General features: G+C 44.8%; 1 protein-coding gene across 1 annotated transcript; it reads right to left on the reverse strand.

Moving 5' to 3' along the window:
* Positions 1-442: 442 nt before the first annotated feature.
* LOC8036347 (mitochondrial proton/calcium exchanger protein) lies at positions 443-55,776 on the reverse strand. Its single transcript, XM_029971363.4, has 12 exons — positions 55,495-55,776; positions 47,934-48,519; positions 34,384-34,527; positions 30,650-30,790; positions 29,666-29,869; positions 22,346-22,597; positions 21,268-21,396; positions 14,592-14,685; positions 14,201-14,358; positions 7,676-7,875; positions 4,306-4,456; positions 443-1,836 (listed from the first exon to the last, which is right to left on the reverse strand). Exons 2-12 carry the CDS (start codon positions 48,435-48,437, stop codon positions 1,624-1,626), a joined length of 2,190 nt encoding a protein of 729 aa, XP_029827223.2. The 5' UTR covers positions 48,438-48,519; positions 55,495-55,776; the 3' UTR covers positions 443-1,623.
* Between the last annotated feature and the right edge of the window lie 16,313 nt (positions 55,777-72,089).

Genomic DNA, 72,089 nt, shown 5'->3' on the forward strand with positions numbered 1-72,089 from the left:
CTAGACTCAAGAAAACTGCACAAAACTTAAAGCAAACCTGAAATAATACAGCACAATGTATGGCCAAGCAATTTGCAAATGTCTTGCAATATTTTATTTTCTAAGGTGTTTTTTTTTCTTCTTTTTCTGGAAGTCTTATGAAAATATAGCGAGAAAGTAACTTCACAATTGGCGTGATAAGGATGAAAATCTAAATTCCCGAAAAAGTCTATTGCAGCTCAATGTAAATGAAAACAAAGAATGAAACTGAAAACCTCCCTGTAACTCAGGAAATGAAGAAACTGTCCAGTTTACCAGAAGCAGTCTCCACATTAAATTTAAGATCTTCAATAGAAGATGATTGCGATAATACAGGGCTTGATAGCACAAGAACAACGAAAACCATATACTACACTAATACCCAGGTAGAAATGGCCTAGAGGAATTCAGACAAGCACAATGCTTAATTAACAAACATTTAGCCTTTATCCAACAATGTACATATCAACTAAATTCAACATAATTCAAATTACAAGACATTTAGCCAATTATTATGAGCTAAATGGTAGTGAACTGCTTTTAATTCCTTCTGATGCTGCAAGCAACTACTAAAACTTCTAAGCACTTCTAGGGAAAACTGTGCTCTCAATAATAGGTAATGTGAAAGACACTTCAAAACCTAGCTCAGTGTGACCACACTGTGCCAACCTTACAGTTGCATGCATATTTTGCCCAAAAGCAGACAGGGGCAGATGCAGGAATTTCGTGAGAGGGGGGGGGGGGGGGGGGGGGGGTGGTTAGGTGTTGGTCAGCGTACCATATGTTTAGGAACCCCCTCCTGCTCTCCTTCGTTTTACGCCTTAAATTTTACACATGCAAAATCAAGAGGGGGGTCAGGACATCCGGACACCCCCTCTAAATCTGCCCCTGAAAGCAGATCCATTTTAAATGTTCAAATGTGTTTTAGTGCCTAACATTCTTTAGAAAAAGAATGTTCTGCGTGCATAACCATAGGAAATAATAAGCAATACTGGATGACAGTACCAAAGGCAAGTTGCACTCCTGCGGCAGTTAAAACCTTTGCAGCTCACAAGTCGCAACAAGAATATTCACTCGGCCTGTCTTTTGACACCGACTGTGTGAGGGTTAACATAAAAAACAAGTGTAAAGGAATACATGGTTTGCACGCGACGTCAGTGCACCCCTTTCTGGTGGCCAGAAGCGTCTCGTTGATGCGGCGGAAGCTACCCTCTCACGTGCCTTTTCCCCCATTATGTCTGAACAAGTGACGTCAGTGCAAACTATGTACACGAAGAGCAGACATGCTACAGATTTGGAACCGAGTGTGCACTTCCAGCCCCCACTCAAGCACCTAAAAACTTGCCCATAAAAAAACAAAAAACATGCCCACAAAGAAGCACGTCTGACGGTAGAGCTCAAACTCTTGCGGCACCAATCGAGCTCAGACTCTTTTGTGCAGTCCAGGTCCCATAGCACCGGAGTGCCTAGGCAACAAGCCACTATTCTAAAGATGCACAAGTTGCCGCCTTAAGTTACATCTCACACCACTGCCTTTTGCTCACACTTAGAACCAAGCTCTAATGCACATATATTACATGGCAAAGTAACAGATTGTACACCACACTAAGGGTTCTTATTTTCCTGCTGCTTTTCCAGAGGTGGCTGGCTCTGGGTGTGTGCCTCCTCAACGCTGCTGGATGCTTGTGCTTGCTTTTCATGGTTTTGCTGCTCCTTTGTTTGGGCATGAAGAAACTCTTCCTTGAGGAGAAGTTCAATGATTTCCTTCATCTGGGCAGGGTTCACTTTGACATTTTCACGACCTAGAGTGTCAATCACCTGCCAGAAAGAGAATGTTTTGAGTTATAACTACAAAACTTGCGTTGAAAACAAAATAAGGTGCAGAAACCCCTTTTCTTTTTTGCTCACGGCACTCCAACATTTCATTCATGGTTTCAAGAGAAAAGCTACAAACATTGGCACTGAAGAAGAGTACATACACTGTGTGACACACATGGTTCAACTGACTGGTTCATCCCCCAAAAAACTGTGGATGTCTAACACATACAAGAATAAAATATCTGTTTTAATAATATGGCATGCAAATTAAAAAATGCAACAATAAAAATTAATTGATTTAAAAGAAGTCATTCAAAACTTTGCTTCTTTCTGCTACTGTAGTGGTTCCCAAACAATGGTGCCTAGCCCCCCTATTCGCCCTGTACACCATAAAAATCAAGTTGAGAATAAATATTTGGGTACACATAGTTGATTAAGTACTGTAATGCTAAATCAACAATGTCTAAACTACATCATCATCAATATTACACGTGGCATGCAGACCATGGCACGAGCCACTCTGCTTTCTGCACTGATGATATTTCTTCAGTGTTGGGAGGAACTCCCAAGACTGAAGCAATATTATCAGTACTGTTTTCATTAACTCCTCTAATAAATAGGTTCAGATGATGACTAAAACGATTTTCCTTATCAGCCAGACATTCCATTTTCATGTACCAGGTAGAAGAATGTTAAAGAAAAAGACTAATGCCCGTGCCACACACGGGCAACTCGAATGCCATTTACAACGAATGACATTTGTGTGATCGGCGAATCAGCTTGCAATCTGTTGCGCGTGGAAGGCGCCACGCCTGGAGTGTCGTGCGCTGATTCGCCGTCCGCTCAAATGTCATTCGTCGTAAATGGCATTCGAGTTGCCTGTGTGGCGCGGGCATTAGTCTTCATTAGAAAATGAGTTCTATATTGCTATTGCTTGTCGATGGCAAGTGTTTACATTAAAGTTCAATCGTGTGATTATGTTTGTCGCCCCCTCCCCCTCCCTTCCCTCTCCTCCCCCCCCCCCCCCCAAAAAAAAAGGGATCTGGGGAAGGAACATACAATCCCATCCTGCAATCGCTCTGACATATATCCCAACATAAAAACATCAGAAGGCAAAACCTGCAAAGACTTACTAAGAAAGCATGGACTATGACATGCTTATTACTAAACATACATTCGCTCACTAGTCATTGAGTGACATTTTTGGCTACATATTGATGCAAGTAATGATAGTATATAATAACTTTATTTATGAAATTTGTAGATGTCCGACACATGCAAAAAGATTATGCTTTGTACGAATCACAAGTAACGGTTACTCTTTACCCTCGCAATTCAAATCACGGGTGTAACAGCAAGCTTTGAAAGGCTACCATGTTCAGGCAAATGACATATTGCATCTATTTAACCCTCTAAGTGCTACGCCTGAGTATACTCGGGCACGCTACCATGCAGGTTTAAGTTTCGATTTGCTCTCTACCTCCCCCAACCGGGCTGCTGATTTTACTTTTACGCACAGAGCAGTGTTTTGACTCGTAATAACACACGTTGATGGCATGTGGAATGTTTTGTTCAGGGGAAGCCTGTGTGGTTTGCCTCTACGTAGTCCCAGAAAGGCGAATGCCGTTCAACCTCATGCTTTATGGCGAACACAGAAAACTAGACATGAATACTAAACTAATTTAGACATAAACTGAATAAGAAAGTCCCAGTTCCGAATAAAAAAATGTTGGTTAAGGCCACTTGAAAAGAGTGGCCCCAGGGTGCAAGGCCATGGTGCCACTGTGCATAGTACTGCGTCCTTAAAAGTATAATTTGAGAAAAATATCTTGTTGGAGGCATGCGAACATCAATTAACTTTGATCCCATAGATCCGTGTGTCTTCGATAAAAAAAAGTACTTCATAAAAGATGTTACAGTTTTTCTGCATAGGACCAAACTTTGTGCTCGACATGCGGGAAAAAAACCTGGCACTCAAAGGGTTAATGATGATGCCTGTCACTTCTCCTATTAAACATGTTAATGGAAACACACATATGACACACTTCTGAAAAAAGCTGCAATAAAAAATTGCTGACTGACACAAGTCCTGAACAATGCTTTGTTTCCTTGTTAAGAAATTATGCTTCAATGTACAACAGTTCTACAAGTGGACACATCCCATGCTTACTGCTCTCAGGATAGAATGACTAAGAGAAGTTACATTGATGGTCCATATGAGCAAAGATGCACAAATCCAGGTGGCCAAGATAACTCTTTTAAAAAAAATTTTGATACTTTTGTATTTAGACAAGATAGGCAGCCCACAAACTTGTACGAAAGATTAAAGCATTTTTAAAATTATTCCCTCCATGTGCTTGCAAAATCAATTAAGCACATGTAGTGCATGCAAGTTCAATTCGACACTCTTCTGCTCATTGGTGGAATGGTAAGCAAAACAAAATTGAGATTTTCTCCAGTAGAGCATACCTTTAGCACGTGATCAATCTTCACTGCACCATCATTGTCAATGTCAAGCGTGTCCAAGATTTCGGTGATCATTTCGAGACGAGTGTCATTTGATGATTTTTGAATTCTTCTTATTGCTAGCACTAGGTCGTTGATCTCAATCAGGTTATCTCTGTAAAAGAAAATGCTCGATGCAATTATGCCATTTAAAAAGTTTGGAAAAAAACCAGCAAGCAGAAGTCTAATCACATCCACAGTACATGACTTCTGGTTATTTTATTACATCTTTCTGGAGGTTGAGTTGTGAGAAATTGGCTGCCCGTATCTGTGTCATATATTACATCAGATTTGAGGCCGATTAACAACAGGAAAGCAAAAGCGTCTTTCGAGTTGTTGACACTGTAGCCGATGCTGCAGTAAAGCTGCCTTATAAAAAAAAAAAAGTACAATATACAAGGTGTTTGTTTTAGTGGGTCCAGAATTTTTGAAACATTGACACTTTTGCTGGGATTCTTGAAGCCCCAAGGCCAAGTTGGTGGCCATGGGAGCCACTAGAAAAGAGGAAAAATAGATTAATTGGCTAATTAACAAAAAAAGATTCAATTAACCTTCTAAATTGATATTTTTTGAGGCATAATATAGCTGGAAAATTGATGCTCGACATCATTACGATCTAGTCACGATGCAAAATTTGGATTAAAAAATTCGTAGTGGGCGCTACGGGGTGAGAAATGCCAGCCTCGTAGAGTCATAAGATACATAGGACGGAACAACTTGTCAAGCTTATTGGAGCACCTGCCCGTCATTAAAGGGGCACTGACACATCAAAATCATATTTTTTTTATTATCTGAAACGATTGAAAACGATGCCGGGACATTAACCTCAAAATTTGAAATTCAGTATTTGTGAAGTAAAAAAACAATTTCCAAATGCCGAATTTGAAGTTCCCCCGCGATCCGCGCCGGTGCGTTGACGTCAAATATTGTGGAGTCCTGAGAGTCCACTTTCTTTCACGACTACCTGCTGTTGCCATGGCGACCCAAAGCGAGGAGGAAAGGAGCGAGCGCCGGCGTTGCGACGGACCGGTTTTGAGCGGTGTCGCCTGTTTTCCGTGGGAGGATACAAATCTAGGAGACGGCACCACAACAAACTCCCGATTTTTGGTATTTCAAAAAGAAGGGCCGTAGTGCGTTCGCAATTGCGTTAAAAAACATGTTTTAGGATTGCCGTTATTAAATGTTAGAGAGATGTCACCTACAAAGCTTCTAAATTTCATGATTCTTGACGTCACGAATCAAAAGAGGCGAGGTGGTGAGAGGCGGGAGAATTAAACACCAAAAATAAAAAGGTGCACGCGCACGCGCGGGAAAATTTGTTTTCGCAATGTGTTTTTTTTTGCGTGTCTATGACTGCAACTTGCATCGTTTTAGACAATAAAAAAATACGACCTTTGGGGTGTCAGTGCCCCTTTAAGGACGTTCTGACGAAAACTAAGCCTGGAACTTCACTCTTCGGGAAATTGAGAGATTATGGGGGTTGTTAAGACTGCAGTTATAGAAAAAGGCAAATGGAGTGTTCCTGCTCATGTTTTTCATGACTGTACAAGGAGTCGCGTAAAAAAGTCTAATAAACGGAAAGAAGCTGGCAAACAGGTAGTCATGGCACATGCCACTTAGTTCCCCAGGGGGGGATCGAGGGGCCACATCACAGAGGAGATGGGCCTGGCTCACTCCAGCCTTGGGGCTCAAAAGGTGCTGGACACGTGCACTGGACATGCCACATTGTTTCCCCGGGCTGGAGTGACAAGGAAAGGTACTCGTCCGCTAGAGCGAGGCAGTCTTGATCCGAGGGAGAAGCAGGCCGGTAGCCTGATTGACCTCCCACCAGGGGAATGTTCCTCAATGTAATGCTGGAGTCGGACACAGTTTGTGACGGATGGGTCCATTACAATGGCTTCAAACCTAAACTAAATGACCAAAGAATGCCTGCGACGTCAAACACACTATATACGCTGGCTCCGCAACCCACATCTCTGCACCGCAGCGACATCAGCAGTGTGACGCCACCAAAAGAGCTCGGCAGGCGCTTCTTGCCCGCTTAGTTTTGGTTTAAAGCAGTGTACAAGGATAACATTTCTCGTTCCGTAGCGCCCACTACAGATCTTTTAATCAAAATTTGACGTCTCAACTAGATCGTAATAACGCCAAGTGTGAATTCTCCAACTACATTATCAGTGATGGAAGCGGCATTTGACTTTTTGTTGCAGGTTTTGTAGCAAGCAACGTGTTGGTTTGGTTCCATCCGTAAATTAGCCAATCTTTGATAATAATTGAGGGTTCATCTTGAATATTGAAGTACGAGGCACAGTCAAAAAGTTACTGCAATATATCATTTATCTCCATAATAACAAAAAGAATTAAAATCAATTTCCCGCTTTACAACATAGTCCCCTCTGCATTCAACACGTGCTGCGCCAACGCGTGAATGCCGCCGAAGAAAACGCCTTGCTGCTGGTGACTCCGAAGCCGGGGGATGCATCACCGCTTTCAGCTCATCTCCTGTACGAAACTTTACTCTGCCAAAAACTGCTTCAAATGGTAAAAAAAAAAAAATTTAATCGCATGGCACCAGGCTTTTTGAGTATGGCAGATGCGGAACGCACTGGAAACGTAGACCCCCATTTTTCTTTCCACTGCCGCACAAGCCGTGTGGGGGAGCACACTGTTGTGCTGCAGCAACACACCAAATGTCAGGAAACCATGGCACTTCGACCTGACAACAGACTTCAAGGTGTTCTCAAGCAGGTCACAATATGACATACTGTTGACACTGAATCCCCTGGGGATGCAATGTTTGGGTACTAGTCTTTTATAGTCCCAGGATGTCGTGAGCATCACCTTGGCCTGCGTCGCAATTGCCCTGGGGGGCTATGTTGCGCTTTTTGCACACCCAGGAGACTAGGGAGAAGGAAGTGACGTCAACAACGCAGCAAATGCAGACTGGATGTTGATTTTGTTTTCTTTTGTCAACATCCAATCTGCGTTTGCTCTAGTCGTTGACGTCACTTCCTTCTTCCAAGTCTACTGGGAGTGCAAAAAGCGCAACATAGCACCCCTGAACTTCTTTGGCATTGGTGGCAGTCTATGGTGAGATTTCAACTTTCTATAACTAAATTCCTGTTACTTTTGACTCTGCCCTGAATATTGCTTATTACCTTTTGTGATTATAATACATATAATGCATATATATGTATTATATATATACATATATATAATACATATCCTTTATGTGGTCAGCTTATTAGTGTAAATCTGAAGTGACATCAGTCATGAAGACCACCCATGTAGATCGCCATTCAATAGTTACAGCTCCTCGATTGCAATTACTTACTTAGTCACTTCACTGGCAGTTCCTTCTGTAGAGTCAATCTCAATCTGCATGGACTTGCGCTCCTCATTGAGCTTGTCAATCAGGTGGTCCATGTTGCCAATGATGCGGTTCACTCTGTTGTACAAGCGTGTGGCTGCCTTGGACTCCTGGATGTCTCGTGTTCCTGTCTTGACCACCACATCTTTCAGTTCATCCACATCCTGCACAAGAACACAAGTCCAAACTTTTAGACCATGTCAGGTCAAGCCCTGGCCATACAATTTAAAGCATGCTTCTGTTTTAAATGTATTTAAAGGGATACTGAAATAAAATTTCAAACTCAGAAAACTGGGCTGGAGCAATAGGAAAGACGCTGCAGAACCCAAAAAACACCACTCATACAGCAATATCTCTAATAGATAGGAGTATTTTTGGAAAAGAAATGCACGAGTGAACACGGCCGACGAGATAGGTGACGTCACGATTCTCATTCCCTCTCCTCCTCGCTTTGTTTCGTCAAGTTGGCTCATTCAACTGTTGCAGGAGGATTGTGACATCAGAGTCCTCCCTTGATTGCACCCTTTTTTTAAAAAAATACAACCATCCATTTGAGATATTAATGTATGAGTGATGTCTGGGAGTCCGTAGAGTCCCGTTCAATGCTTGTGCCGCCTTATTTTGCAAAATCCAAATTTTGATTCAGTATCTTTTTAAAGGTGTCACAAGTACTAGTTCTAGAGTTCTAACCAGAGTATGATAAAATTATAACTTCCCAAACCTATAAAAACTAGTGTACAAAAAGAAAAGAGGAAGCCCCTGCTCCTCTCGTCTTCCATGTTTTCCTTAAACACTTCCTACAAGTGCACGGAGAGCACCCTAGAGAGATCCTTCCTAATCCTTGTTAGACCCAATATAGTCCAACTCAAACCAAGCAGCAAGACTGGTCAGCTTAAATAGGTGAGGCCAAGGACCATATACCCTTTGCACACCTATTTGCTTCACTGGGAGTTTCGTGGTGCACTTTTCGGAAGCTCAGCATCAACGGGAGACACTATGAAGCAGTGTTGCCAATTCAAAAACCCGCAATTGGAACCCAGAAAAACCACAAATTTTTGGCACAGGGAAAGGATGACTTTTTAATACAATTCATAGCTATAATTTGTTTAAAACCATTATAAAAAGGCTCGAGGTACACCAAAGCACTTCTTATGAGTTGTGAATGTGAAAGCATGCACGTCATTCTTCCGCTTCCTTATTTTGTCTGCAGCGTATTTGCGTCGCATGCAGAGCGTGCCCTCTCCTCGCCGCTCTGACCTTGGACGTTTGGTGCTACTGGCGCGCTGACGGACACGCAAAACCAAAGGGTGGCGGTCGTTGAAACTGACGCGCACCAGCCAAAGGGAGCCTCGTCGACGCGCGCCAGCCAATGGAATTGAAGCCGAAATCCATCAGCTTTGCTACGCTCTTTTGGAATCGGGGAAACTAAGTGCTGTTTGGCTAGGCTTTTCGCGTGGTTTCATAGCTGGGAGCTGGCTTCACTTGGAAAAAGGATTTAAGGTGCTGTTTGGCGTGGTTTCAAGGCTGATGGAGTCGGCTCGCTCCATGGGACAGATAATGCTTTTGCATTAATAAATATAGAAGCCTTAGAAGAGAGAGGGAGCTTTCCTGTCTGACTCTGACTCCCTCCATACACAGAACGATGCCTGGTGCCTCATCTTACTGTTATCAGGTGTGCTGTCTTGTCATACCTGTTGACCTACACCTTAATCATTTAATCTTTAGCACAATATTCGGTGGCTTCAGTGACCAAACTCAAATGCTTTGTCAAAAATTCTATTATCTAGTAGAGGTATCCGACACCACCTGATGTCGTTTAAAACTTCCGGTAACCAGTCTCAAAGTTTAGAATCCAATTGGGAGTGTGCAACACCTAAAGGGGTCGCGCTGCTCCACCTTGGCGGCTGGTTGGGAGCGCCACCAATGACAGCGTCCGCAATACGTTGCATAGTACCGTATTTGCTCAAGTGATAGCTGCACTGTTTATGAACAAAGCCTGCGGATCTGCTTTCCCGCGGAGCACGGGGATAGCAAATCACTGCGATCGGCAAAAAAACTGGCAGCGATTTACGGGACAGAGATAACGTCTTCACGCGAAAATGCTATCTGCTCAGATCACACTTTTATGGAGAATCGTAGGGTTGTGCGAATATTCGAAATTTCGAATGGTAGTTCCGAATAATACACTATTCGATATTCGCTTCGAAAAGAACTGCACTATTCGCGTTTTTCGAAGTATTGATTACGGCGGGATAGCCCCGTTGAGTGCGCTTCTTACCAAGCACCAGTGCGCCGCAGAGAAGCAAAACTCGCGGATGTGAGCTCCGCGGGTGTTGCTTCTCCGCATTACATCGGTGCTCGCTAAGAAGCGCACTTAACGGGTGAACCCACCGCGATAAACAATATCGTAATTGCGTGCTCAAGAAATACATACATCCAAAGTGGGATAGTGCACCCGTGCCGACTGTATTTGAAAATAGATGGAAACTTTGTGAATGTGTACATCTACATTGCAGTAAAAGTTTCAAAATTAAACTTTTATGGAAGTGTATACTATGTTAGGCAGAGATGCTTTTACAACCTGTGTTCATCATGCGCGACTCTTTTTTTTTAACTTGATATTAAAGAAAGAATATTTTGTATACCAAGATTTGTAAATTCACTCAATTTAGTTGGCCATCTATATAGGATTCATTTTATGTCAGATCCGCCGTTTACTTGCCATCCCAAGACACCAGACCTTCTGAGATCACAGTTCATAAATATCGATAGATTAAGCTTAGCTTATGAGTGAAAAAGTGGAATAACCTTTACAGGTTTAGCTGGGGTTTCGTCTAAGCACTATGCAATGGTAGTGAGAGGCGTGGAAAAACTATTCGATATTCGAATCGAAAATATTCGGCCAAAACCACTATTCGCTTCGAATTCGCTTCGGACTCAAAATCCACTATTCGCACAAGACTAGAGAATCGCATTCTCGACCTCATGATTCGCTGCATTTTTTATGCAGCACACAACGACTGGCTGTATGTGTATTCTGCAGGAAAGTAGATGCAAGGGCCTTGTTCGTAAGAAGTGCGGCCATTACTCGAGCCAATATAATCAATCGCTGCCTGCTTCGACCTCTTCTAATGAGCCTGCAGCGTCTCGGCTATGCCTGCTTCCCCCGCAGTCGTGTTTGTCTATCTTTCACCACAGTAAAGGTTTCACACTTTCACATTAGAAAACCTAGCCGTGTCCAGCGTTGCTCTGTATGTGTTCCCGCATCAATCGACCTGCAGCAGTTGCTCAGAGCTCGGGTATAATCATGTCCCACACAGTTGTAAGTAGCAACGCACACCACCATGTGTTTTATTTATCTGTGCTGGAATATGCCCCTACGAGAAAGTTGAATGTTTGGTGGCCCGGAAGTCACTATGGGACATTCTGCAGTGTGACTAGGTGATTAAATCTACGTAAGAAGTATTTTTCGCTCCTTTTATAATCGGATTGCATATCGCTCGCAGGCAAATCGAGTGGACGTAGTGGGATTAGGTGATCGCGGCTGTTTGCACCAGCGAATTGAGAGGATCTGTGTTCTCAATATCGGGGTTACGTGTAAAAAAAAACTTTGGCGCCAACTGTGACTGTGAACGTTTTCTAGAGCACTGCGCTCAGGTAAGCTGACACCGATAGGTCAGCAGCTATGCGCAATGTCTACGAAAAAATGCCTTTGCTAGGAGCCGCACTGACGCGCTACTGTCTTGTCACACACTTCCAATAGCTCCTCTTTTTTTTCTGAATTCTTGTGCATAGTTTACTTGGCCCATTTCATCCAGTACCTTCAAATAATGCACCGATGCATCATGCACAAATTACTTCACAGCATGTTTAAATGCTTTCCACTATAATATCTCGATGGCATCGCAAGCGTTATTACCACTGACAACAATTCTGTTGAGAGTAAGCAAAGATGATGATCTCGTCAGCCTAACTTACCACAGGAGTTAAGCTAATTGGGGTTTATAAATGTATGCTGGAGAAATTTTAGAATTCCAGCAAAAATGCAAAAGGAGTCGTCGAGGAACGTTAATAAATCTTCAAGCTGCAAGTTGGAAAGATATTTTTTCCTGTCCCCGTCTTTTTAGGGGCGAAGCTCCTTAGGGTCTAGCCTTGTCCGGCGTCCGTGCTCACATCAATCGCACCGCCTCCAAGATTGGCCCACTTTAAAAAAAAACAAAAAACATATGCCCGCAAGGGGGTTCAAACTCAGGACCACTTGCTTACGAGGCAGACGTCTTAACCACTACGCTACGCTCCAACGTTGCATGTAGCCGCTTAACGTCTATACAGGAGAGGGCGCTGCGGTCAAATGCATATATAATCGCATTAAACATTGCATGCATTAGCTCAACGTTTATAGACGAGAGGGCGCTGCGTTCAAATGCTCAACTGCGTATATAACCACGATCCATACCACACATTCTCTTTCTGACATGGACCGTTGACTTTAGCGGTGGAGATGCGTTCCCACGATTTCTAGCGGATCGAAGCTGATCCTCTAAAAGAACCACTGGCTCTGCATTTCACCGACCATAAAGTAGTAATAATGAAGTCGAAACGCAACCCAGAACTCAGCATTACCTATGAGCAATAAAAAAAAATCAGCACCATCAGCACTACTTATGAAAAATAATATCTGTATCATCAGCACCACCAGAGCTTCGCCCCAATCAACATCATTCACCACGTGGAGATGTGTCCATTTTTGCCATTCATGTTGCTTTCCTTTATCCCTGTAACTTTACAACCACGCTCTAATTTGTCAAGTCATGACTTGAAAATGCAGTCACCTGCAAAACAATAATTTCTTCGAAAGAAAAAGAATTAAAAGTACAGCCCTACGGTTATGGATTTGGCAACAATGGAAGTGACTATCTAAACTGGACTTTTTTAAGCCAACATTCTTGCCAATTATAATTTGTTCTCAGTACTGAAAAGTCAGCTTTTGTAGCTTTTATAGAAGGACAATGAATTAACCAAATAAAATGTACCAATTTAAGCAATTTCCAAATGCACTAAATAATAGCCAGCCATCCAAATATTTGGAATTTGTCTGAATTAGTAGCTGAAAGTCTGAATTTCAAAAGTGGAGTCTGCCAAAAGTTCCTTATGTTTGCTTGCTCTTCACCATTTGGCAAGACATGGCCATAAGAAAGCTCCTGTCTCACGTGTAAAATATTAATACATAAACAGATCTTTCAAATCACTGGTGACTGGAGATCTTTGCCAGACACATTGTGTTACTACACAAAGAATTCTTTGCAGTTAGAAAGATTGTTTTTGTGCTTAAATGCCAAGATTAGAGCGGCTTCGAAACTATTTGTTGTTTTGCACTGTTCTTCATCAGGATGACTGCCAGTGCTTAAAGCTGTAGAAAAAGCCGTAGAAGTGTCAGTTTAATGTTATCGAAGAAGCACAAAGAAAGCCCCCTTCCCCCCCTTTTTCCAGGGGCCTCTACCTGTGTTCTTGCGAAGAGAGACCCCACCCCCAGACTGGAGGGAGACCAAGCCCTGGCCTGGCCCTTGCTCTGTTGTACCTTTTCCTTTTATCCCTCCAGATTATGCAGTCTCATGAATAATTTTGTAAATAAGGAAATAATAAATAGTGTTGTGTGAATATACGAAATGTCAAATAGTAGATACGAATAATACACTATTCAATATTTGCTTCGAGACAAATTGCGATATTTATATATTAAGTGTTGATCGCAGCAAATTAGCCCCGTTGAGCACACTTCTTACAGAGCATGGGTGCATTGCAGCGAAACAGTACTTGCGTAAGTGAGCTCTGTAGAGGTTGCTTCTCTGCAGTGCACTGGTGCTTGGTAAGAAGCACACTCAACGGGGTAGACCTTCACAATCAACACTTGAAAACTATGAACATTGCAATTGCGTGCATAGGAGAAAAGCACACTTTCAAAGCCAGATGGTGCATGCGCGCACCTGGCATATTTAAAAAGAAATAGAAACTTTGTGAATGTTGATACCCACATTGCAGTAAAGTTTAAGTTAAACTGGCTGTTATGCCAGTTTAATTTTGTGCGTGTTATCTTATTGTAGAAGATTTTAAGAGCTTTCAACACGCTCTTAAGCAGTTGCAAGCGTGTGAACCAGGCTTTACTTGCCATCCCAAGGCATTGGACTTTCTGGTGCCACAGTTAATAAAAATAGTTGAATTAAAATTAGCTTATAAATGGACAAGTGGAAGCTTGGGAACGATTTTCGCAAGTTTAGCTGGGTTTCAATTAAAGCATAGCACAACAGTAGTGAAAGGCTTGGAAAAACTATTCAATATTCCATTTGAAATTATTCGACCAAAACCACTACTATTTGCTTCGAATTTGAAATCAAATTCAACTATTTGCACAGAGCATGGACCCATAATAGTCCCATATAACCGACATCTAATACAAAAGCAACATACAGGCATGGGTAAACAAATTCATACCTGTTTATACTCTGCCATTTCTTCTTTCAGGTCCTCAAGCTCCTCCTTCTCAATGAGAAGTTGCTTCTTCTCGGCAGAAATATTTTCCAAGGCGTCTTCCAATTCCTCAAAGTCCGACTTTGTCAACTCCTCTGTTTTGGCGACAGGTTTCTTCTCAACTAACGAAAGGAAATTAATCAAGAAATTACAGCAAGAACCGAACATGAAAACAAAGTTACAGCAACAAGAATGAAATATGAGAACCATCATATTTTATTTAGCGTTACTACAATAGTGAAAAAAAAAAAAAAAAACTTTATGAAGTACTAATCTATTTCACTCTTCAAAACAGAAACACAGAGAGAGAACTAGGAAATTTTCAGCTGCCTTAAACTCTTTGTGATTTACTCACATTCAGTCGCCTTGTCCACAAGAACTGCGGCCTTGTCCTCGAGAATCTCGTGGATTTCTTCTTCAGCCTTTTTCACAAGGTCCTCTTTCAGTTTCTATACAAGGAAAACAATTATCAAGGAAACACAGTGTCATCGCTAGCATCAAGACTGAAAGAGAGACTATGTTGTGGCTTTCCCTTGCATCATAAAGGCCAATAAAATGTTATCTGATTCGAACCACTATTCTATTCACACATCCCTAGTTTCTGGTGTTTATCTTTTCTTAAATTCGATTTTATAAATTTACACCTATTTCACTCAAAACAAAAAATCAGTATTTTTAGGCCTGTATTCTGCACCGGCGTGACCCCCAGCTGACAAATTCGCCAAAGAAAACCCCTAAAAACCAGGCTTCATATAGTAGGTGTGGCTATTAAATAACGAGACTGGGCATACTTATACAGAGGGGAGTGCATGCAAGTGAGTGAACCTTTGAAGCTTCCGAAAGCAGACTAGACATGGCGGGATGGAACAAGATGAGTCAACATGGCTATTGTTAAAATGAAACAATGCACCAATCTCATATTTCTTGTTAAATTTCTTGTGAAACATCAACAAATGTAGCAACAAAATGGATTGATCAATGTAATGTTCTAGTTGCTTATGGTCACTTTTGTGACCCCACAAATGTTCTAGTGAATATTCATTTGGTTCTTGCACTATTCATACCTTGCGCATATCTCTAAATTGTTACTTTTGCACACTTCTAATATAAAGGTATACATTAAATGAGTCTATGAAGCTTGCTCCAAGCTTTAGCAATGTGAAGACTGAATTCTGAGTACTACAAGTTTGCCAAAGCGAAAAATTGTTGCACGGTCCCTATAGTACCAGTACCATATTTTCCGGACTATACAGATTTAAAAGTTAACATTCCAGGCCGTGTTGACAATAGAAAAATTTGTTTTTCACATTCACACATTATCAATGCGGTTTTCACCTATCGTAAAATACCGGGCAAGAGCCCACTCAAAATTTAGAGATAATCGCGAAAAAATGGGGAACGGGCGCTTGTACAGTCATCAATTTTACATATAAATGTACTGTGCATATTTTCTCAGATCCTAGAAATTTGGTATGGTCGCTTAATGTGGTATGGGCAGATGCGCGGTATTTTACGGTAGTGCAGTTGTCGAGACCACACTCTTTCACACTGTGCATTAGCCAATAAGAGAGAGTGAGTCTGTTGCTTTCACGCTCTATGTCCCCATGGGTGTTGTGCAAAGTAGCCGAGCCCAAGAAGACAATCTGGATCAAGGCAGGTAAATAAATGACTCCCGAGTCCTTTCGGAACCACGGTCTTTGGCTTTTCGAACAAAGCAGTGCCCACTTTCATTTGTTTTGAGATAATATGAGTATATACCGGGTGAAACAAGGAGACGGTAGGCTCTTTAAATCGACCGGAAAATTCGGTTTCTTAACCTATCGCGCTACGACTTTGTGCAGCGTCGCCCACAGATGGTGCATTTTTTTTGTAAAATTTGCAAAGAGCGAACTTACCTGAGGAAAAAGTAAAGAAAGAAAAAGGCTTAGCTCCTATGGAAACGCAGCGACGCCACCGGTCTGCAATCAACACGGCGCCGTTTTGCACGGTAGACAAGAGATGGCGCAACGAACGCCGCCAACGAATGAGCATACGGCGCCGAGAGCCAGCGTTTTTAGCAGACGATCTTTTCGAATCAAAAGCGGCGCGCGTTCCGCAAACGGCGACAGTTGCAGAAACAAAAACAGGCGCGGTAACAACAAGCAACTGCAGTTCCTTGTCTGCTAAAAACGCCGGTTCTCGGCGTCGTCTGCTCGTTCGTTGGCAGCAGTTGGCGTCGCGACCGCTTGCGCCATCTCTTGTCTACCGTGCGAAACGGCGCCGTGTTGATTGCAGACCGGTGGCGTCGCTGCGTTTCCATAGGAGCTAAGCCTTTTTCTTTCTTTACTTTTTCCTCAGGTAAGTTCGCTCTTTGCAAATTTTACGAAAAAAATGCACCATCTGTGGGCAACGCTGCACAAAGTCGTAGCGCGATAGGTTAAGAAACCGAATTTTCCGGTCCATTTAAAGAGCCTACCGTCTCCTTGTTTCACCCGGTAGACAATAACAATATTGAAAAGAAAAATTTGCATTAGCATTGGTTTATTAGTGAGTATGGAGTGCAATATGTCAGGGAACTAACAACTTATCATTTTTAGCAAGAGTATACATGGATAAAGTCAATAACTATACTTGCGGACAACTTTCTGCGGCTATGGAGTGAAAGCTATGGACGCTCGCACACCTTGAGCACTTATCAAAGCTGTGCATGTGCACTCTTTACTTTTTCTCAAACACTACAGAAAGTTGTTGTCCACGAGTGTAGTGCTCTCTCTCTAGTGACAAACTTTTTTTCAGAGACAATAGTTCAGACCGGGTGGGAACTATAGTCGAGAAAATATGGTACTCTACTTGTTTTCACCTCAAGAACCACAGTAAGAAAATTCCGGCTCGTTGTGCAGTGTTTCCAATTTCCCCCTTTGTGTAAAGAATTAAATTAGTGTAGGTGCATTTTAGATCAGATATATGTTATTGTACCAAGATGTACATGTTTCAAACGTCAAAAGTATCGCTTCTTCCTTCGACAACCAAATCCAGTAGGAACAACTTTGCACAGCGTATGAACAATGTGCAAAACTTCTTTTTCTTGAGGTGAAAACAAGTACTGTCGAGACCGGTTAAAACGAAGTGGGCTATAACGTAGTGGGCTATAACGAAATAGTGGCTACAGCGAAGTGATCGCGATTCCCCATTCCCGTTTGCACTTTTTTAATGTATTGGTGCCTGTTTTAGCGAATAAAATTGAGCAGCTACCACAGCTATTCACGACTCCAGCAAAATGGACGCCACAAAGCGGGAAAACCGGGAACCAGCTGGAACAGGTCGCTCTGCGCCTCTCCGCGTCTCTGGCGGCTCTCGCGGACAAGTGTTGTCAACGCGGTGGCAAACAATGTAATTTGACAAAGGTCCGAATATTTCTTAAGTTTGCTTGAGCGTTCATTAGTGTGGTGAAGCCTCAAAACATTCTTTCCTTCCACCACGTGTTTTCAAGCCCATATACTCCACAACACACGGTCGCGTGCTTTCGATTTCTTGGATGAAGAGGGATCAGGAAAAACATTTTGATTTCTTGTCTGTTTCGAATCCCACTCAAAGTGACGACAACTTGGTAACTGATAAGTGGTTTCTTTATAGGGATGTAAGTGGTTTCTTTATAGGGAAGTAGAACAGCGGACTGAGGGCGACAGACGAGGTGTTTCACTGGAGGGACCACGAATGTTGCAGTCAAGTGAATGGGAAGGTTCAATAGCTGCTTGTTCTGAGTTTGGTTGTGTTCAATCAGCTTGAAGATTGAGCCACCCACGCCGGTCGGTGCGTTGGCTATTCATCTCCGCTGCTTTTCGCCGAAAAAGCCTCTGGACCACACCGAAGATGTTGGGCTGATTTCGCAATTACCTGATTTCAAAAAACCTGCTCGCTGCGTACAACTAATGAGGTAAATCATCCGCTTTCAAAGGGTGGGGAACGCGTCATGCAAAGTAAGAAGCTGTCACGACATTTTGATCTCTCCCGGCTCCAAAATTTATACGATGCCCCCGTCGAAGCCAGCAGCAATATACGTCGTCTACATTGTTCATGTTGTCCGGCAACAAAAAATACTCAACTTCTCCGTTAAGGATTCAAAGTCGAGTTCAATGCAGGGGGGTCTGCGTAAATCTCCGATGAAGGCTCTCTCCAGTTTGTCCGCATTCATCTCCGTGCTGTCGGCTAGAATCATTTGGCTGAGTTTAAGTAGTATATCTCTGTCTGTCAAATATACTGTTATTCAGCAGTTCACCTAATAGCTAGTCAACTAAGCTCATATTTCAACCCGAAGAATATATACTAATATCGCTTCAGTGGGACCATAGTACGTAATAAAATACATAACCAGCATATTCGTCAAAATGACTTCTCGATTGCTACTAAAACCTGAATTGAAATATGAGTATCAGCTGCTTAGTGGGGCACCAGCGGGGTTAACATGCTCGTTGGATCAAGAAGCGTTTGCTTAATTTTCGTAATTTTCCCGCAGCATGTGTTGTTGACCGAGCAGACGCTGGAGTTGTTTCTTAAACTCTGATACGCACAAAAGCTAGATTTCGCGGACTGATAAGTTGCATGGTTGAGGCATGCGAATTAACTGAAAATTACTCTCGGTGGAACAATTCTATAGACATCACCGCTTTCCTTAGCTGATCAAAACTGATTAGGGTCTATTAGTGTGTCTCGGAGCCCATAGTTTTGGTTTAGAACGAAATCTCCGAAACAGAAGTTTGACATGAAAAGAACACAAAGCACCGGGAAAACGAAACTATGCTCTACAAGTTTATGTGCACCGGCTACACTTAACCGTTGCAGTTCAAATATCCAGAAAATAGGGCATTAAATAAAACAAATCTGTTAAATTGAATGTGCCACCCGTTCAACCTGCCCGGCCGACCCGACGCAACCTGTTCCCAGCAGCCATGTTTGTTCGGTGGTGGCGCCCCCTATAGGTCGCTGGAGTCGCGAATAGCGAAGATAAAATTTGTGATAATTTAAAAAAAATAAATAATAAAATTTGTGAATTGTATTAAGCTGCAGACCACCGCCCTTTGATGCTGCAATGAGCAGCCACCAACAATGGGCCGCAGACGCTGCATCGTTGTCTGCTCCCCGCTCATCTGGGAAGCTGCTTTTCCACATCGCACACCAAGAAGCCTTTGTAGCATGCCGATAGGGGTGTTTGGAGTGCTAGTGACAATGTACCAATGGAGACGACGGAGAGAGCTTAGATGTAAGAGGGGGAGCAACTCCAACCGTGAAAAGCATTTGCAATTTAAAAGGACACTAACACCCCCAAAAAAGTTTTAAAATTTTTTGCCAGGCAATTCATTATGGTGTCGGAATACTGCCCAATTAATATTTTGCTACAGAGTCACATATTTTTTTAATAAAGCCAAAAAAAAAAAGCAACTGCTCGAAACTGAAATCCACGCACTGCACGGAGATGTGGAGAGGAGAGAGTGAGTGGCGGAAGTCACGTGGTTACACCCGACCGTGCAATTTTTTTTTTTTTTTCTTCCGATGCAGCAGATTAAATGCGTTCGGGAAGCATCCACCGTGTGATTCCTTTGCAGTTATGTTTGTTCCGCTCGCTGTTCTGTAGTTCAAGATGAGTTGTTTTGTACATTTAAAGGGGAACTCCGCCGATTTTCTGGTAGACTTCGATTTGGCTGGAAATTTGCAGACCGCGTCAATAACCCTTTCTCAAATGATAAGCAAAATATTTTCAGAAAAGAAAAATTTTCCGTGAAGTTATTGAATTTTCAAGTTACGCCGGCCGCGAGGGTTTCAGGAGGCGACTCTCTACTGGCAACAATGAAAAATCCCTACTTTTCCCTACCCGCGTACGTCACGAATGTGCAGGCGACTCACACCGGCCAGCTCTCGATCGGCGGTTTTCGGGCAGAAAGAAACCGAATTTCGAGCTGCAAATTCTGTACTGGGTAGTTGGGCTCTCATATGTCATGTACAACTAAAAACCTCGGCGAGCGTAGATACCCTGTCAGTGTCCCTTTAATGGCCGACGTCTCCCGGGCAGACTGGCGCAAGTGCCCCTACCTGCATTTGGTTGCGCATGGCCAGTGTGGCGAGGATACCTGACAGAGAGGCGGACAGGTTTGCAGACGGTGAACGCATTTGAGTTTTGACTCCTTGCAGGCTGCAGCTCGTATTGCAAACGCGGCCCACAAACCACATGACCCAGATGAAGCAGTTGCCCCATCTCTTAAATCTAGGCTATCTATACCGATGAAACACAAACTTGAGCGTGAATTTGGTGCTGTGCGCACTTCTTTGTTTGCTTTGTCTTGTGTGTCGGCATCGCTGGTCGGTGTGGTCACTCTCTGTGCAAAAGTAACTTTGCTCAAGCACCAATTTGGCGAATCATCGCCACTCAACGATGGACAGCCCCAGCACCGCTGGGACTTTGACGGAGAAGACGAAGGCAACTTCCTTGAAACAAAACCGTGCCATCCTGGTTGAAGTGCCCATAAATGTTAAGAATGCCATCCATTGCCAACGTCCTCCGCGGCAGCCGTCGCAGCTCTCAACACGGTTTGCCCGTAGTTCGAAAAATCTTTTCTCGATCGGAGCTTTTCGCAGTTCGCAAAAAGCAGCTCCAATCTAGCAGAGAGTGCGTGCAGGGAAGCCTCGACCACTTTCTGCAGGCACGATAAACATGTGCCTGTGACGGACCGTGTTATCTCTTTTTTGCGCGTTACTTTTCTGGAGTCCAAATATAACGAAGCAGCGGATATAGCGAAGTGATTTTTTATTCCGGTTGACTTTGTTATAACTGGTCTCAACAGTATATAGATTCTAAAATAGTTTACTCAAATGTGACATTATTTCAGCTTCATTTTGAGTTTTATCATTTCTGCTTACAAACAAGGTCCTCAGGCAGATTTTTGTTTGTCCCAAAGTTGTAGCTGCTTAGGGACACAAGCCCGAGCATCTTCAACTTTTCAAATTCCCACGCATCTTATTACTATCTTGAGCGGGAGGACTCCCCCACACGCTTTTCTCACCTCGGATTCTTTAGCAGATTCTTCCTTTTCCTTCTTGATGGCTTCCTCCTCTTGCTTGATGATTTCTATCTTCGTGCGATTGTCAACTTTTCCTTCTCGCTCACCAATTTTGTATTTGGCTTCAGTAACCTGCAATTTAAAATTTAAAACCCTCTTCAACGTTTAACCGCACCAGTTTCATCAATCACAAAAAAAAACAACTCCCGAGCATTTTCTGGTCTTCATATTTTGCAAAAAGCATATCAAAATACTTACATTAATGGAAAAGTTCTACAGTTTGGAATAGAAGCTATGGTGAAAACATTTAAAGCATTCTCTAGTCACTAACAGAGAAGAAGTGCAGGGCGTCTCTTTCGGAAGCCAGATCTCCAGCACGTGCTAGTTGCCTTACATCGTGATTTGGCTGCGCACGCACGCTCGAAGCTTACAAGACACTAAAGTCTTATCGAAGGTAAGAAGGTCATGCTGCAAGTGGGATGGAAGAACTCCCTGCTGTTCTTATCCTGTCAGTGACTGCATGCCTGAAATATGTTAATATAAAAAAATGTGAGATGTGCCGGGACTCGGGGCCTGTGAAATGCCCTGCTCACTGTCCCAGCACAATTCAGTGTTTCTGGGTTGAAAGGTGCTTGTTCCAACATTTTCTAGACTCCATTCATAGATTGCCATTACTGCTCTTTCTGCATTCCGAGGAAAAGTAGACTTACGGGCCTTTTCCACTTAAAGGTCAATTGACATAACGAGCGAATATGACAAGCAGCTGTGCAGAAACAAGACAACAGAACTAATACAGCAGAATATTTCAATGACCCAGTTGGCTTTAACTTCATTAATAAAACAGCCCCATGCTGAAAGGTAGAAAGAGCAAAACTTCTCCAAATAAATACTAAAAGGATGAAAAAGTAACCCTCCTCTAGACCTTGCATTGTTTAGCTTACGAACAGCTTGAACTAGACATTCCCAACTGATATTAGAAAGACTACTGGGTTCTCTATAAAGACTGCAATGATGCCACGTCACATGGTCTGCGCTCTTGGGCCCTACGGCAGAGCTGACCAAAAAGACTGTGAGCACGCACCGCCTCCTTGGGCAAGGTGGAGATGGTGGCCTTGAGCTGCTCGGTGGCCGGTAGAGCCTCCGAGAGGAACATGGCCCGTGACAGCAGCAGCAGCGAAGGTGGGATGTTCTCCTTGAGGCTCAGGTCCAGCCACTGAGCCAACTGGTATCGCAATTTGGGCTCGGGGAGACCCATGGCACGCATGCCACGTGAACGACAGGCTGCCTGCAGCTCCGCCACGGTCAGCGATTCAATGCCTTCCTTCTGGATCATCTGCAGAGGCAATAAAAGTCGCAATTATCAGTACCTGCTGCACCCAAGGAGGCTTGCTAATCTATGACAAACTTCAAAGGGGAAAATGCAACATTGTCTACTGTCAATCCCGTTTATAACGAACAGCAGGAAACACTACGATCAGTTCGATATAGTAAAAACCATTTACAACGAACTTCCACGATGCGTTCGTTGTAAGGCGAGAGCTTCTCTTTCTTTCTGATCTCTTCGCTTCCACCTTGTAACAAAACGCTAAAAACTTTTTTTTTTTGCATGTGTGCAGTTTGTTTTTTTAGTTTATATCTCCCCTTTTGAATCGCTTCTCTTCGAGGACAATCGCTTTGGGATGAAAAACTTTTTTCTGTGCATGCTTGCAGAGTGTTTTTTTTTTTTTTTTAACTTTCTCCCCTTTCTGAATCATTTCTCTTCGCTCAATTTTGTTTGCGGCTTGAGCTTTTGAAATTTTCTTTCTTCCCTACTCTTTTTTTTGGGGGGGGGGGGGGAGGAAGGGACAGGCTAGAAGACGATTGTTTGCACGTTTTTGGAAGCCTTCCCGGGGGGAAAAAGTTTGATATAGCAAATATGTTGTTTGTTATAAAAAGTACTTTTTACATGCATTTTTATTTAAATTTTCCGTGACTTCAATACCGACAATAATTTGCTGCACGTGGGTTCGTTCTAAACGGGTTTCACTGAACTACCGCGAAGCAAGGTGGGTATGGAGGCTGGGAAGTTTTGGCACAGACTTTAAAAACCTTAAGAGAAACTTCTTGTTACAAAGTACCTCATCAGGTTCTCCAATGTCCTTAACACTTTGAGTGCCAAGTTATGTTGCTCCTGGCGCGTGCCCCATGTACCGTAAAAACCCGCGTATAGCCCGGGTTTTTTTTTCTAAATTTTAGGGTGTGAAATTTCGGCACCGTACTATATGCGGATCTCAAAACTTTTCGGCCCGAATTCACAGTTTTGGTTTCAGTTTCGGCATTGGGCGGTGCTATCATCATCATTAGGTGTCTGCGCGCTTCTGTGTTAGGTAGCGTTAGTGGCGTTGGTGGCGATAAAGGAGGTTAGAAGTACTAGGAGGGGGCACGTTGCAATATTGGTGAAGCCTAGTCATAAAAAGTTTAAACGATTTTGTGCCCAGCGTGACCGCAGATCTCTCTGGCGATTGGTGCGCGTGACATGTCACGTGTGAGATGGATGGTTGATTGTAGAAGGATTTCTTGCAGGGTTGCGCGCGCTCCGTCCGGTAGGTTTTATCAGATCGAAGGCTAGACTGTGGTGTATTCTAGTACCCCATAGCAAGACGAAGGATAGCTACGGTCACATGATGTGGTCACGTTGGCATGGTAAGTGAGGAGAGTAAGGAGAAAAATGAGAAAGAGGCGAGGCGTCAAGGGAGCATGGCTTGTGGAGGCTACGCGGCCGACGTCATGCCCTCTCCTACCCTTCTATCCTCCTTGGTGGCGATAGTCCTAGAGACCTACAGGACAGGCGTGCAACAGTGGCCATTGCATCACTTGGCGCACATCACGACGGCCACAATTTTCTGCGATTTTACACCATGTCAGGACTGCGCAGGCAGTACTCGGCTGCCTTTAAAAGAAAAGTTATTTCTGCTGCCGAAACCATCGGCAACTGTGCTGCGGAGCGGCAGTTCGGCGTGAACAAGCGGAGCATTCGCGGTTGGCGGAACCAGAAGGAAGCCCTTTTTGCATGCAGCGGTCAGAGAAAAACTTTCCGGGGACCGAAAAATGGAGCGTTTCCCGAAGTGGAACGAGAACTGACTGACTTTGTTCGGGAGCAACGAGCTGCGCATCTCGCGGTGAACATCGAGCTGCTGCAAGCAAAGGCAAGGGAGATCGCTCGAGACAAAGGCATTCAGCGGGCGGACTTCAAGGCAAGCAAGCACTGGGTGTCTCGCTTCATGCGCTGCGCTGGGTTCTCCCTACGTCGGCGTACGTCGATCTCGCAGAAGCTGCCAGAAAGCTACGAAGAGCTGCTTGTGGCTTTTCAGAAGCACATGATTTCTTTGCGAAAGGCAGTCCCCTTTCAGCTGGGCCAGATCGGCAACGCAGACCTGACGCCGGTGAACCTCAATATGCCCTTGGCTCTAACGGTGCATCAAAAAGGCTCCAGGCAAGTTACCGTGCGATCAACTGGGAACGAGAAAATGCGGGTAAATGTAATGTTGTCCTGCATGGCAGACGGTCGCAAGCTGCCACCCTACGTGGTGTTCAAACGAAAGACGCTGCCGAAGAGGGAGAAGTTCCCAAAAAATGTTGCCATCCGCTGCCAGGACAAGGGGTGGATGGACGAAACGCTAGTGCTAAACTGGATAAAGTCTGTGTGGTGTCGACGGCCCGGAGCACTGCTGGGGTTCCCATCGATGCTTGTGCTCGACGCGTTTCAATGTAATCTGGCGGACTCCGTGAAGCGACTGCTGCGCGACTCCCGCACTGAGCTCGTCGTCGTCCCGGGAGGGATGACACCCAGCTGCAGCCACTTGATGTGTGCATTAATAAGCCGTTTAAGGATATGGAGCGGATGAGGTCCGGAGAGCCGGAAGTGACCCCTGCCGGACGGCTGAAACGGGCCTCGCCAGCTCTGCTCTGTGCATGGATCGCCGAGGCGTGGGCCTGCATTCCCGAGGCGCTGGTTTGTCGTGCCTTTAAAAAGTGCTCCATTTCAAACGCGCTTGATGGCACGGAGGATGAGGTGCTGTGGGAGGACATTTCCGACAAGGGAACTTCGGAAGAGAGTGCGTCAGACGAGGACGACAAATAAGGTGTAATGTAAATAAATGCATTTTTCTGTTTTTCTTGAACTATATTCGCATGAAAACGTTTTTTCTCGCGTTTTCTATCCCCGAATTGCACCTCAAACTATATGCGGGTCCCAACTATACGCGGGTTTTTAAGGTAGTTTTTTTTTCCCTGCAGCCCGAATGCCAATTTTTTGCCTCAGTAACAAAGTGGCATGCTTAAAGAAATATATTTATTTCTTGAAAGTATACTGATTTACCAACGAAGTTAACTGGAGCCTGCATGCCTCCCAATTTAGAAAATTTTCCTAATATGGTACTCTTCAAATCACAATACTAAGCAGAGGAGTATTTTGACTTCACACGCTGAGGCAGCTCTTTCAAGTGGCAAGGACTCGGCATTGTTTTTATCCAGAACCGTAACTACTCTCATTTTCATAGTACAGTAAACTCAATTGAGCAAACTTCAAGGGACCAAAGGAAATAGTTCACTTAACTGAAAGTTCACTAAACTGAATATATTCACTAGAATATGAAACAGCATAGGGCACAGCATACGTTGAGTCAGAAGTGTGAAATGCAATTTGTGGAGTCATGTACATCTATATATACAAAGTGTATAACAGTTAAGTTGCTGCCTTTCTCTCATTTTAATAAAACAAATCTGTAATTTTCATTTGCATAAAGTAACAAAGTTTTCCAGAGAGTCTACACTTCATTGCACTTCCTCTGGCACAACTTGTTGCTGTGACGAAGCCATACTGCAACGGCATCGTCCACTGGCTTGAAATATCCTGTGCAGAGTCGTTTCCTGTTGGGATTGAACGCAGTTTCTCCTTCAAGCTTCGACTTTTGCTTCACTATCGTTAACAACGTCAACGGTGGAATCCTATAGTCCTTCCACCTGCCTTTGACCGTTGTCCAGACACTGAAGGATTTTGAGCTTGTCTGATAAAGACAACCGCTTCTGTTTCGTCGTACTCGTTACAAAAGTGGGTGCACACACTGCCGTTCTGCCATTGTTACCCAAAACTAAGATGGCCGAACGAAACCGATTACAAAGAAAAAACAGACACACCACGTGATTTGCTTTCGTCTACTGCACCGCCGCTTTGCCTTGGCGGTGCTGTAAACACCAGCGATGATACGCTGCCGCTGCAGAGGCGGTAGCGGCGGGGTGGCGGGCATCGGCTATGCCAGCACTGCAGAGCACAAAACTTCGTTGAACTGATTGCAAAAATATTCCTGGGTCCACCGATCAAGTTCTGAAATATTCGCTATTCCGAAATTCATTCATTTGTTTAACTTCAACATTTTTGCATAGAATGCGTACGAAAACCGCCGGGGATTTTTTAAAAATTCGTTATTTTTAAATATTCATTAAACCAACGTTCGCCCAAGTGAGAGTTTACTGTAGTTGGAGTCCCAAGCTCATCGGTAATCTCTGGATTTCAGTGTCCATCATCAAGCCCGAGGTTGAAGAACAAAGATTTTCCAATTTAGAACATCAGAGATACACAATAAAACAGAACTCGCCTAAACAAAAATTTCAACTGTTTCCATCACTTGTACAAATAATAGCCCACATTAAAAAAAAAAAAAAAAAATCTTAGCTGGAGTTTGTTTTAGGAGTGGCGGCGAGCACACTGAAACTGCACATGCACAAGTGTACATGCGAGCAGCAGAGGGCATGCACAGGAGCATTCCCGAGTATATTTGGGTGTGACACTCAAAGGGTTAAGAACATGTCTCCTCTGATTATATGCAAAATAATTGCTGAAAAAGGCTAAGTCAAGAACAGTCTTCGATGAGCTGCCTATGAAGGTAAAGTCTTCAACAGGTTTCGAGAGGTTGGGGGTCCAGGTGGCAAAAACAACTAAGGGTATCTGGCATGCCCTAGCAAAGCACCGAGAATTTCGACCACCTGCAACCTTTGAATACACTCCCATGTGCGTACGGAAAGTCAGCGAATAATCACACACACTTGCGGTTAATTGCAGTCGAGTCATTGGGTCTTACTAAAATGCTAATAAATTTTTGTTAGAACTGTATTCATTGGCAGTTTCCTTCATTATCTACTTCCTTTAAGAGCAGCAATGCTTTGCTTATGTCTTGTGGTGAACTATGAATATTTAAATTGCCACTTTGTATGTCAGAGAAACACTAAAATCACCAAATCCTTTATCACTACCCAGAAAAAACAATTTCTGCTAAAATGTTGATTTTGAAAAATGCCATATTTACATCCACCAACATCTAGAGAGTATTCCCAGAAAGTTTCATTAGTTTACACAGGATAGTTAATTTTTTTTAAAAATTATTTTCGGTCCACCGATGCTAAAGAAAAGGTTGAAGTTGGAGCACTTTGAACGCATTTTTCCCCGTTCCACTTTTTGGCAAAAATTTCAAAACTATTGTTTCAGTATGAAATTATCGAGAGACTTAACATTTGAGGGCTTATATGCCGGAATATTATGGAACCGGTTACTATGAACTTAGATTTGGCATTTTCACGTTCCTTTATATGAAAAATCGTAATTTGCAAAACTTGGTACATGTAAACTTTTTTTTTTTTTTCATAAATTCTTTTTTATCTGTAAAATGCCTATCTTCTGAAATTTCTTTTCGTAGTAACCGGCAACAAGCATTCCAGTATGCATTCCGCCAGAAAAATGTGTGGTTATATACATGATTTCTTACTGATAGATTCATTGAGCAGATTCTATGCAAAGCTAGGCTTGACTTCGTTCTGTGTACCAATAAAATTGGTACACAGGCCTGAAACTTAGCATGCCCTACTTCTATATGGCTACAAACACCACCTGCAAATATCATGCCAATTGTGTGAGTGGTTCAAAAGTTAACCTTTCCAAGGAAAGGGGCACTGACACCCCAAAGGTCGTTTTTTTTTTTTGTAGTCTAAAACGAGACAAGTTGTAGTCATAGACACGCAAAAAAAAACACCACAACGCGAAAAAGAATTTCCCCACGTGCGCATGCACCTTTTTATTTTTGGCATTTTTCTCTCCCACTTCCTCACCTCTTTGCTTCGTTTGATTTGTGATGTCAAATATTATGGAACTTAGAAGCCTTGTAAGTGACATTTCTACAGTTGAACCTCGATTTAACGAAACCCAATTTTACGCATTTCCCGATTTAAAGAACAAATCCGGATTCCCCGCGCAGCCTCTGCCCGCAAAATGACTCTCGATTTTACAAAGTTTCCGATTCGATGCATGCAGCAGAGGATGATCAATGAGTCGGACGAAGTTGGCTTCTCTAGGTGCCCGACGACCTCTCGGACTTCCTTCGAAAAGGAAATAGTCAAACGGTCAAAACCACTGGGTATGGTGTCTTTGTATCATAGTTTCGGTTGCGACTCCGCCGGCCCACTACACCGGGGCAGCCTTTCACGCAAAAGCAGCGTGACGTGGCCCCTCACAACGCTTCCAAAAGTCCACTGCATGTTCTCTTCGACAGTGGCGTACCAACTTTGAGTGGGGGGGGGGGGGGGGGCAAACTAGACCCTCCCTCCCTCCCTCCCTCCCTCCCCCCCCCCCCCCTCCCTCCCTCCCTCCCCCCCCCCTCCTCCTCCTCCTCCTCCTCCTCCCTTGTCCCCCGGTGGGGGGGGCGGTTCCTTTGGTGTCCCTTGGGCGCCGCAGGCCAGTGTTTGCCCTGCCCAGTGGCGGCCGTTTCAGGGGGGGGAAAAACACATGCCTTGCCCCCCCACTCTGAGAACTGGGGGGCAAGCGCCCCCCCAGTTCTCCCCCAGTTGGTACGCCCATGCTCTTCGACATCACACAGCTCCAAAGGATTTGAGATCGCTGAAAGGGTCCTAAAAAAAACTTTAAACTCGAAAGTCAAGCGTCGTCTACTTGCAGCGATAGGCGGCACGCACGGAGGAAACCGATTGTTTGCAGGACACCGGCAAACACGACACTTGGGGTGGCGGCGGTTCGGAGGCGTCAGAGAAACTCGGTTCAAAAGACGGCTTAATATCTGATGTCACTGCACTGGCGCAGATCATGCGGGAACTTCAAGTTTGGCCATTTGGAAATTGTTTTTTACTTCACAAATACTAAATTCCCCAATTTCGAATTTTTAGGAGGCATCACTTTTAATCATATTGTATAATAAAAAAAGTGATTTTGACATGTCAGTGCCCCTTTAAAAAAAAACGAAAAAAGAAATGGAAAGGCAAGGAGCAGCAGACCTTAGCTGCACCCCTCTAAATGCAGTTGCAAACAAAAGAGAATAATTGACGGTTAAACAAGAGGTAGTAACAAAGAGTCGACAAGCCCCACCTGGTCATCGGCATTCAAGCTTCGAAGCTTCATCCGGAGCTGGAACCGAAGGAAGTTGTTGGTTCCAATGGGCTGTAGCTCTAGCAGTCGGCACAGGGCAGTCAATTGTGGTCGCGTTAGGCTATCCAAAGTAATTTCGTCCTCAAATAGCTTCGAGAACTTGAGAATTTCATCACTCGTTGCCTGCTCTCCACTTTCCCGTATCTGAAATAGCAAAAAATGCAATGGGCAATAAAAAACAACAACAAAGACTAACTGAAATTCCTTGTCACTGGTGTATAGGACCCTCCTTCAGAATGGTGTTGTGATGCCTTCATTTGAATACTTATGCTAGGGCAGCAACAACCAGAGAGCAGGCAAATTAAGTAGCTATGATGAAAACACTATGTGGGGATTTATCTGTCACTACTATTGCAATATACATCCGGAGAATTATCCATCAAACAAATTGCAAAAATAGATGTGGAGCGTCATCCATTACAACTAACTTTAGTTAGATTCAGATGCCGCTGAAGTTACCCTGAAATGATTCTGTCTATAAATCAATTCGATCCTGTACATTAACAAATTCAAAGCTTGTGAGACACTGCTCAATCTTAAAAAAATGTGAGAGACTGTAATGAGATTGCAAAGTATCTTCAAGATGCATTTTTTTTATGCCTATGCAAGAAAGTTCACTCAATACCATATTTACTCAAGGAATCAACATACTGTATTAGAACAAAGCCTGCGCATCTGCTCCCCCTCAGTACATATGGATAGCCAATCACTACGATAAACCGGAGGAGCTCAGTGAATTATGGGCAGGAATAATGTCTCCATGCGAAAATGGTATCTGTGTGGGTTGCATTTTCAGAGAATTGTTTCCTCAATCTCATTATTTGCCAAGCTGCTTATGTAGGACGTGATAACTGCAATGTCTGGCACACCGAGTTCTTTTTATCCAACCTTCTCCCACTGAAGTAGAATAAGTACATAATTTACCTTTTCACAGAACTCAGCAAACTGCTTTGCATTCTGGGAGTGAGCCTCTCCTCGTGTTTTTACCGCCATTTCATCCAGGGTGGACTGCAGGAATTTGGCCATTTCAAGCTTAACCTTCAACTCCTTTTTAATTTTTGCATCCTGAAAGAGAATTTCAGTTTAGTATGAACATGCGAAGTATCAAGAAAATCATGCCAACATTGTACTGTCAGCTTGGATCAAATGGGGCCACATCTTCATAGTCTATTGCATTTGTAGCTACTTGCAGCATATTACTAGCATTTTGTCAACATGCATCAAAGAACTATCACACTGCCATTTCCATCACTTCCATCTTATTACAGGCAGCATTTCTGGATGAATGAGGTGTAGAAAAATGGTCTTGGAACGAATAATCCCAAGAGCGATGCAAGAAAAAAAAAAAACTACTATAAAAAGTTACAATTAAAATATCTATTCAAACTGCTTCCTTTTTTTTTCAACTATATGTATTTGAAATGAAGAATTTAGTCACATAATTTTGGACTGGCTACTTTACAACAAGTGAAGGTTTTTCCTTTTAGATTTTATTTTATTGACATTTGCTGGGGTTAAAAAAATCAAGTCAGTTTCTTTCTTAAATTTAACATATTAGAAAAATGTTTGATCAGATGGGAGTTATTACCACATAACAGGCCTTTTACAGTCCACATTTTGATTATGGTCTTTCGAAAGTCACAATGAAAACTATTCCCATTACCCCCCATCATATAACCCAAATTACCACTACTTTGCTGGTATTGCATAGTCACTGTAACAATAAGACACTTAAGACTGCTTACGTGTAGGAATGCAAAGTCATTCATATACGTAGCATAATTCTATAAGCTGCGCGCCCTGCTATCCTCTGCAGAGGCCGGCCGGACAGCCTCTGCGGAGGCCATCCGGCCGGGCTCTGGGTAGCGGCGGGTGTGCACTGTTGCAGCAGCGCGTGGGAGCAGCGCCAGGAGTGTGGGGTGGCATTCCTTGGAACTACCCGGCGCACAGGCCGCATCGCAGCCATTCTAAGAGCCGTTACGGAGCGGAGGAAATTTTGCTGCAATTTTTCGCGGTTACGGACAACGCTGGCTCTGCTCTATGGGACCAGTTCATGTTTTCGCATTAAAAAGCGGAGATCATTTTGAACGCCCACCTTCCAGCATGGACTCACTGCTGCCTTTTGTAGTGTGTGCTCAGTGTGCATGCACAATCAATGCTCCTCCTTACTGCTTTAAACATGTTACTAACTATAATACTTAGGTGTTTTAAAGACATTAATGATCTTCAGTACTCACATATTTTATTAACAAGACAGATAAACATCCAACTATTTAACTAGAGTAAAAAAGGAACTTGGTCTTTTGAGATAAGATCACACCGCAACAATATGACCAGTTCTGGTTACATTGTTGCACTTGTGCTATATTTTCAAGGACCATATTTCCAAGGACCACTTCTTCCATTGGCCACATGAATGGGAAGCTGTTACAAACATGCCCCTATTTAGGAATGGATAAGAAAAGCCCCTTACATTCCAAATGGCACCACTAAAGCGTTTTACCTACCGTAAAATACCGGGAAAGAGACCACCCCTTTAACTGAAAACTGGGTTAATCTAGACATGGGTGCTCGTCTAGTGAAATCGGTAAAAACTTTGACAGCGGCAAATAAAGAGCTTTGAAGGCAGGGTGAACAGAATCAAAGAAAGCACATTTATTAATGCATTAGCATCATTACCCACATGACAAGGAAAAGCTGATGGCGGCCGTCTGTTGACAAAACAGTGGAAACGGAAGTGCACCGCGTAAAGAGGAGAAGAGTAGTGGAGGACAAAGGCGAGGGGGAGGCGACGTCACGGGGCGGAAGCCAATTGGTTCATTGGTTGGTTGGTTGATTTAGTGTTTATGGCGCAAAAGCTACTAAGGTCATAGAGCGCCAAAAACAAGACTATTGCTGGAAAAGGTTTAGAGAGAAAAAAGAGGCTTTAGTAGCCAGTGATTTGATAAAAGATGGTAATGGGGTACCAAAAGGTAAAAGGGTGATGGGCATGATCTGTAGGTTAAGAAAGCTACAATCGGTGTAGAAGGCCGATGCTATCTAAAAATTTGAAAACATTAGTGTGTGTCACAAGAGAATCGTCACTTAGGAGCAGAGCTGGGTGAGCGGAAGCCAATACGCGCGCGGATGCTGAGACGAGTCTGAACTTGCAGGTGTGCAGAGTGCGTATGCCTTGGTTTGTGCTACAAAATTGAGTGTGAACCAGGGCCGTACCCAGAAAAAAATTTCGGGGGGGGGGGGTTTTCGGGGACAACGGCGGCCATTTTGAAAATGTCTATTGTCTTATTTTCGCCTATGAATCATGCGCATCGGTGGCATATAATGGAGAGTTATAGCAAACCGGAGAAACAGTCCCGGTTTGGTACCCGGCAGCTGACCGGCGCCACTGCGAGTACGCAGAGGTGGAGATTAAAATCGGCTGGCTGCAAGTGTACCCGACCAGGGCTGTACCCAGAAAAACATTTCAAGGGGGGGGGGGGGGGGGGGGGGGTCAGGACCCCCTAACCCCCCCCCTGGTTACGGCCCTGGTGTGAACCAAGTACTAGCGCTGGTCCAAGTACGCGGAAAAAGAAGACAGATCGTGTTGAAGGAGACGGGCTGCCGAAACTGGTGAACAATGAAAGCAGTGCCAGGCAGCGAATGCCGCTGCTAAGCATGCAAGGTGGGTGAATGAGAACCCCTAAAACCGGAAAAAAATTAAAGGAAAATCCATTGGTGCATTCTTAGGGAATGCATTAGCATGACCCTTGGGAAACGCCGGACAGATCTTTTTGGGAAACGCTAACACTGACCCCAAACAAAGCCAAAAAGAGGCAGCAAAAGATATAGGAAGCAAAAGAGAAAGCCAAAACAGAAAAGTGAAGTGGTAAGAGCTTCCCAAAAAGGAATGTGTTTAGGATTTCCCAAGGGTCATGAGAACGCATTCTCTAAGGATATACCAATAAATGTTCCCAAATTTTTTTTTTCACACACTGTAGAATACCGTGCATCCACCCATTTCACACTAAGCGCCATGCCTCATAATTTAAAACATCCAAGAACATATGCACAGCACATATATATGTGAAACTGATGACCTCACGTGCATTCATCCCCATTTTTTTCGCAATGATCTCCAACTTCTGAGTAGGCGCTTGCTCGGTATTTTACGGTAATATTCCCACCATCATGGCTGGCGGTCTCAGGGCCGCCACAACAGGGTGAATATATTCGGCTGATGCCGGTGCATTGGAGGGGGTGGGCGCTTAACATATAATTTGCAGAATTCCCAAGTATGAGAAATGTTAGTAGTGAGTGCTCATACGAAGTGAGCGCTTCTGCGGTACAGTGGAATCTCGTTAATTAAAACTCTCTTAATTCAAACTAACACGCAGGTTCCATACTATATGTTTCTAGGAAGGAAACTCCCGGCAATTCAAACTTTGCATTATTCAAACAAAGTTCTGGTCCCCCTGTGGTTAAAATTTACGAGATTCCACTTTATTATAGGTAGTTCCTTCCCAGCTTCTGACTGGCATGTCAAACCAAATCGAAATCAAAACAGTATATTAAATCTAACTGCAACTGAACAGGAATTCAAATTGGACGGACTAAACAAAGCCCTTGTTTATGCATGGCACAGAAATTCAAATCTGCCGAAATAAGGACTGAGGACAAACCTTTGCAGATGACGTCTGGAAAGTTGATGGCAGCATGCTGGGAAAAAGTTTGAGAGCAACAGGAAGCAGCAGTTCCATGAATGGCACGATGACAAATACAGAGAAAGGAAGAAGCCGGAACAAGTCTGAAACTGTTCTTACAAGCTGAAACAAAATGAAGATCGGAAAAGATTTAAATACAAGGACACAATGCTCAAGAAATTATAACCTTCCAAGCTAGACCACATCATTTACCACACTCTAGTAAACATCCAACATAAGCAAAACCCTGTTTCAGACTCCCGAAAAATGTGTACAACTGGAAACACCACCTTTACAGGGAACAAATGCCTAAATCTAATTTCTGAACATTGTCCGGGATATAAGCAGCTGAGGTTAGAAGCCTTAAAATATTATAACCCAGCTTCTGCTGGTTTACAATAAAATTCTTTCAAACTGTCCTTTGAGATGACAAGGTCCTTTGTACGCATAACAGCTCAAAAACATTTGAGGGGCTCCATGCAAGAACTTGATCCTCACACCTAGAGAATGACCTGTAGCTTTTAACCCCTACTTTCCCTCCTCCCAATGCCCTGCAGGCGACTAGCTAAGTCAAATCCAAAGATTCAACAAAGAGTCCCCCCGCCCCCAACTTTGCTTTCTGCCCCAAAATTTATATGAAAAGAGATTCCTTGCTCCCTATCCCGTTCTTACTTCGCATTCCTCAGTCAGAATGCAGCATATAAAAAAGAACATCAACCTTCCTTTCTATACAGCATCCTCTCTGATTATAATGCAAAGAAAAAATGGAAATAAGCCTTTGACTGGTGTTTACACTAATGTTCTTCCCTGACCCTTATTGCTCTAGAGTTCTGTCATTTATTTTTTTTTATTCTTATTTCATACTGCAGACCTTTCATGGCTACACACCTTACTCAAACCCTCTGCAGTGAGGTAACACAGAGCCTATTTGTTTGACAGACAATCCCATCGTCCTTGGGATTCCAATCTACACTTTAATAGTTCTTGCATTCAATTATACAGGGCGACTTTGTTTAGAGGGTTTAGAATTTAAAAAAAAGAAGGAAACTACCATTAGGGTTCTTTCAACCCTGGGGACCACTAAAAATATATATATATTAGCTAAGTAGTTAGCTAATCAATTAAAATAAGTTCAGCTTTAAAATTTTAATTTTGGAGAGCATAAAGTAGTTGGAGAATTGACCCTTGAACTCACTATAGTCTAGCTGCAACATAAAATTTTTATTCAAAAATTTGTAGTAGGCAGTACAGGGCGAGAAATGTCATCCTTGTACACAGCTTCAGAACCGAAATGAACTCTTAAAGGGAAACTTTGCTCATCATTATGCCGAAGATTTCGGGATATTGAGTGAATTATCATTAAAAGCCCTAGTAAAAGACACTACGTCATCTGCTTCACGAAAAATGGGACATATCTTTTTAAATTTAATTTTAAACACAAGCAGAAATAGAAAACCGAAACTTCGGCTCCGTCCGGCAACATTGGCCTCGGACTGCCAAAACATGGCTGTCACGTGGTATGAGATATCACATGATCCTTTACGCAACGATGGGCGGGATTGGGGCGGGCATGTGCCAGGCACAAGTGTCATCTGCACTGCCCTTTTCACCACGTTTTGGTGTCTACGACATTCGACGACGTTTGCACAACTGCGGCATAAGTCAGCGCATGTTGTGTCCATAGTGTGAATGGAGCTTTGAATGACAATAGTCACAAACGGCGAGACGGCAGCAGCGGTAGCAGCGAGGCCACAGCGAAGCAGCCGGACGGCTCCCAAGAAGTGCACTGCGGAGGCGCATTACACCAATCACGTGGACACCGCTGAGCACCGAGAGGAAATGTTGCTGGTGTCACCTGCTATGTTTGCCCGGAGAAGTAAAAACAAGCAAAAGGTGATGACCTTTAGCTCAATATTGGCTTTGCCCATGCCGCAGCCTTGACTGCGCTGTTGGTTGCGTCTCAATTCGCCCGCTCGAGTCAGCCGATTTCTGCAACATGGTGAGTTGCAAAGCTTGCCAGACCGTTTAAGAAACATTTAGACAGAACTTCGTCGTAGTATTTGACATATGGTCTTCCTAGGTGATACTGAAGAGGACTGTGTTGTTTTTTCAAAAACAAAAATGAAGCAGAGTTGCCCTTTAAAGGGATACTGCAACAAAATTTTAGTGCCTATTTTATTGTCTAAATGCCACACTACGGAGACACCAACTTTTTGCAAAAAAAAGACACCAAAACATTAGTTAAAAGGAATAAACCAAATGTTGTTACGTCACTCTGCACTTAAAAGCAGCGCCACTCCACGGAAGTATGATGGTAAGCTGCGTGAGCGCGAGCCCTGTCAAACCGAATTTTCCTTCTCTCCCGGCCTATTCAACTCTTGCGGGGAGCAGGCAACGAAAAACTGCCAAATTGTAACGTGTTGACGAAGCCAAGTGGCGAAGCTCATAACCACGCCAGCCCCCAAGCAGCTTTGCATGTGCTGGGCCAGTTGACATCACATCTCCCAGGATGCATTGCGCTCTCTGATGGCTGATCTTCAAGCACTCCCTGGAATCGGTCCTTTGGAACGAAAAATATAGCCATCCGGTCCAAGTGCAAATCAGCGATTGTCATTAGCAGGTAGAGTTGATAATCTGTAACTTATTTCCGAACGTAACAAGTACATTTTAAGTATCGATTCAGTATCCCTTTAACTGGGGAGTGTGTCTAATGTCGCGCGACACTTCTTTTGAACGGAAGTGCGCCGTAAAATGCGTGGCAATTTTTGGCAAAGGTTATAGGTCTTCCCATCTATCGAACATGAAACCAAACCCGTCTAGGTTTATTTGCGTTCGCTGGCTGGCGAAATAATTTAATAGCTTTAGTAGAAAATATCTCTTCTTGTTTTCGTTCATGATCTGGGATGCTCTGAAGTGGTGAAAAGCATAGACAAGACGCGTAAATCGCGGCGTAATGACAATGACTCGGACACGAGTATGTGCTCTGTGACAGGGAAACCTCGAGTATATTCACAAGCCAAGCCTGGAAATATAGTTTGCTTCAGACCTACTTACAAATATACCCCTATTCACAATCTACCATGCAAAATTGAATGTCATATTAAAAAGAAATAAGCACATTCAAATTTTTAGCTCAAAAACAATTTTCAATATATTTTCTGTAAAAAAAAAAAGAAAAAAAAAAAGAAAAAGAATTTTTTAAGTTGCGGTTGCACACCCATAAATAACTCCACACTTAAAGGGCAACTACGGTTAGTATATTTGAATTTGGGATTATGACAGTTTTCAGCTAAAGCAGTGTCTTTAAATTACAAGTATATATATATATTTTTTTTTATATATTGTGTGTAGTTTTATGAATATCATGGCCCAAAGTTTGGTTTTGTGCGTCGACACAAAACCTAAATTATCTGCTAGAGGGATGGCAACACTGATCAACAGCTGTATGGCTGCGATGTGATGTCACAAGAGTGCTGCGGTAAGCAGCACAACCAATCAACCGCAGTCCCACCCCAATGCGACGTCACAAGAGTGCTGCACCAGTGTTACTTGACTAAAAGCTAACCCACTTGCTGCCCGCTAAAGACCGGTGGCATCTTTAAAATCGGTTTTAGTGGAGTATACGGCTTCACTTTGACGTAATATTTTGGCTGTTATATTTTGTGCCACTAAAGCGATACCAGTCATTTATTTTACTTCATTTTCGACTGCAGCTGCCATTTAAAGGGACATGTAAAAGAACTTGCTGTTGGGCTAGTTGGTGTTGACTGTATTGAACCAACTTCCTTTCCCAATACAGTTGCGAGTAACGCCCGTGTTTGTCTTCTATCTTGTGTATGTCTTTTTACCGCTTTTAACCATGGTTCAATAAAGGGATATGTGCCAGGAAAAAACTTTTTTAAATATATTTGCAATCACTGAACAAAATTTTCACAGTTTATAGTGCTTGATCTACTTTTCCTAATCTGGTGTTAGTTTTAATATAGCTTGTTTTTTATGTTTTGAATGGAATGCACATGCAAACAAAAAAACATGTTTTGTGTGCCCATGGGACATGGCAACACATTTTAAAAAAAACCTAATAAAATAGGCTAATTTGCACTCTTTAAAGCACTGAATGCAATGAACAACAAAAAGAATGTGTACGAGAACTTTTTTTATTTTCGAATAAATGAAAAACACAAAAACACCACTTTCAAAAAGCTAACAATGTTTTTTAAAGCTTTTATAAATTAAAAAAAAAAAAAAATTCTAATTAATCCTTGATAGTTGCATTCTACATATCCTCAAGCTTATGCATGCCAAACTTGGTTCTCATAGGACAATATTAAGAACAAACATTCATATGCTCTAACTGTGAAGATGCCCAAAATTGCAAAAAGAGAAAAAGCTATTTGAATTTTACTCGAGATGTGTAAGCGACACTCCTTTGCGCTGGGAAAAAGAAATGTTGTTATTCTTTTTTGTAAGAAATTGAAGCTACAAAATATTGCGATGGAGAGGAGATGGCTAGGCCTACTTTTCAAAATAATTCTGATCGCAGGCCATGCCACAATTTGAAGAGCCGATCAAACAAACATGGCTCACATTTATGCCTCTCTGGGTCGATGTAGAGTGGAGGGATCAACGTCACAAGCACACTTCCCTGGTTAGTTTCGGTTTTGAAGCCATGTACAAGGATGTACAAGGACACAGCAACCCAGCCGTGATGATGTCGCCTAATGTACCACTATTCATGTAGGTTTGCACTTGGTGCCTAATCATCACTTCGGGCCAAACGTCGTTTTCATTGCATATCGGATATCGCGCTGACATCGCACATCTGCAGTTGCTCCACGTGGCCAACATCTACAGCGCACCCCTCATGGGCACGATGACGTCAAAAGACCTTCAAGAATCAGCGCCACCACTGCCTATTGGGGAAAAGGAGCGACCGTGACGCCCCAAGCGGTTCACTTTAGAACTACACGGATGGGGACAACAAATACAATGACTCAGCGCTCGGCCGACATAATCGAAAGCGGCGTCAGCGTTCAGCTGGAGTTCACATTCTTCGGCGAGGGGGAGGAGGGGCTCTTTTGTTTCCACTTTGGCCTGCATGAACAATGCAGCATGCGCGGTCCCAGCTCAGCACAAAAGCTGAAGTGGGTCAAGCTCGCATTTTCTGGGTATAGATCCGGCACTTAACGTTGCTTTGTCGATTGTTAGTATTTTTTACATTAAACTGTGCCCCGCGCTCTGTTGTAGAAGATGACATGGACATGCCCATAAGGCCTGTGGGCATGTGCACAGGCCTTGTGTTGAGTAAACACCGAGGTGTGGGGAAACAAACGGGTCAGAGCACCCCCTATAGTTCGATCTCCTGCCCAATAAAGGAAACGCAAGCGGCTGCGGGCGTCAGTGGACACGGCAACCCAGCCGTGATGATGTCGCCTAACGTACCCCTGCTCATGCAGGTTAGTAATAGAAAACATGTTTTTCACAGCGGTTACCTCTGTTTGATTGTGTTGCCGTGTCCACACACAATTGCTGCTTGTGCACGCGATTGCTTCTCAGTAGCAGGCCTGTAGCTCATACTAGCTGGAGATGTGGAGGAAAACCGAGGGCCTATTACGCAAGAAATATTTAATGACATGATTCGGACACAAAAGGAGATCCTTGCTAAAATTACTCAGGTACAAGTAAAACAGACTTCGTCGGAAGAAAGTATGCTACAAATGCAAAACAGGCTACTTGCGATAGAAAAAAAACTTGAGGCGTACGTGCAACTGAGAACAGGCTTGCTAAACTTGAAAACTCTCTTAGTGGCTATGATGTCGAAATAAATACTCTTGTAAAACAAATTGACGACTTAAGAAAATCGTTTACGACGAAATAACCTTATCGTAAGAGGAATTAAAGAAGAGGCTTCTGAAAATGAGGATGTACTAATGAGGAAAATCAACAATGAGGTGTTTGACACTATACTAAATCAAAAACTGAACTCTAACGTATACATCACCTTGGCAAAAAAGATGACTGGTAGAGATCGCCCTGTAATACTTACAGTTGCGGATTTTAAAGAGAAAATGGCTATCATGAAAAACTGTGTCGAACTTAAAGGTACCAAAATTAGCATCAATGAAGACTATTCTAAGACGGTTGTTGAGTTTCAGAAGAACCTGCGGAATTCAACCTCGGAGGAGAGGAAAAACGTTGCCAAAGTCAATTTGGCCTTTGATAAGCTGTGGCTTAACGATGTTCTGTACGCCTGGAATGAAGTCAGCAATGAGAGATACAAATGTCACGTTCCTCCCGAAGCAAATAACGAGTGACTGAAACAAAATAATTCAGCATGTTTTAAAATATTAAACGTAAACGCCAGAAGTATTGCAAATAAGGTTAACGCGCTCGAAAGCATAATGATAGAACACGATCCTGAAGTGGCTGTAATTACCGAGACATGGCTTCATGAAAATATCCTAAACCCCCGAAGTTACTCCTACGAATTATTCAATGCTAAGAAAGGATAGAGGGGGAAGAGGTGACGGAGTTGCTATTATGGTTAAAAATAACATCAAATTTGATGTCCTTGAGGAAGTGCGGGATGTGGAAGCATTATGGATCAAGATAAAACTGAATAACTGTACAATTTATGTTGGTGGCGTGTACAGAGCCCCGAATTCGCCAGTTGAAGTGCTGTTAAAACTAAGGGGCGACATGGATTCAAATTTACGTTACAAAGACAACATATTGTTACTGGGTGATCTTAATTTACCTGGGATCGACTGGTCATCATATTCTCCTGGAACGGTGGAAGTAGCTAGTTGCGATCAATTATTAGAACTTGTATTCTGCTATAACTTATCCCAGGTGGTAACAGATTACACTAGAGAATGTTCAATAATGTCAACAATTTTAGATCTGGTTTTTGTTTCCAAGAGTTTAAAATTGTATTTTTCTAAATGTGAAACCGAAGGCCTATCTGATCATAGGATGGTACTCGCCTCATTAAATGTTACCCCAGAAAAATCACAGTCATTCACGAAAGATGTTTTTGGATTTTAGAAGTGCCAATGATGTAAGCACACTTGATTGCCTTGAACGATCGTTTGATGATTTTATGTTTTTTTACCAATCAAATGCTAGCCCAGACACGTTATGGGACAATTTTTCAAGCATGACTATACACTCCGTGCGACGCGACTGGCGCGCCGCCGCGCGGCCGGTACCGAAGGTAGGCAGCGAGAACCCCAGAGAAAACGAAACCGAAACCACGCCGCGTACGTTGGTACGCATTGAAGTCGGAGTGTTGCAGTAGCGCTGAGTTCATAGCATGAAGCTGTGCTGCGTCATTAAGTGCTTCAATAGTAATGCGTCGTATCTCGTGGAGACAAAGTTTCACAGTTTTTCACCTCGCCGATGTTATGTGGGACAGCGACAACGATGGAGCCGTGCCGTACGACGTGAGAAATTTGGTTTCCCGATCATGTCTGCCACTGTGTCGGCACGGCTGACATATTCTGCACTGCCGCTTTGCGCTCTGCGTTTGTTTTCGTACCAGTAACGCCTACATGTGTCAGCGCCGATGGGACAAACCCACACTCGCAAGTCTGCAGTGCCAATTTCGTTGGAGGAATGCCCTCCAAAAAAGTTCCGTCCCCATCCTACGTGTCGATGATATTTCCAGACAAGTATGGCACGCAATCTGCACTTCACGAAGAAAGATTCGAAAGGTAAAAAAAGTGACAAATATATATCTAAAAAAAAAAACAAAAAAAAACAATGAAACTCGGAATCACTGGAGAATCGACGTTTGAGTATGAAAGTTTATGTGGTGTGCTTTCTTTCTTGATCAGCCTCCTTTTGGATGTGGAAACGCTGATACCCCGAGTTCTGTAGACAACTTTTTTTTTCTCTCGGCTTTAAAGCTACCTATCGCAAAGTGGTTCGAACTGGAAGTACCGTCCACTGGTCCCTTCCTACCTGTATAGTGTGCACCTCCCACGATGAGTGGTATTATCTGACAGCCTTTGACGGTCAAAGCCAGTTCCCATTTTGTTACGCCGCCCAAACTAAATTTCCACCTGGTTTCGCCATGAAAACTCTTTTTGTTATAATAAGTGTTGTGCCAAGTGACGGTCATGTCAAAGTACCTGTGCGCCGAAAATCAGCACCTCGCACAACAGGGTATTACACAACAGCTGACCGCAAAAGCCCTTGGCGGCCAAACCGTGTGTTGGCCGACAACTTTGTTTTCTCGGCTTTGGAACCACCTTTCGTAAAGTTGTTTCAATTGGAAGTACAGTCCACTAGTTCCTTCCTACCTCTAAAGTCTCCACCTCCCCCGACCAGTGGTATTCTCTTGACAGCCTTTTCATGATCAAAACCGGTTCCCTTTGAGTTACGCCGCCCAAACCAAATTTTCACCTGGTTTCCCTATGCCACCTTTTTTTTTTTTCTATAATAAGTGCTTTGTCATGTTACTGTCAAGTCCAAGCACCTGTGTGCCCAAATCTGCACTTTGCACAGCCCGCTATAACACAACATTTAGGGTCCAATATTGGATATCCCGTACAGCTTTATTTCTTTATTCGTTAGAAACATAACTTTCACACCTGCTGTCTTAAAGAAACTTGGCACTCTTCGTGCACAAACTTAGTGAACATCTCACTCGCCTCCAAATATCATCTTTGCAGCAGCCCTAGGTTTACAGCGACGAGCGAAATAAATTTCCCACTCAGAGCAATTAAGGTGGCGGCCGTCTTTGTTTTTCGGAAAATTACTCCAACTCCTTTTTCGGCCGCAACTAGAGAAATTACCCCTAATTACGACTCAAACTCAATATATAAGAAGTGGAGAACAGCTAAATGCCCTTCTGCCCCAGCACTTATGCAATGTCACCCTCAACTTATCGGCTCAAAAAGCAAAAGTTTCGTCCGTGCGCGCTTCCGCCGCCACAGCTTGGCATGCGAAAAGGCGCCGCAGGCTGCTGAGCGCGCCTCACAGTCGAACGCCAGCTCCTCCGCTAGCGGCGCTGCGCGCGTTTTTCAGAGCGCCCCCTATAGTTCCCGCACGGAGTGTATACGGTGTGCTGAGCGATTTATACCAAAGAGCCCTAAAAAAATCAGGAACAAAAATCCTTGGATTACAAGGAAAATAATTCATGCAAAAAGGCAACTGAGACACTGAAGCGGAAACGAGCGAGTTCGCATGGTACAGGTGTAGAAAAAAAAACTTGCATTTTGCGATTGAGTCGGGAGCTGAGGCGGCTAGTTGGAGAGTCTAAAGAGAGGTTTTATAATATAACACTTAAAAAATTCCTTAGCGAGGCACCTAAGAAGTTCTGGCGGTACGTCAAACCTCCGGCTAAGTTCCAACAGCGTGCCCCTGATCCAAAGAATGAAAAGCAGAGCGTTGAAAGTTTCAGCACTTTTTTTCATCAGTCTTCACCAACGATGATGGAAATCTGCCAAGCTTTAGCGATTCTTACAATCCTCCCATCAATGATTTAGATATAAGTGAGCAAAGTGTTTTTAACCTTCTACTTAACATAGACACAAAAAAGAGCCCAGGGTCAGACGAAATTCCTAATGAAGTTTTAAAAAGGTATGCTGAGTGGGTTTCAAAATACCTTAGTATCATCTTTAGATTGTCTACAAGTAGCGGTTCTTTCCCAGCGCGTGGAAAATAGCAAAAAATATACCCGTCCACAAAAGTGGTAGTGTTATTGACGTCTGTAACTTTCGCCCCATTTCACTTACTAGTACATGCTCTAAGCTTCTTGAGCATATCATATCTAAACATCTACTGGCTTACCTTGAAAATTATGATATATTATTTAAATCACAGCATGGTTTCCGCAGAGGTCTTCCCACGACTACCCAGCTCATAGAAACTGTTCATGATCTCTATCAAAGGATAAACTGTCGTGGTCAAACTGATATAGTAATTCTGGATTTCGCAAAGACGCTTGACAAAGTATCTCACCCAAAATTGTTATTGAAAATCAGTGCCATCTTTAAAAATACAGCCATCACGAAGTGGTTTTCCTCTTATCTTTCATCACCGGGACAGTATGTTAAAGTTGGGGGAAGCAAATCGACTCTGCCCCCAGTTGTTTCAGGCGTACCCCAGGGCATGCACGTAGCCAGGATCTTGTTTCGGGGGAGGGGTCCTGGCTACGTGCCTGCCCCGGGGGAGTGTCTTGGGTCCTCTTATTTTTGATTTTTATTAATGATCTGCGCAATGACATCTCAGTTCCAATCAGACTATTTGCCGACGATTGTGATTTACAATAAAATTGAAACATCAGACGATCAAATCGAATTAAACTGTAACTTAGAAAATATTAAGAAGTGGTGTAACAATTGGCAAATGGTGCTAAACCCTGAAAAATCAGTCATGTCTATTACGAGAAAAAAAAAAAGTTTTGGCTTATAATTATTGCATTGCGGGTGCTGAGCTTGAGAGAGTAAAAGAACATAAATACTTAGGCTTAATATTTACTCCTGATCTAAAATGGAACATTCACATTAATAACGTATGCATCAAAGCTAATAAAGCACTGTGGTGCCGTCGACGAAACCTCGCTATTGCAACTCCTGAAATAAAAAGTCTGGCTTATATGACACTGGTAAGACCCGTCATCGAGTATTCTAAAATTGTTTGGGACGCATATACCGATACAAATTGCAATAAGCTGAAGGAAATTCAGCGACTCGCATCCAGGTTTATTTTTAATAAATACAGCCACGATCATTCCCCCACAAAACTATGTGAACTCGCCAATCTTCCTACATTTGAATCAAGAATGAAATATGAAAGGTTAGAATTTCTTTTTCATATTATTCATAATTGCGTAAAGATAAAGAAATCTGAGTACTTTGAAATTTGCTCCACCGAATCCTCAAGACATCGTCATAGCATGTACTATTGGCCTCAAATGAAATGCGAAAAGCGGAGCGCATGGCCGTCGGTACATGTTGCGCCTCTTCAAAGCTTGGGTTGGGCTGTGTGAGCGTAAAACACATCAAAGTAGGACACAGACCCCCGCAGCGCCCCACTCTCCAACCCGTGGTTTTTGTCAGTTTCAAGAGGCCTCCCGGAGGCGCAGCATGTACCGACGGCCATGCGCTCCGCTGTTTGCATTTCATTTGAGGCCGATAGTACATTCCTAATCCATCAGAACGATTGCTTTAAGTACAGTTTTTTTCCGAGGGCTATTAGAGATTGGAATATGTTACCTCATTCCACTGTGTCATCTACGGCGCTAAATGAATTTCTGGGGCGTATCACTGATATTGTTGAATGTGCTATAAAGTAAGACCCCTATAGCTTGTGTAAAGAAATGTTTCATAACTACGAAGTGATCCGTTTCGTAAACTGCCGAAATTACGAAGCGTCTCAATATACTCGTAACCATTGTGTATGCTTGTATGTAAGAGTACATGTTTGTTTGTTGTTGTCTTTTTTTCCACCCCTGTAATAGCCCTGTGCAAGGGCTGACAGTATAATTAAATGAATGAATGAATGAATGAATGAATGAATGAATGCATGAATTGCATTTCTCGCCCCTTAGTACCCACTACAAATTTTTTATCAAAATTTCAACCCACAGCTAGACTATAATGAGCTCGAGGATAGATTTTCTAACCACAATATGCCCCAAATATTTTGAAAGTTAATTAAAACATTTTAGTTAATTAACTACCTAACTAACCAATATAGTATCTTTTATAGTGGTTCCAGTGCCTCCAACTTAGCCCCAGGGCTAAAAGAAGCACAATAAAAGTTTTTTTCTTTTCATAGTACTCTAAACCCTCATTAACAAAAAAAAAAAAATTGCTTGTTTTAACGGGAAGCTGAAGCGGTTTTGTATTTGAGGAAATGCACTTAAATCGTCTTCATTTGACCTCCAGGGTCTCGAATATCGAAATTACCTTTTAATTTAGTGCATGGAAGCTGCAGAAAATAATTTTCAAAACTACTGCTAACGGCCCTCCTTCCCGGAGCCTAACGTCACAAAAAGTTTTCAGAATCCCCGCTATCACACACCTTCAGTGCCTGTCAAAGCTATGTACAGTCAGCATGGAATGAAACCCAAATGCCGGAATGCGTGGCCATCGATACAGGCTGCTCCACCTGGAGGGCCCCTGAGAACCAATGAAAATTGCACCTGGGTGCAAGGGTGCGGGGTCCTACTAAGATGTCCTCAACCCTCGCGCGGGGCGTCTGGGACTTCCGCGTTCCGCCGGTGGTGCGCTGTAAGCGCCGTCACTCAGGGTGCTTTTCTGTCGCCGCAATGTCGCCCGCACGACACCGGGCGGCCGCTTAACCTGGCTATAGCTCTTTGCGATAGACCCTGCTAAGACAGGGTGATGAATGCATTCCACTCCGGAATTGATACGCCTCGCATATCGGTGGTCACCAAAGAGAGCGTCAGCGAGCAATTCCTTGCGCATTGCTCATAAAAACTGAGGCATCCGCGTTGGTCTGTTACAGCACTTTTTTTTTTATAAAGAGTATGGTCGTGTGAATAAACGAATATTATTTCGCGTTTATGACGTTTCACCATTTCTCAGAAACCGCGCGTGGCACATTGTTCACCAGAGCCCCAGTGTGGTTCCGGTGACACGTCATCAAGCACTACGGGTGTTCTGTGCACGAAATGTTTCAACTTTCATTTCGCCCTTGCGATACACAAAGCAACAATGAATGACAACGCTGAAGAGATATCGCTGGGAATCTGATACACAAAGCGAGTGACAGTGCTGTTTTTATCGGATGTGACAGTGCTTACAGCGCGCCACCGGCGAAACGCGGAACTCCCAGACGCGCCGCGCGAGGCTCGAGCTCATCTTAGTAGGATCCGCACCCTCGCACCCCGGCGCATTTTCACTAGTTCTCAGGGACCCTCCAGGTGGAGCAGCCTGTACCAACGGCCACTCGTTCCAGCGTTTGGGTTTCATTTCGTGCTGACTGTACACGCACTATTGCTATTTCTAAAAAGGGCAGGAAAAGACGTCACGACTGGTGTCAGTGCGAGGGAATATACCTGGCAAGCTTGTAATTGCATGCGCGGCCCTCGAGCGACATGTGCCTGGCGGCCAAAAGATGATCTTATGACGTCAGGACTAGTCGGAGGTTTTTCATGTTTTCTCGCATTTCATTAAAACTTCGGGGAAAACAAATGTGACATTGAGATTTATGGGATAAACCTACGCTAGAATCAACCTCTATCTCATTTTTTTTTAAAAGAAATGTTTCAGCTTCCCTTTAAAGAAGGTTGCAAAGAATATTTCACTACTTTGAGTAGACTGACAATAATATTAAGAACCCAAGAAGTCTGCAATATTGACCATTACTTAGGCACAAATAGCTGACATTGGCCTATATGATAAAAAGAAATTATACAATAACACATGAATCTGTTTAATTTTGTAATCGATTTCATTACTGCTGATGAAAACAAGTCGATGATGCAGTCCCACCCACAAAATCCGGCCATGCACCCATAAAATCCCCCAATGTTGAATTCAAACCCTCACCTGTTTGTGCTCACGTCGCGTAAGGCTGTCGCCGTTCAACACTCGATACACGAGGCGGCTTGACACCCGAATGTCAATAAATAACAGACGGAACCCATGGTAGTAGTGCACCAACTCGTCCCATATCCGCTTCAAAAGCGAGCGTTTGGGGATAGGGTGGGCGGGGGCTGTTGCGGCCGGCTTTGCCATATCCACCGCAGGATGCTCGGCTTCCTTGAGTGCCTTCACCGTTCCTTCCACCTTTGACGACTCCTTCTCCGAAAGTTTCTTTGAAGGCACCCACAGTGGCCGATATAACACCAGTGCAAGCGGCTGGTGAGAAGGCCGCAACTGGCCCAGAACTCGACGGTGGTCCGTCACAATTGTGCAGCTTGGGTGGCTGGGCCATGAGGTGCCCCTGTGGGTGAACCATGCTCGCTGCGTATGTCTGGAGAGGCAGCTGCCCGGTCGAATGGACTGCAGCTGCCACAGATGGACGCGGCACGAAAGTGGCCCTCGGTGCATGGTCTGTGCGCAGGGCAATGGTTGAGAAACAGTGGCCGCCTGGATTAATCACGGCACGGCATGAAGTCCGCTCTCTGCAGAACTGCATGAAACCAAGCAGAAAACAATGCAATTGAGAAGGCGCTACAGGTGCAATCTGGTATGCTTTGAAGGCAGGGTGGGCTCTCAAATGGGACAGACACCGAGTGCAAGTTACAAGGCTGTCAAATCAGAGGAGCATACGTTACAGTGCAACCTTGCAAATGTTTGGAAATGTATGTCACAGCCAAGGAAAGGAATACATGCGCAAGACACCTGCAGAAAACTAAAGGCTCCTCCAACAGCATGTTGTCTCCCACACATTTGATGTGCGCCTACTTGGGTGCCACCTTTGTGTATGAGATGCAGTGTCATCTTTGATGCTCCTAGACATGGAGTAGATAGGTATTGGTGCATCAAGAGTCATATTGGCAGACACGTGCAGTCAATCAGGACTAGGCTGGGCACCAGACTCTGCTTGTGGATCAGCTTGTCTTAGCACCATACTTTTTTCAAACATCGACCGAGAGCTATCTGAGACGTTTGGAAGTCTTCCCGTTTTTCTCAAATCGCGACAAAATTTGGGGGTTTTACGTGCCAAACCAACGACGGGCATCTGGCACGCCCCAGCAGAGGACTGAGGATTAATTTGGACCACCTGGGGATCTTTTGACGTGCAACCGAAAGCTCGGCTACACGGCGCCTCCTCCGTCTCAACTCGCCACATTGTAAGCAAACAGCTAAAAGACACAGAAAATAAAGATGGAGCTGTAAATATTGCACATTGTAAGATTATCCATACAGCATCATTAGAAGAAGATCTGAACTAAAATGGCGTACTAAATGTACAAAAACAAAGGTTTGTCAGCAGAGACAGACTCCTGGCATGTCTGCTGTGAATTCTGCACACATCTCAGCGGTGATGAGTGCAGTGTTTACAGAATCACGATTTTTCAGAGTTAAATATGTTCTTCTTTTGTCTCCAAACCAGGATAGCTCTTCAGAAAGAGTTACTCCTTAAAGAGAAACTGGAGTGCTTCTGTATTAGCTCTTATTTCTAAACTTTTTCCAAGCTTTTCCTGAATGCCCAACAACTTGTTTGCTGTTTGCCTTTTTCCTCCTGTTGCTGGTTCAATTGTTTGCCAGAGTGGCTTGTTTGTGTGTGTGACAGCTTTACAGCCTTGCTCAGCTTTCATGCTCGTGGCTTCACAATGCTGTTCTTGTGTGCAGCAAAGTCTACAGCGCTCTAGGTGCTCGTGCAAATTTAATGCCGGTCAAAGCTCTGGACATGCACTCTTCAATGCTTAGAAATGCCACAATGTTGTCCCCTGTGGCATCACAAGAGGGGGGGAGAACCGCCCCGGGCGCAGCACTCCGCGGGTGTCGCGGCGGGCCACAAGAGGGGCGGAGGGGGGGAGGGGGGGGATTGTTGCGGAAAGCCCCCGAGACGGGGAGGGGGGGGGGGGGGGGGGTGGCGGGGGGGTTGGAGGCGGGCAACTAGCTGGGATGGGGGGGAATCCCTGGGTTCTGCTGACCCTAGTGACGCCACTGATTGTCCCCAATTATACACAAATGCAAGCTAATGCCCCCATGCAAGCAAACATGAGCAGCATGCATGTGAATGTAACTTTGGTAGGCTTGCAATGCATGTACCTGCCCACACCAACGAAATATGTTGGGTAGCCAAAAGTGTCATTAACATCCCAACCAACAACACCAAAGTTTTTTTTTTTTTTTTTTTTTTTTTTACATTTGGTTATAGTTCTGATTAATATTTCATAACTGCCTTGAGACCATTAATTCTTAAAATGACTACTCAACACGCATTTTGCTACAGATATTGCAGGCAATATGAACGACCAAATATTTATAGGAAACCAAGGATAAAGAGACATAGTTAAGATAGTAGAGAAGCAAGAGGTATGATCATGTGATACCCTCATAACTTATTTTGTTTCACTGGGTTTCATATTCCTTAATTCCCACCCTGAAAATGACCGTCTGGTGTCTTCACTCTATACAAACAATTTCAATACAGTAATGTCTCATCAATAGGGACACCTCCATACCCTACAAAATCATCCAATGTGAGTTATAATAATAATAATAATGTTTATTTCCACCATAAGATGGTGGCGATGAGGGAAAAAAGCTGTCAGGTACAGCTGGACGGGTTCCTGACTGCCTACAGAAAGCAGCAACAGAGCCAAAAAAAATAATAATCAAGAGAAAAAAAAAAATACAAAGATTGTCACTATTACACATTTTAAACACAAATTTTAGATTTTTTTTTTTTTTTCCATATTAACGAGACAAAAACGTACATATTTACTTAGTTTGTCCTCGAAATTTGTGCCAATGAAGAGTGGTGTCCATATTAATGAGACATAACTATGGTGCAATAAGACAGCTAGCCAGTGTTGCTAGTCTCGTCAAACACAAAGATTCTTGGTGTTACGACGTAGTGTATGACGTAGTGTTACGACGTAGAGTCGAAAGATTCCCGCAAAGTTTTCTTTTCTCATAAACCGACAGATCCATTCATCTTCGTGACTTCTTTCCCTGAAGGGTTGAAAAATCCCGCTCACTTCCTAGGCACTGAACAAGAGCAGCAGAAGAGAGCGCACGGAGACGATCGTGGTTTAAGGGTTCTTTGTTTTCCGGCTTTATTTTTCTCAACGACTATTGTAACGTCTGTTAAGTTTTATCGTGTTCCGATGATTGTGTCCCCGTTGTCCTTTGTGTGTCCTCGTTTAGGGTTGCCCTTACTTTTTTTTTGCTCCACAAGTTTAGGGGTTCAAAGCTCCCAGAAGTCTTCAACGGGTTTTGCCCATTTTCCTGTTGGGGCCATCCGGCTTAGGGATTTTCTTTTGTGCACTTTTCCATTTAAAGGTCCGTCTCAAACAATTTTAGGAAGGAAAAAAAAAAATTTCTATGTTCAGGAATTGATGTCAGGGACATAAAAATAAAAATAAAATCCGAAAATGAAGAACCCATGACATCACTGGACTGGAATCGCCTTCCCGCGCCTGTTGCCAGCATAGCCGAGAGTGCCGGATTCAAAGCTGCACTTTGCGAATATTTTTTGGATTTTGGTTGACAGTGTTTTGTTTTAACAATGTTCTGTTTTTGGATTTTTATGCTTACCTGCCTAATTACTGTTTGTCTTTGTGTGCAATTAGATGTGTGTGTCCACTCCCCTCTATAATGCCTTCGGGCTCTGAGGGGATGAATAAATAAATAAATAAATAAACCCTATTTATATGTGTGATGTCACAATCAGGATTATCAGTTGGGACAAAGAAGTTGTATGGTGTCTAAAAAGCACGATGGAGACTTGGAATAATTGCATTCTTAAATCAACACCATCAAAGTTGACAGCCTGATATTGCCCTTATTTCCACTGATAAAAAAGGATTTTGTGAAAAAAGTTTCTGCCATTCTTATCCTGTTTCTTGGCCTATTGGCTTTGAGAAGAGTGTTGCCCAACATGGCTATACTCCGTTCACCCTTAGGCTGAGACTATAATCTATTTCACCTTATGATGTACTGCAGGAAAGGCTACAAGCGTGAGCTCCTTACTCTGGGGCACATCTCGGCGGCACAAGCTCTCGTGCATTAAAGGCAGCTGCCAACGCTATGAGCTCGTGCTTCAAGCCTTCGCGGCAGTACAACATAAGGTGAAACGGAGTATAGAAGCTCCGCCTTCAGCCTGAGCTTTCCACCCCTGCTAACACAAGTGTGAATGCGCAGCCAAAGCACTGCGGAAGCCAGTGAGCTCGCACTGAAGGTGAAGCTTCTAGTCTCAGCTCAAGGGTGAATGGAGTATAGGTCTGCCATTGGATGGGTTTTGCCTCTGGGCAGTTGTTTCCTTTCAAAAAGAATAAAATCATTTCGCTTTCTTTTTTTTTTTTTCTAAGTAGTGATTATTGGTGATGTAGACAACCAAAAGTGTCTGTGTGGTCAGTTTTCCAAAAGTAGTCAAACTGGGATTAATTCTGCTTTCGTTGCTTGAAATAAGAGTAATGTCAGACTGCCAAGATTGATGGTACTGTTTTATCAACCCGATAACCCCAAGCTTCCATCGTACACCATCATACTTATAGTCAAACATGCACTACTAACATAGTCATTTACAAATGATAATCCTGACCCTGATGTTAAGGGTAGGAACTATAAAAGGGCGCCACCGAACGTGCCTGCACACTACGAGCCTCTTGCTTGGAAGTCTGTCATGACCGCTTGTGAGTTCATGGAACGTACGCAAACTGTTGTTTAATTCCCGAACCTCCTAAACCATTATTTTGAGAAAGGTGGATTGCATACTGTGCTGTTCATTGACGTCACTCAGTTGGACGACAATGAACAACGCCACTCACCAGTGGCGTTGAAACAGGGGTATTGGGGTTGGGTGGGTGGGTGGGTGAGGGGGGGGGGGGGGAGCTCCAGGCATTGCAGAAATATGAAATAAAAAAATGACAGAAGGGAACTTCTTTCTTCATTCACGTCGACCCCCGCCCCTCCCCAGTTTTCCTGGCCAACTTCCGTTGCCCCCTTATCTCGGAAACACTTCGAACGCCGCTGCCCAAATAGTCTCTCGGTGACCACGGTACAGTTGTTCACAATGGCGGAAGATGAGCTCAAAAGCTGCCTAAACCGCCTATGGATCCACCACATCTCGAAGTTGAATCGTTGCCTCGATCTGGAAACAAAGATCTGAGCCTCAAATAACCCCTTTCCAAAGTGGCAAAACGTCACTTTGTCGTCACCAATAACTTTCACAAACGACGAGTTCAGCGACAAGAAAGTTTGGAGTGTACACAGCTCGCTTAGGTACAATCGAGACAGCATTGACTCTAACAAGGCGTAGAGATGCAGGGGCACGCTGTCACAAACGTCATCGGTGCAGCCGTTAAATGGACGGGCCCCACGGAGTTGCTTGTGCGCGTTCCGATGAACTTCACTACAATCGTGTGTTCCACAATCTCAGTGAAATTTGAGCAACAAGTTTGGCTAACTGACATCTCGTCCCGCACGAGGTCATCACCGCAACAGTCCAGTCAGCATGCTCCGCAAACTTTGGCCTCAACTTTGTGTTTCAGATACCAGCAACTCTGGGGTCTTTAATGTGCATTATGCAGTAGCAATTACATAATCCCCTGCAAGAACAATGCTTGTCCATACCAAAACCAGCAGGAAGGGGGATTGAACCCAGGATCCCTAGATTCTGCAGTGCAAGCTTTTACTCTACATGCTTTGAGCTGTGATGTGCTAACACATTTGGCCAGCAAATTCCCCTAGTCAAGCATTCATAGACAGACACTGCAAGCTTCAATATCTTAAATCAAATTCTTTGGATTATAGAGGTTGCTAGCCTCCAACTATTCAATACCACAAGCAATACAAAAGGAAGTAGCCAATTACTCTGAAAGAAAACAAAATTTTACATCTGTAAAACTTTAAAGATGTAAAACTTTAAAGTTTTACATCTGTAAAACTTTTTAAAGTTTTACAGATGTAAAACTTTAAAAAGGCCCAATGATTGGTAATCAAGATTTTTAAAAGTTTCACTTTTAACTGGCAGGATTCATATCCTAAAACTAGGATTCTGCACTTTCTGAGTTCATTTTTTACCTCAAAGTATTTTTTTGGAGCTTCCGCTTTCGAAACTAGTAGAATGTCCACAAAATTGTGGATTTTCTATAGTCAGTTACAGGCCTAGAACGAAGTGGAAGCTCCTGCCACCCCCTTCCACTCCAGTGGAACGAACAGTGAAGAGGAGGTCGCCTCTTCTCCAGCGTTTGCTCTACTAAAGTGGAAAGAGGTGGGAGGAGCTCCTACTTCGTTCTTGACCTGCCACCAACTATAGAATGCTTAGTGTCATGGGCTCAGACAAGATCAGCAGACAACACATTTTTTAAAGCAGAAGCCTTGTTCAAAAGGAAGACCCGAAGTTGAACGGCTAGAAAGGTCAGACGTGTTGGACTACTGTCCTAGGGAGGTCACTCCCATTTTGTAGTAAAGGTTCAAAATACATTCTTTTGTGAAACAGAATTGCAAAGTTGTCTCGGGATTCCAAAAAAAAAGCAGTAGAGTTTTTACAACTGGCAGTCCCGAAATTTAAGTTTTTTTCGGATAACTCCGAATCCACAATATTTTCACAGGCAGGTGTTTTTCAGGTTTTAACCGATTTATCAGAAAACGCAGGACCCAAGGTATGCGAGCGCATGATTAATCTTTGACCTAAACACAGGACCCAGAAATCCAGAACTCATTAAATAAAAACTCCATCTGGTGGCGAGATTCTGCTCTGCTGCCCATAATGCTGAATTCTTGAAGGCAGCAATGGAAGAATGGATTTATGATAGAAGCAACATAAGAAATTATGTTGTGTAACAAACTTAACGCACAACTTTTTAAAACAATGGAAAACACGAAATGTTTCAATTTCCGTATCACAGTCAGCAAGCAAATAGTTTAATACCCATCATCCGAAACAAACGAAATGCCGCTGCCAGAGAAAATATCATTCCACGAATCCGGCGCGTACGGCGAACTCAAAATCAGAGGACTCCAAATGAACTATATTTAAGCCTTAGAAACTGGGGCAGCGTTATCATTCACCTGACCTTAAAACACAATTTTAGTTCACCACGGCAACTACCGCAACTACCGCAACACCCGCAAGGTCATTTATCACGCAATGTCCAACACTTTCCAACGTTTGCATAAGCGCCGACTAAAACCAATTTATGACACAACCGCGAGCCGGAAACCTGTTCCCAGCAACAATGTCAAAAGTAACCCTACTAGCACACACTGAAGGGGAAATATCGCGAAACTAACGTAGCGAGAAGGGCCGAGTGTATTCAGTAACTCATTCATTCATACACGAGGCTCAGGATAGCAGACGCGAGCGCGCGCCCATGGCAACAAACGTAATAACCAGAGCAAGTAAGGAAACCTATGTTGAACAAATGAAGTAACGCTTCAAATAAGTCAACGAACGTAAGAGATCATCCAAGAAATACAACAGTACCTTATTTTTTCTTCTCTCCCCAAGCGCGAAAAGGACGGCGAGAGGCCTAGGCTACTTGCCGGCTTGCCTCGCTAACGAACTAGAGATTATACTCGCCGCTAAGGTGATAACGGAGCTTTCTAGCTGAACTACTAGCACAAAGTCGTTGCACAAAGTCCATGCTAAACTGTGGTGATGTAATGTAACTTTCACTTGCACGCGTGCGAAGCACACCGAACCAAACGAACCGCTAGGTCGCCCATCGGAAAGGTAGGCTCGGAGTAGGAAATAGAAAATCACCTGAGCAGAAGGTTGCTATCATCGTAGTGGACGTTGCGTCTGAGTTTGGAACAACAGCAGCCAAGAAATGCTATAAGGCAAAACTAGCTATTTTATTTCCTCAACATTTTTATGCTGAATGTAAAAAAAATGGTCAATTGTTTAAAATATTATTGTAATACTTATTTTATCAATACATTACATAGGCTAATTGAACTCAACTAAGTCATATTTGGCTTTATCAGTTCTTTTGCATATCCAGTCTGGAAACTATGCCACAAGAAGAGGTCCTAGTTATTCCTTTCTACGGTAGATGTCGCACCATACCTTCACTCTGCAGCCTCTGCAGAGCCGCTGTCACTCTGGAAAGTGAAGCTCTGGAAAGCTATAGATTAAACAAAACAGTTATTGCCAAAGAAAGCATTTATGACAATTCTAGGGGAAGCTCATTGTTGTTTGAGGCGAGGACGGGTGTTCTGCGAACCAGAACATACAGAGTGAAGTACCAGGAAATGGATACAGTGTGCACCACCGTGGTGTGCACTGCTTGCGGAGAGGAGGACGAGACGGCTGAGCACTTGATACTCTACTGTAAAGGGCTTCACCCTATGCCTACCGAAGACAACATAGATTTAATAAAGTCATTGGGTTTTAGAGACAGCGAAGGGAGAGTGGATTTCAAGACTGTAGAGATTACCAAGCAAATATTAAGTCAATGGTGGCAGAAATCGAGAGAAAAATATGTATTTTCTTATTCACTGATGGCAAGGGGCTTTCATAGCCTAACTTTCTTTGCACTGCGAAGTGAATATAGATTTCGCATTTAAATATTCTAAGCTTAAATGGTAGAACAAACTGGCTAGGTGGCGTAAGCTACCGCCCGATCCAAAGGGCTCAGCCTATTCATCCATCCATCCATCCATGTCTGGTGTTCCCTACCTCGTTGGGTGTTCCGATTAAATTGTTTCTCTCTCTCTCTCTCTCAACGACGCCAACCACACCACCATGCCTACCATCTCCACTTGGTGACTGCTGGTGCAGTAAAGGGTGGCAAAGGGCCTCGAAAACTCCTAGGCTACGTCGCTACGCCCCAAAGTCAAGTTTAGTGCAACACGTTGCGTCATCTAACTCAAAATATTTGCAACACTGAGAAGGCCCCTTCGCCAGCCTGCTTGCTCGTGGGGCTGTTCACGCATCAATTTGAATCTGTCGATTCATGCGTTTTTGGTCTTTTATTCTTAAAATTGCTATCGGATGTCGCAGAAGAGCAAACGCCGCAGCTGTAGGCACTGTGGCGTACCGGGGGGGGGGGGGGGGGGGGGGGGGGGGGGGGGGGAGAGGAAAGAAAGGAGGGAGGGAGGGGAGTTTGTTCTACAGGGTGATTCAAGGAGAGGCCAGCCTCTTTAAATTGACCGCGAAATTTCTCCGGCCAAAACTCAAAATGAAATAAATCACTGGTATCGCTGTAGTGACACAAAAATACGACCTCAGCCAAAATATTACGTCCGTGGGACGCCGCATTCTCAACTAATGCCGATAATAAAAATGCGACCCGCCGCGAGCCGCTGCTTTTTAGCGGGCGGCCAGCGGGTTGCCGATCGCTAAAGCAACATTGGGCTGTGACGTCAGTATCGTTCTCTTTTTTTCATCCGGTCCGGGCGTTGCGCGCAGTGCGCTTTTTTGAGCCGATACCACCGCTACTTCGGCTTGTGATTGGCGTGTTTAGCCGTTACTTTTATATGTAGCCCGTGTAGCTTTGGTACAGCCTTTTGTTTATTTGCTTGTGAGGACTCCAAGACTCGTTTTAGCGAGCAACTCGGCGCGCCCAAGACTGCCCAGCTGTTCCTCGAAAGATGCCGAGTGCAACTTGTAGCGCTATGGGCTGCTCAAACAACCCGCTGCGCAACACCGAGGTGCTTTTTCATTAGTTTCCAACGGACCGGAAATTGGAGAAGGTGTGGGTGAACCCTGTTCGACGAGTGGACTTTGGACTTCGACTTTTACGCGCCCGAGGAAAAAAGAACGAAAAAACAGTCGTGTACAGCCCAGCACACGTGTGTTCGGGCGCCGCGGCCCGCGCCGGAGAGCCTCAAAGCTTCGTGTCTGGAACTGACCCGCAGCGCGAAAGCGAGAGGGCCCCCAGTACTGTACGTCCCTGGCAGCGCGGCGTAGAGCAACGCCGCTCCATCCACGGAGCCCCGATGACAATTTAGGCCTAGCGCCTAGTTTTCTAGTCGCTAGCTTTTGGGTATAGACCTTTCCAGCGGCAGTCTCGAACGAAGCGATTTACAGCGCGCGTCCCTGGTTTTGAGAGGGTACGTCAGTGTTGCCCGACTGCACTGAGCTGCGGGTTTTCTAGTCAGGGTACTGTGGCAGCCTGCATAGGCGCACTTCCGGACGCTGGTGGAGTATTTTTTATTTTGTGTTCTATGGTGAACATAATGTCTAAGGGTTTTTAGGAATGCATTATATTCTTTTTGTGAATCAAAACAAAGAAATGAGAGCTGTTTTGGTGAGTCCGTGCGTGACACAACAAATGCAACTGGAAGGTTTGTTTCATTTTATGTTGATCATTTTACGGCACCATACACTCAGTCGTATCAAACTACAAAGGTCTTAACCGTCAAAAATATGTCACCACATAGGATATCCAAACTGCATATTCTCCGCCCACTGCATGAACCATTCAACGAGTCTCATCAATCGAACAACATATATTGCACGTACCCCACGGTGCCGCGTTATCCGAACAGGAATTGAGAAAGGTCTCAAATAACACAGCATATCCAATATACACTGTCGACGATAGTCACTTCACGACGATCGGACGCAATCCGGTGTGCTTTGGGGCACATGTAGATGAGAGCCGCTTTTTTGCACAGTTTCAAAGCAAATAAAGGAACGTGTCTATTCCGTCACCACACCCCGGACCCGACCCTATCAGCTGTTTTTCGCGAAGACTCGGAACATAACCGGGAAGGCTTTTTGGAGGTTATCTCAACAAAAATAATCCTCCAAGAACGTCGAACTGCCCGCGTCGCGGGCTGCTTGACGGTTGCTCTCTTCGTTTGTTTCCTGCGAAGGCCGAGCAAGCTACTAGCACTGGTATTCTCTGGTTCTCACAGTGGAAGATAACACACAAAGGGTAAGCATCCTAAACAGGTGAAAAAAGTAAAAACTTCCAAGAAAAACCAGCGAACTCTGAATGCACAATGCAGGTGGGGAGTCGCGCTGACCGGGTTTCCACAGCTCAGGCGGGTGGCAGAAATTTCTGGCCGAAAGGGGTCGCTCAATTCGCAAAAAGGCGGCTGCCAGAAAGCACTTTTTGGAAAGGTCTATACAAGCGACGAGTACGGCATAGCGCACGCACGGCGGCAGCCGCCGAGAACGGCACCGTACGTGTTCACAGGTTTTCCAGTCGCCAGCTTTTGGGTATACGCACTAACTCATGCTAGATGTGCTGAATAACTATCACGTATACAGAATTAAAACAAAATCAGCTTACCTCCTATCTTTAGACGGCTAGCGCAACAGAGGTAGGTGCCGCTCGGCCTGGGTACTCGTTGAACGAGAACGATCCTGACGTCACGTTCACATAGCGGCTGATTTCCAGTGTGGCCGGGGCCTCGAGCGGCTAGTTTCGGTTTTGTTGGCCGCGCCCCAAACAAAACTTTGAGGCGTCGATATCTTTAAAACTACGCACAATAACGAGCAAAAAATTACACCTTGCAATTCAGAGACGTTGGCTGCACTAAAAACAGTCATAATCCCAAAATCGAAAGTATGGACCGGAGTAGTTGCCCTTTCACCTATCGCGCTACGACTTTGTGCAGCGTTGCCCACAGATGGTGCATATATATATACATATATATATTTTTTTTTGTAAAATTTCCAAAGAGCGCAACGAACGCCGCCAACGTAAGAAGTATACAAGGGCCTTACGCCAACGAACGAGCATACGGCGCGGAGAACCGACGTCTTTAGCAGACAATCTTTTCGACTCAAGAGCGGCGCGCGTTCCGCAGGCGGCGACAGTCGCAGAAACAAAAGCAGGCGCGGTAACAACAAGGAACTGCAGTTCCTTGTCTGCTAAAGACGCCGGCTCTCGGCGTCATATGCTCGTTCGTTGTCGGCAGTTGGCGTCGCGACTGCTTGCGCCACCTCTTGTCTCCCGTGCAAAACGGCGCCGTGTTGTTTGAATACCGGTGGTTTCGCGGCGTTTCCATAGGAGCTAAGCCTTTTTCTTTCTTTACTTTTTCCTCAGGTAAGTTCGCTCCTTCCAAATTTTACAAAAAACAAACAAACAAAAAAAAAAAAACACCATCGGTGGGCAACGCTGCACAAAATCGTAGCGCGATAGGTTAAGAAACCAAATTTTGCGGTCGATTTAAAGAGCCTGGCCTCTCCTTGAATCACCCTGTAGATACAGACAAAATCGACTTGACTAGTGTGCAACTGTAGCCCGGGGAAGCAAGAACACTTGGCGACGTGATCTAACTTGAGTAGTGGGAAATCAGATCATGTGTTCTTGTAAGAATCGACAGTTACGGTTGTGGTTTTGTCAACGCCAGAGGTATAGCGGGGGGTCACAGACCCCCCGTCAAAATTTTGTGTGTGTGTGTGTGTGTGGGGGGGGGGTCCGAGATCCACTCCCCCCCCCCCCCCCCCCATTTAACGCTGAGTCTGGTAACATATGTGACGGCGTGCAGAAAACAGGATGCGAAAGTTTTAGAAAAAGGTCATGCGAAGCGTAAATATCCTTCTCACACGTACACTTCGTTGCCTGTCGCCTTTTTACACCAGACCTGTGTACAACATGCAGAGTTTGGTTCTAATAATCCACATTTTATTCTAGTGTCGGGGGGGCGTCGGGAGAAGAAGAGGACGGTTCAGCGAGGCGCGAGCGGGGGCCAGCCGGCGAGGAAGGAGGAAGAGCGTGCTGCACGAGGCTGGGGCCGGGCAGGAACGATAGAGCTGTTTTGGCTGGTCTGGCCCATAGCGATCCTCGGAGCATTCCACCAGCGAGGTTCGGATCAGGACCGGCGAAAACGGCGAGCCCTGGCCATACCGGCCTCGGCCACGACGATCCCGGAGTGGTTCCGCCGCGAGACTCTGGCTGTGATAGCCCGGAACAGCTAGCCTACGCAGCGCTGGCGTGGGAAGGACGATCCGCAGGCGTGGACACGGACTCCGACTGCGAGCTATAAACGACGGGCGACAACTAGGGTCGGCGGGCCCGGACTGCAGGTTCTCGAAGACAGGCAACCGGGAAGTACAGCAAATCCATAGGCTGCCTTCTCGTTCTGTTGTGTCACTTCCTGGGAGACGAGCTAAGCACAGACCGATCAGGCGTCAATTATTATAGAGCGACCCCACTAGTGGTGAAGACAACTTAAACTGGTGTCCAAATGACAACTCTATAATATGCTCTGAACACTTCAACCTATCAAGGCTCCGATGGTCTCAAAAAACCGCATAAAAGAACCAGGGACATATGCACTCGGGGACTGCTGAAATTCGGGTCGCCGCCGCTCGCCACGGCCCGACGGGCAGACTGGCCGTCACATTAACAGAGACACCCCCGCTTGAGGCGCTGAATGCAGCACTCTCGTGGGCGCCTGGCCATTACTGGCTGACTATCATGCACTTGCGCCATCTTGCCCCGAACAAGCATGATATTGCACAATGTGAAAGATCTCACTCGAATCTTCGATCGATCATGACACCGCCTTTGTTGCACTTCCTGAGTGATGACTCATTTGCGAAAGGTACGGTGAGTTGAGCGGAAAGTGAAAATTGTTTGTGCGACTGGGTGCTGATGAGGATCACGCGAGTCCCTTAATTTTTTCGCAGCCGTGCGAACGTTATAGTTGACGCAATCATAAAATGCTATGCCCACCGGCACCAACTTGGCAACAGGAGCCGAAATCCACACGAGCCCTTCCATGCCACAGAGAGGGGAGCGCTTCCCGAACTCCGACGTTACCGCGCCGCCTCGAGGCGCAATCAGTCCGTTGGCGTCTCGCCGTCTGCCGTGAAGCGAAGAGCGAACGCCGAGGAGAGACGAAAGCGAACCCCCCGCCCTTCCCCCATACCCCCTCTGCCCTCCACAGCTGGTTGAGGTACTGCGGAGGGCTCTGGCAAGGAGGAGCCTGCAAGAACAGGCACCCCCCTCCCCTCTCTTCCTCTGTGCTCTACAGGACCCAGCGCGTTTACATGGCGGAGGAGCAGGCGAGCGACACCCGAACCAACCCTGAACCCCACGCAGTAGTTGCGAAGCGAGAGTCTCCTCGCCCACTAAGATAGCACGGGAGCCCACGTGACCGACCCAGCTGAGATACCAGTGCTCACCGCGACTTACCATGGCCGTGGTCCTCAGACTCACGTCATCACGCGGACTAATGCAATCACCGGACTCATATCTACCCTAAGACTCACGTCTTGATTCAGGCTCATCCTCATGAGCCTCGAAACTCACAAACACACTTAAGAGATCTCAAAACTCACGCTGATGAGTATTTCACTTAGAGCTCACACCCACACTCATGAGTCCTCAAAACTCACGCTCACATTCACGCTCATCAGTTTTCAGAACTCACACTCAAACTCATGAGTTCTCAGGGCTCAAACTCACACTCGAGAGTTTTCAGAACTCACGATCACACTCACGATCAAACTCACGCTCATGAGTTCGCAAGACTCACACTCACACTCGCACTCATGAGTTCTCAGAACTAACGATCACAGTCACGATCATACTCACGCTCATGAGTTCTCAGGAATCACACAACTCACTCACACTCATGAGTTCACATAACTCACGATCACACACAATTTTTCGAGACTCGCGGCCTCACTCACGATAACTTCAAATCGGACCATAGGCGTAGGCTACGGGGGGGGGGGGGGGGTCATCGGGGCTCGTGCCCCCCCTGGTGAGATCCGTGGGGGGGGGGCAGAGCATGACTTTTACCGATACGCTGTTTACATGCCATGTGACGAGCTTCTACTAATGGCATGTAACCAAAATAACGCACACAGCGACGAACACATGGCGATTACATACGCTGTAAAATGTACACTCTAAAATAAACAAAAAAATTGCGTGGAAAAGCACCCCCCCCCCCCCCCCCGTGAAAATGGAAAGTACGCCGCTGAATCTGACGGTGAGCGTGAGTGTCGTGAGTGATCGTGAGTGATCGCACTCATGAGTGAGAATGCCGAGGTATGCCGCTGAGTGTTCATTGCGGGGGATTGGGTGTTCTGAGAAATGGGTGCGCCCCCAGCGAGGTTTAGAGGTGCCCCCAGCGAGGTTTGGAGGCGCCCCAGCGAGGTTCGCACAGGCAAAAGTAGGGCTTAAGGCTTATTCACAAGATGCATCTTTTCAACGCGCCACAGTTTTGCGAAACCGAGATTTCGCGAAATCGGCCTGTTCACACGTGGAGTTTGACGCGCGAAACTTGTTACGTATTGACTCACGAGAATTTCGCCAAACCTTGTCATCTGCACCGGGAATACCAAGCGTTTCGCATCAAAATTATATGAAGTACGCACAGGTGAAGAGACCGATTGTTTTAATATTACCACTCAATAAACTTGGTCAGATCCGGCTCACTGGGTTTCTTAGTCCTGCCAAACCCGGGAAAGTCCGCGAACGTCAAAGAACACGCGGATGATCTCGAAGCATTTCGGACCTTTTTCTGCGTGGCATCATGTCTATAGGCGGTGCTTGCACTCGTCGCGACTGCTGTTGAATCTTCACCGCGCCACCAACCCGTACTGCTATGATGCCGTTCACACACCTGCAGCCGAGTGGGACCAAGACTCATCGCCCGTGCGCACCGCTTCTCCGCTTGTCGCTCGCCATGTTTGTTTGTTTTTCTTTCGGCTTTGGCTGGGATACGGAATCGGTCAAAAATCAGACTTCTCCAAAAGCTCACTCCTCCTCGAAGGTCAGACGTCATAGCCAAGTCGAGCGGCCATTGGCAGAGTCCGCGTTTCTCCTTCGGGTGATTGACAGGCAGGGGCGGATGTAGGAATTTACTGAGGGAGGGGGGGGGGGGGGGGGGGTCAGGTGTTGATCAGCGTACCATATGTTTAGATGTTTAGGAACCCCCCCCCCCTCTCCTTCGTGTTACGCCCTAAATTTTACGCATGCAGAATTCAAGAGGGGGGGTCAAGACATCCCGACCCCCCCCCCCCCCCCCCCCCCCCCCCCCCCTCTAAATCCGCCCTGTTGGCAGGCTTCGGTGAGGTTTCAGCGAAAAATTGCTCCAGAAGCGAGGAACACGCGCCACTTTTTTCGGAGGCGGGCCACTTTTTCGGTCGCGCTCAAACTGGGAATCTGTTTCCCGAAACCTTGTTTCGCGACACAAGATTCGCCAACAAGATGCCTCGTGTGAATAGATTTTTAGTTGCCCTTTCCTTTCCAATTGTTTCTTCCACAGAATGCGGGGCAAGACATCTCCCTTCTTTATGCTTCGATAGTTACTCTCGATTTTATTTATAAGTTGTCCTCGGTTGTTTTTTCGCTTGTAAACGAACCAACGGTCACCCGCTTGCTCAATGGGGGGGTGGGGGGCAGTCTCTCATGGGGCTGGCAACTGCCCCTTTTGCACCCCCCTGCCGACGCCCATACACACAGCGTCCGAGATGTGTTTGCATGTGGGTGCGCCTTTCGGAAAACAGCAGCTCTCCTATACTTTGCCATGATTGCATTCCATTTATACAGAGCTTTGGTATTTTGTACAAATATAATTGATTCGTAAGGTCCACAAAAAACAACTAACTTGAAAAGCACTATATTTACTGGAAATGCTCTAAACTGGCTAAGGCTAACTGCTGCCCTTGGTAACGCGTGGAATGTTCAACTGGTCGGTTGTCGAGCAATATATGTAGATCGACGCAAACGCTCTGATAAAGGTTAATCATGAGGTACATAACTGTAAGACTCAAGACAAAAATACACCAAAGTGTGAAACAAATGTAAAGTTAGTGAGAAGAAGAAAAAAAGAACGTAAGAATGAATTAGTTACCGGATCAGCTGGGATGTCTTCTCCAAACTGGCCAGTGATTGGCGAGTCAAAATGTCGCCTAGTATTTCGACAGGTAGTTGTATAAATGGCAGAAAGACAACGGACCACTTTGTTCATGCACGTTCTCTGGGCGCGAGCCTGCCGGTGCGCTTTCTCCATCTTGTATGCACGCTCAGGATCTGCAAATGGAATGCCACTTGCCACTGATAGAAAACTTAACATTTAAGAATTTAAATATAACACAATTTTAATAGGAACAGCCTCTACCGATCTGATAGATTACAGCCCCTCGCTAGAGGCTCATGAGCCAGTAGCAATCGTCTTTCAGAACTAAAAAAAAAAAAAAAAACTCACACACACGCATAAAACAGAACAACAAAAAACAACATAATTTTGATTAGGAGAGACCGCGAAGCACGCTGCTCTCCTAATCGACCGTGGGGTGTGAAATGCTCGCATTTTGCGAGACCAGATAACTAATGGAATAATAATAAATCATTTCCGGCGTTAGGTTCATTCTGAAAACAAATTCAATGGACATTTTTCCAGTAACAAGTGCCGTCTGCGGAGTTTTCTTTGAACTACAAATGAAGGGTAGCCTAACTTGCCTCCGCCCGAATACATTGGAATCGTGCTGTTGTGTTGATCTTCGTTGCCTTTTATGTCATACTCAAAAAAAAAAAAAAAAAAAAAAAAACCAAAAAAAAAACCGCTATTTGCGGAAAGGTTGGCGCTGAATATTTTGGTCGACCAGAACTTTGCCCTGCAAAAATGGCGACGGCGGGAATCAAGGCCAGGAGAGGAGGTGTACGCATGCGCAGGAGCTTACTGGAAACTGGTTCTCTGAACGAAACTCCCTTGATTCGACGGACCGTGGCGACCCACGCTGCTCTCTTCCCCTTCTCCTAAGGTCTTCCCGGGATGGCCTCTTGTGTTCCCCGGGCTGTCGTGGCATCCGACGACACAGCAAACGTGACTGGAAGGCGTTTTCGATGGAGGACCGAAGGCGGCAAACCACAGAAACTACGATCGCAGCACCGCTTGGCTGGATCCCTGCCGCCCGGTGCTTCCAGAACTTGCCGTAGCGCGGCGCCACCCGTCTCACGAAACTTTAATGCTGGAGGCTCATGGGAAAATTACTCTCATCACAGTACAAACATATTTTATAAATGAGGTCACATACCAGCGCTCAATGCACGCTGATAAGCACTGCAGTCAGATTTCTGAAGTCGAAACACAGCGCGACATTTCCAGAAGACAAAGAGTAGCGCATTTTCCAGACTATAGTGCGCGGACTATACATGTCTAAAAATTGAAATTTTACCCGGTGCGAACTATCTACAGGTGCGGACTATACAAGGTTTTGTATTTTTCTAGATCGCTCACTGTGACAAGACGCGAACGATTTTATGAATAACAGAGTATATTAATAGTGAATCGTGTATGATAGCTAAGCTTCTTTGAGAGCTAATACGGCAGGCATTTGTCAAGGTGTGCTGTGTATGATAATTTTTACGTTCGAATTAGGCACTAAGTGCGGACTATGCGCCGCGTGCGGACTATCTAAGCAAAACGTTTATTTTGACCCAAAATTCGCCCCCGCGGACTATACACCGGGTGCGGACTATAGTCCAGAAAGTACAGTAATAAACGACATGATATCAGCAAAAAATATATACATTTACACAGCTGTAAGAGCTGGTCCAAAAACGAAGTCTTAACAGCGTCACACTCAGGAACTCAGCAAGGTGATTTATACCAATCAAATATTGTGCGCGAAAAAAAGGTATTTTAATGAGTCTACTCGTCAGTGGCATTCGATCGTCTTAATTGTGCGAATTTGGTGTTGGTATGCGTATATATGTAAGTCATGCAATTGGAAGAAATATTAGGCTAAATATGAAGGCCATAGTTAAATTTCTCGCAGATCATTAAATTGAAATGTTCAAGGCGTGGAAAACGACGAGATTCCAGATGGTTCTTTACATCTCCGTTGCTGTTGCTTTGTAACTTCCACGTTGCAATGATTATTTTTTTTTGCGAGAGGTGTGCAATACACATACACGTACTATACAAATTAAAAGTTAATGATTATGCAAAGAAAATAAGAAATCTACGAAACATGTTGAGAAAAGCTAGACTAAGGGTACCCTGCATTTCATCGAATGTTCTTTTCTTGACAAGCCACCTGACGCTGGAGGATTGAATTCATCCCAGGGGAAGAATTCAATCCACAGCACTGAAAAGCCATATATTATAATTGGGCCACACGGGCAACTCGAATGCCATTTACAACGAATGACATTTGAACAGTCGGTCAATCAGCGCGCGACACTCCGAGTGTGGGGCGTTCCACGCGCGACAGATCGCGAGCCGATTCGTTGATCACACAAATGTAATTCGTTGTAAATGGAATTCGAGTTGCCCGTGTGGCCCAAGTATTAGACTCGCTTCTTGAGTACATTCGGGCAGCGAAGCTCTGCAATTTCATTTTGCTTCATCCGATTGCGGTTTTCTTCCCTCCCTCGTACCACAGCGACTTTTGTGTACGAGGCTGTAGCCTAAAGGCTATAAAAGACAATGCTAATCAATCGACCAATCTTTCATTAAACGTCATTTCATCGAATAAGGAGACATTTCATTGAACGCCGTTTCACACGCACCAGTGAACTCCTTGGCAATTCTCTTGAACAGCTCCTGGATGGCGGTGCTGTGGCCGATGAAGTTTGCTGACATCTTGAGGCCACGGGGCGGAATGTCGCAGACGGCGGCCTTGACGTTGTTTGGGATCCACTCAACGAAGTACCTAGAGTTCTTGCTCTGCACGTTGATCATCTGCTCGTGTGCCCACAGATGCTTATGCGCCCACGGAAGATGGCGGCCACCGCGAGGTAGCGGCATGGTGGGGGTCGCAGGCAGAGGTAGGCATTTTAGGTCGCCCTCACTCACCCTCACCCTCACAGCCATAATCACCTAAGCCCCTCCCTCACCCTCACCCTCACAGCTACACTCACCTTCAGCCCCTCACTTACCCTCATCCTCACAGTCACACTCACCTTCAGCCCTTCACTCACCCTCACTGTACGTCACTGCCCTCATGCCCCTCACCGCACTCATGGCCCTCACACCCATCACGCACTCGCGGCCCTCACGCACTCATACCCCTCACGCCCCTCACGCACTCATGGCCCTCACGCCCCTCACGCACTCATACCCCTCACGCCCCTCACGCACTCATGGCCCTCAGGCCACTCATGCACTCACCGCCCTCACGCACTCATGGCCCTCACACCCTTCACGCACTCGTGGCCTTCACGCACTCATACCCCTCACGCCCTTCACGCACTCATGGCCCTCACGCCCCTCACGCACTCGTGGCCCTCAGGCCACTCATGCACTCACCGCCCTCACACACTCATGGCCCTCAAACCCTTCATGCACTCGCGGCCTTCACGCACTCATACCCCTCACGCCCCTTACGCACTCATGGCCCTCACGCCCCTCACGCACTCGTGGCCCTCACGCCCCTCACGCCCTCATACCCCTCACGCCCCTCACGCACTCATGGCCCTCACGCCCCTCACGCACTCATACCCCTCACGCCCCTCACGAACTCATGGCCCTCATGCCCCTCACGCACTCATACCCCTCACGCCCCTCACGCACTCATGGCCCTCACGCCACTCACGCACTCACCGCCCTCACGCACTCATGGCCCTTACACCCTTCACGCACTCGCGGCCCTCACGCACTCATATCCCTCACGCCCCTCACGCACTCATGGCCGTCACGCTCCTCACGCACTCACCACCCTCACGGCCCTCACGCACTCATGGCTCTCACGCCACTCACGCACTCACCGCCCTCACACCCCGCACGCACTCACCACCCTCACGCACTCATACTCCTCACGCACTCACCGCCCTTAAGCCTTCATGGCCCTCACCCCCCTCACGCACTCATACTCCTCGCGCAATCATGGCCCTCATGTCCCTCACGCACTGACCGCCCTCACCGCCTTCACGCTCTCAGCGCCCTCACGGCCCTCACGCACTCATACCCCTCACGCCTCTCACGCACTCACCGCCCTCACGGCCCTCAAGCATTCACGGTCCTCACAGCCCTCGCAGCCTTCACAGCCCTCACAGCCCTCAAGGCCCTTACTCACCCTCACACTGATGAATTTTCCTGGTTCAGAAACTCACTCACCCTCACCTTACCTGCGAAGATGAGGGTGCAATGCAAAACGTCACGCTTGTATTGCTTAATGTCACAACTCAGACTGTGTTTTTTGGCCTAAACGTATGTTTCGGCATCGTCATTCGCTGATCGGCCTCCGTAAGTTGCGGTGATTGGCTCTCCGGGTGTTGTACGGCAAAGGAGACTCACGGGCTTTTTTTAAAAAATGTACCATGAGCTCGTTGCACTGCATGAGGATGCAGTACTTGACAGGGATTATGGAAGCCCGAGCACACTCGTACTTGAGAAATAGGCAAAGAAGTTATCAAAACTTAAAAGCAGCAAAAAAAAAAAAAGGGATTTTTAGTTAATACTGCACAGGGGGGATGATGGAATTACAAGAAACTTAAAAATAAAAACAAAAGGCCATATCTGCCAAAGACAATAAATAGTTAATAATAATAATAGTAATAATAATAATAATAATAATAATAATAATGCCTTCATTTTTTCCATTACTTGATGAAAAGGAGGCCGGGGAAAAAAAGCTGTGAATACAGCTTGGCGGGTGCCCGGTCCCCAACATCCGCAGAACAGAATAGCTCAAACAAACAAACAAACAAATAAGCAAGCAAGCAAGCAAACAAACAAACAAACAAACAAAAGTTGCTGACACAAAAATAGCTGATACAAAAAGCAGTCCTGGCAGAACACATCAGCACACAAACCTAGTTACACTGTGCAGTTATTGTAAATAGTAATTTCGAAGCTCATTCATGGTAAGCGAGTTTGGTTGAATGTCGCGACTAATAAAGCTGTTGAAGGGGCCCTGGAATCATATATAAGCGTCTACCTTTTTTGGCGGTTTCCACGACTCTTGGGGTTTGGGCAAGCCAGCGGGCACGGAAAGAGTTACTAAATATCGGTGCGTCATATTTTAACCGGCCGACGCGAAAACCTCCTCCACGTACGAGGGCGACCCGAGGTGCCGAAAGCGCGCAATATGACGACATCGTGACGTTTTAGGTCCTGACCTTTCTATTGGACAGAGCCGCCAAAAGCTTCTTGCTAGTCGAAATACAAAATATAAGTGGCGCGAGCCGTTTGAATTATTTATAAAAGTAGTTTTTCTTCATTATTTTATATCAGAAAAGAAACAAATGCAGTTTATTAGCCCCGAGAGCGAACACAAGCGTCGCTGCGGTCGCCGCGCCCTGATTGGGTGAGGTGTACCGTGTCGTCAGGGGAAGGACTCTGCTTCGCGATCTCGCATCCCGTTCGCTTCTCTGCCTCGGTTTCCTGGTTTGGCCGTTGTGTGCCACAAGCACTCTGAGGAGCGGGACCTCGTCTGCCCGGTGTACAAGACGCTGGGTTAGGCCGAAACCGACGTGCTTCCTTACCTTTTATAAGCGTGCTTGTCACTTTTACCTTTATAATTTTGTTACAAATCTCGAAAGCTATCGGCGTTGGCAATTCCGCCGATGAACCTCCCTGTCGGTTCACACGACGCAAGACAATCGTGCGAGAAGTCGGTGCAGCGGCGTCGTTAGTGTTTCAGACGCTGGAATTTTGTTCCTTGCATGTTCATGATTTAGGAGAACATTACATCCTGCTTTGCAAGCCTTTGAAATGGAATTTATATCAAAGGCCTTTGGGCGATCGGCAAATTAGCTCGCGACCCCGACTCTGCGGGTGTCACTTTGTATGCACTGGTTGCGGATGTTGTAAAGGCCCTGGGGCTGAAGGCCTTTGAACTGCTCGTGTAACAGGGTTGTTTTACCTAAATGTAGTTTCTTCGTGAATTAATGATACAGTTAGAAGACGTATGCAGGCATGTTTTATTTTTTAGAAGATGCACAATTGCTGAAAATTAGTTTGTACAGTAGCAGGAACAACGGCCGAACTGCCCTTAGTTGCTGAGATGTATTTGGACTGGCTCCGTATCATCGTACAGGGAGGACAGGACGACTATCATGCCAAGCGCCATTTTGAAGACTACAAAAAATCGGCGTCGCAAACAACGGAGTTCATCATGCAACAGACGCGAATGCAGCTTCCGCCAAAGAAGAAGAGCGCTGCGTTTCCATGGACAGCGTTGCCGTCTTGGGGGGAGCCGCGCTTCCAGAGGAGATCAAGGATGTTCTGAACAAAGGACCAAAGTACGGCTTCGAACCGTCAACATCTCGACCAGAACTGCTGGCCATGGTACGAAGGGTGGCGAACAGCGCTGGGGAACAGAAAAGGGAGCGTGCTATTGATGATGGTGCATGTGGACTGCCTGAAAATTCTGCGAGTCGACGCCCTAAGGCAAAACCACCTTTCAAGAAGGTTGTGGATTTTTTCAAGCTTAATGAACTCTCGCTTGTGCAGGCCGATAAGGAAGGGGGATTTGTTGTAATGTCGAAGGGCCAGTTCCAGGAAAAAGCATTGAGAGTAATAGATAAGAACTTCAAAGAAGTTAAGTTTCGACCGAAGTCTCAAAAATCCGCGGCTATTGAGTTGCTAAAAGGTCTGAACCTAGATATTTTAAGGAAAGCTGTTGACAAGGCAGAAAGTGGAATTTTGGAAATGTTTTTCGCGGGAAAAACGCACAAAGCTGAGTGTCCTTTCCGAGCCACTGTGTCGGAAAAGAACACTTGGTAGGTACAAATCAATCGGTTTTTACATCGCCATTTGGTCACTCTTGCGCTAAAAGACCATTTTTTGGTGCAAAGCTCGCTAGAAATAGTCAATGAACTTAGAGAAGGTTTTCAGAATGTTGTCACTGCAATATCTGTGGATTGTTGTGGACTTTTATTATTCCGTTCCTCACGATGGACTTCTCAAGGCTGTTCGGGATAAGATCAACGACTTTGGAGAAATTAGATTTCAAAATTCTGCGGGCGTTAGCAGCTATCATTTTTTGGAGCTGCTAGTCTTTTATCTTCAGTCGACTGCCGTCAGTTTGGACGAGCAATATTTTTTACAAAAGTCTGGTGTGTGCATTGGGTCGACAGTTCCCCCTGTTTTGCGTAACATTTTTTTGGCATCACTGGACCGGCAAATTTCAGATAGGCTTGCAGATTTCCATGTTTTAAAGACGTATCGATACGTAGATGACTATGTTTTAATTTTAGATACAGA

The sequence above is a fragment of the Ixodes scapularis genome, unplaced genomic scaffold (genome assembly GCF_016920785.2).
Source record: "Ixodes scapularis isolate PalLabHiFi unplaced genomic scaffold, ASM1692078v2 PGA_scaffold9__187_contigs__length_104089568, whole genome shotgun sequence".
NCBI classification, from domain to species: Eukaryota; Metazoa; Arthropoda; class Arachnida; order Ixodida; family Ixodidae; genus Ixodes; species Ixodes scapularis.

Coding starts and splice junctions, on each gene's coding strand:
- LOC8036347 (XM_029971363.4), bottom strand. CDS start 48,437: ATGCACCGAGGGCCACTTTCGTGCCGCGTCCATCTGTGGCAGCTGCAG. Junction 30,791..34,383: donor TCCAGACGTCATCTGCAAAG/GTTTGTCCTCAG, acceptor ATTCTCTTTCAG/GATGCAAAAATTAAAAAGGA. Junction 21,397..22,345: donor CCACCTTGCCCAAGGAGGCG/GTGCGTGCTCAC, acceptor TTTAAATTGCAG/GTTACTGAAGCCAAATACAA.